Below are 72,089 nucleotides of genomic sequence, written 5' to 3' on the forward strand. Positions count from 1 at the left end.
GTAATTTGACCTTAAATAAAGTCAAATTAACTGTTTTAAAATTGATAAAAGTAGGTGAATCTAGTAATAAAGATGATTTACCACCTGTGGAACTACTGGAAGCAGTGATAAACGCATTTTTTGCGTTGTAGTTTCCTCGCTATAGTGAGGGGAAAAGTTTTGTGTTACACTCGGGTGCAAATGTATTTTACTTCTCGTGTGTTAAAACTTGCAAGTTCAGGATTCTATTCTCGAACCACTCGCTTCGCTCGTGGTTTAACTATAGAATCCTTTCACTTGCTCGTTTTTCAATTCCACACTCGACGTTACAATACAACTTTACCCCCTTGTATAACAAATAACTATTACTTTACTTTACCTTATTTTGACTTCATTAATATAGCTTCGCTAAGTCATAACAGTCACTCAATACTTACGAAGTTTAAATATATTATCTTTTAATTTAATTTGCCCTCCAGCCAACCTGATCGGGTAAACAGTAAATATTGTCACAATTCCTTAAGCGCAGTCTAAACAAGGACTTTAATTAATATATTGATTAAAGTATCTTAGATTACTTCTGAAGTCCTTGATGGTGAGGCCACACTGAGAGAAAATACAACCAGTTTTCATGTTCGTTCAACAAGTTTTTTGGTTAAAATAGCGCCTACGTGCTCTTTGGTTCAAACAACAAGCTACTTGTCATTTGAATCGGCAATATATTTGAATCAACAAGTCGATTTTATAAAAACAACCTACACATATTGTTTTAAACATACGTTTGGCTGATTCAAACGGATAAACCGCAACAAGTCGAACTTGTTAAATTCACAATGCAAATTTCTCTCAGTGCAAAAAAGTGCACAGCAGCAGCACTCAGTGCAAAAGTGCAGTTTATTAAGAGGATATAGGAACGGCCGACAGACCATACAAACGTAGTCCTTATTTTTCTCAATAAGTGAGCATTTCTTTTTCTTTTTGCCACTTTTATGAAATGTGATATTTTCGAAAAAAAAATATGCCACTACTCAGAATTACTAGCTTTTCAATACTAGCAGTTAAAAAAATTGACCCATACGATTTTTTCTTATTTTGTTACCATTTTCCATACATGTTGTATGGGGTAACAAAAGAGGAAAGTAACAAAACTGTATGGAAATTCTGGGACACTTTTTGTCTCCCAGTAAGATTGAAAGTACTCGTGGTTCTGAATGCAATTGACCTAAAATTCCCTAAAACAATCAAAATAAAAAAATGGCTAAAAAAAAAGAAATGATCAAGTAATAACATCCCCAATGAAGGCGATATTTGACAATGACAGCGGCTTTAATATAGCAATCGACAAAGTGGGACGATTTCCCGTGCACACTCGTACATAATATGTAAATGGCTTCGGTCACGTTAAATCCGAAAATTGCGGAATGCTCCATACACACTTCCCCCCCCCCCCCCCCATTTCAGGGAAGTCGGGGGGGAAGGGGGTTAGAAAGAAACAGTCCATCCGTTCAACTATCTCCACTTCAAAAATCACGTCAATTCGTCGCTTCGTTTTGCCGTAAAAGACAGACAAACAGACACACACCCTTTCCCATTTATAATACAAGTATGACTGTTGTCTGCCTCTATGTAATCAATATCTGGGCGACCGAGCTTCGCTCGGTTCTATTTTATTATATCACGTTGCTTGCACATGTGCTTGCGAACATTAGACCGACCTGGCCCCGTAGCCGAATGGCATTTCTCCGACGCCAAACGAAAGCGATACGCCGCTGGCTCTGTCGCGCCAATACGCAAGCGCGATAGAGATAGATATCTACTAGCGCTTCGTTTCGTGAGCGTTTCGTGAGCGGTTGTGCCATTCGGCTAGCCACCCTGACCTCTTAAGATCAGAGATCGGATTTTTGTGCGACATCTCATACTAAAAGTCATTAAAATGACGTAAGTCACTAAGAATGTCGCAAATCCGTCCGATCTCTGCTTACGACTGAGCTACACCCAGCCGATGCGCGGTCGGCGAAATTAACGACCATATTTGGCGTTCACTATCGCGAAAGAAAAACTCAAAACTCAAAAATTCGCGTTTTCCGGGATCTAAGGTTAAGCTAGATCGATTCTTCACCCCCGAAAACCCCCACACAACAAATTTCAGCGAAATCGTTAGAGCGGTTTCCGAGGTCGTCGGTATATATAAATAAATAAATATACACGATTTGCTCGTTTAAAGGTATAAGATTTGTTTTGTCTCCACTGAGTGACGTGTGAGTGACGTGTAAAAGTGCCCCTGTGGCCTATTTGCTGAATAAATTATTTTGATTTTTTTGATTTTTGACTGTATATTTTTTCTGTATCTTTTGCTGAGGTATGCCAATAAAGAGTATTCTATCTGTCTATCTATTGGTATGGATCCATAGCATTCACAACCGCTGGTGGCCGCCACTAGATGGTTGAAACCCAATCTAGGTTCAACTACTTTTTGTTTGCCCAACTTCCCAGACGTCTGCACTATGTATTTAAGACCTGGCCAGTAATCAAACTCTGAAACTATTCACGAATAACTTCAACGGTAAGGAACTTTAGAGTAAGTACCTACTTAATTTGAGCCCTAAAGTCGAATTAACTGTATGATGTAACGGTTAAAATTTTACTACAATCTTAGATTTTAAAGATTACTACTAGGTTTAAGAAACTGTAATATTATTAATTTGAAATAAACAGTTTAAAGTTTAAGTTTTTTTTTTACTACCAGATTCTATTTTTAACCCCCGACGCTAAAACGACGGGGTGTTATAAGTTTGACGTGTCTGTCTGTCTGTCTGTGTGTCTGTCTGTCTGTCTGTGTGTCTGTCTGTCTGTGGTATTTTAAAGGTGTAAGTAATAAAAAAGGAAACATTTGTGTTTGCCCCGTTCCCATGTGATAACTGCAGGAATTACAAACTCTTGCTAGTTCCGCCCTCGCCCTGAGCTTCGGCCCTCAATTCACACTCAGAGCGTCCTCAACTTAAGATCAGACCATCCTCCTCAATGTACAATATCTTACGTAGAAACACAGAATATAATCATAATAGTACAAGTACAGAAGGCTCACTCCTTTGATGTTCACAAAATGCCGCCATTCTAAATTCTTACCTACGTTAACAAACGGACCGCACGCGAGCAGCCGACATTGAATTCTATTGCGCCGCGCGAAGGTCGTCACCACTGAATGGGCCGCGAACTCGCGGCCGCTGACATGTACTGGTAGTGCTGCGATAGAATCGCGGAGTGAGCCGCCCCTGGTGCCCTGGTGGTGGTAGAAATACGTGTTTTTAACTTAAAAAGCAATTATATTAAAGGCATAGTCGTATTCTTGCATGAGCCAGGCATTAGTGTAAGTAATTAAAAGGGGTGGTCAGAACTGAGATTAATAGTGGCTGGATGTGATTCATTAGAGAATTTTAGGGTTAATGGATTATATCTAATTTTCAGTGATATTTTGACGGGCATTTTTCGTAGAGCGGTCTGCGTTCGAACCAAGCATACGGTCCGCCGGAAAGTAAGCAGCCACCGTAGCCTAAGGACGCCTGCAAAATCAGAGGTGACACTTGCGCGTAGCCGTCCCTTTAGAAACCTATACATTCTTTTTTTGAAGAGCTAATGTTAGAGAATTTTGTAATTGACAATTAACACAACTATATTTCCACTCTCCTCTTAAGTCCTCGTGTACAATTTTTTGTGCATTTTCCAAAATGCATATTGAACTTTTACTTTAAAAATCGTACCTCCATTTTTAGCGCCATCTATTAAATAACTTCACTGATGATGCCTACAATTTTTTTTTTTCCAGTACATATGGTGTTTTTTTTTACGCACTAGTGCGAGAAGTGGTTCATTATATGCCAGGTCGAAACTTCGGAAGCTCATCTGTACTGAAAAACATCGTACGATACACGTGCGAAAAGGAAATTCGCGTTTCGAACTTCCTTTTTTACGCACTTGTATCGTAATGTACTATTACCTATTGACGAGATATTAAAATAAAGAAGCGTGTCATTTGTTCTTATATAAAATAAAAACACGCAAAAATATTTGGGGAAAATATGATTGTCACCACTTTCAGGCTGCGAGACAGCGCCATCTAGTTATAAAAAAATACAAATACAAAAAAAGTTTCAACTTTAGAAATGCAAATGACTCTAAATGATCCTTTTTACTTTTTGGGTAACAAATTCAAAAACAAAACTAGTGCTTCCAGGACCCAGGAGGCTCTCGGTCCAAAGTTTGGAGACTGGTAGAATATCGGATGAGGCTGGATTCGAACCCGCACTGAATTATCGAATAGGCTTTTTATAGATATCGACGCGTTGAAGCGATTTACCAACGTGTGCTTATGTGTGTTTATGTATCCATAGTAATACTTACTAATAATATTATAAATGGGAAAATGTGTGTGTCTGTTTGTTTGTCCGTCTTTCACGGCAAAACAGAGCGATGAATTGACGTGATTTTTTAATTAAAGTTAGTTGAAGGGATGGAGAGTGACATAGGCTACTTTCGGATAGAAAAATTCGATAGGAAAAAATCGTACGGGACAATTTTTTTAACTACTAGGATTGAAAAAGCTAGTGATTCTGAGTAGAAATAGCATATTTTTTTCAAAAATATCACATTTCATAAAAGTGGCGAAAAAAAAAGAAGCGCTGAAGTAACTGTTGCATAAAATATTATTTTATCACGCATCGCGTGCCCCGGAACAATTCAAGGTAAAAGTGAATGCTGTTAATTTCTCTTTGTGTCTGAATTCTAACTGATTTCGCGCTGTCTGTGCCGCCGTTAGGTTGAGGATACACTGAACGTGTTTACAGGTATAAGTAATATATTTTTAACCCCCGACGCAAAAACGGGGTGTTATAAGTTTGTCTGTCTGTTTGTCTGTCTGTCTGTCTGTCTGTCTGTGTGTGTGTCTGTCTGTGGTATCGTAGCTCCCGAACGGATGAACCGATTTAGATTTAGTTCTATTTGTATGAAAGCTGAGTTAGTCGGGAGTGTCTAATATGTCGCGGTCGGGGGTTTATTCAAAATTTTAATTTTGTGGTTAGGTTATTTAGTACCGATAGTGCTTTCGCCCCCACTAGTGCACAAAGTGGTTAATTTCTTGTCAGGTTGAAATTTCAGAGATCCATCTGTACTGAAAAACATCGTACGTATACACGTGCGAAAAGGAAATTCGTTGTTTCCGCTCTTGTATCGTTCCATTTGTGTTCAAAACCTTTAAGAACCGAGCGTTGCTAACACGTAAGATCTCTTTGACACTATAATGAAATCTAAGGGATTACTTTTTTGTCAGGTAGAAACTTTGGATGGCCACCTGTACTGAAAAAGGAAATTCGTTACTCGTGACTATTTAAAACACTTCCTTTGGTCGTGCTTTAATTGATCATCACCTGTTTCCAACTTCCTCTTTTTCGCACTTGTATCGTGGTGTACTAATTGACAGTAAATAATACTACTAATAATGTAACGTAGTGATATACATACATACATACATACATACAATCACGCCTGTATCCCATGAAGGGGTAAGCAGAGCACATGAAACTTCTCAAGTTTCAGTGCCACTCTTGACAAATAAGGGGTTGAAAGAAAACGAAACTGTGACTTTGCAGTGACAAGTTGCCAGCCTCTCGCCTACGCCACAATTTGCCCCATATCCCACAGTCGCCTTCTACGACACCCACGGGAAGAAAGGGGGTGGTGAAATTCTTAACCCGTCACCACATGGAGTGATATAATTTTATTTTATTTTAAATATAGTGTATTGTGATTATAATATACTAGCTTTTGCCCGCGGCTTTGCTCGCGTTAGAAAGAGACAAAAAGTAGCATATGTCACTCTCCATCCCTTCAACTATCTCCACCTAAAAAATCACGTCGATTCGTAGCTCAGTTTTGCCGTGAAAGACGGACAAACAAACAGAAACACACACTTTCCCATTTATAATATTAGTATGGATAGTATGGATAATAAGTAGTCATTCAAATACAATGTATAATTGTTACTGAATAAATAAATTAAATGAATGGCTAATTGTTTTTTAGTTGTATTTTTTATACCACGTCGGTGGCGAAATAGGTACACGGTCCGCCTGATGGAAAGCGGTCACCGTAACCTATCAGACTGAACATTATTATTTTAAAGCCTTCTATAAACTGTTCTGTGACTGCTTATTAGATTAAGTAAACAAGGTCCAGAATTTGAATTAATATTTTCCTCCTAGTGTGCCCCAGTCCTCCCGCCGCATAGGTGCACTCTGTAGCCGTAGTAACAGACGGCCGGCTTTGGGTATCGATCCCGACACTAGTGTTGTCCCACGTTTATCGATATCGATACAAACAACTACACCACGACAATTGTGCTGTCGTAGCGTAAATAAAAGGTTTATAGAGGTCTGTTGAAAGAAAGAAAGACTAATCTAACAAATAAATAGAAGATTATATCTATCTTGAAACTTAAATTAAAAATTATTGTATTAAAAATTTGGAATCCATCAAGTATTTTAATTTAGTAATCATAGTGCTATTTTTGATTATACATAATAATAAAGACGTCTGTAAATTTCACCATTGTATAAATACTTGTTAGTATATCCTGATCTTAGTTGTATTTTAAAATGAGTCAAGTTTCATTTGTTCGAAAACTTTATAAACAAAAAAAGTTCAATTTTATTTTTTCACATGAAAGTTTAAATCAAGATGTTAGATTAGAGATAATAAAACATCAGGGACATAAAATTATCTTACAATAAAACTAAACTATTAAATCTAAAATTAAACCAGGGGCGGCTCACTCCGCGATCCTATCGCCGCGCTACAAGTATATCCTGGCGGCCGCGAGTTCGCGGCCTACTCAGGGGTGGCGCGCGTTCTCACGGAATGCACGTTCGCACTTTCTATTGTTACTTTACGACGCGAGGTTTTTTTAAGGGATATCCGCGTGTGGAATGGCTAATAATACTTAGTTAAATAGACATATTGAATAAAATAAATACCAAAAGACATTCTTACACAGATCTACTACCGATTAAGTCCCACGGAAAAGTTCAATAAGGCTTGTGATGTTGGAACTTGAACAAAAATATATAAATAAGGCGTAAATACCTAGAAAGTACCCAAGACTTGAATATAATAGTATAACATTTTATGTGAGTATTAATTCGTTTGGATCCAATGGTAACCCTATCACCGGACGCCGCGCACGTGCGGCTCGTTTCTTTGTAAGAATTTTGTAGGCATTTAAAAAGGCGGCATTTCGGGAACATCAAAGCAGTGGGCCTTCTGTACTTGTACTATTATATATTCTGTGATTAAACTTTATTTTAAAATTAAAATTAAAATTAAAATTAAAATTAAAAAAATTAAAATTAAAATTAAAATTAAAATTAAAATTAAAATTAAAATTAAAATTAAAATTAAAATTAAAATTAAAATTAAAATTAAAATTAAAATTAAAATTAAAATTAAAATTAAAATTAAAATTAAAATTAAAATTAAAATTAAAATTAAAATTAAAATTAAAATTAAAATTAAAATTAAAATTAAAATTAAAATTAAAATTGAAATTGAAATTAAAATTAAAATTAAAATTAAAATTAAAATTAAAATTAAAATTAAAATTAAAATTAAAATTAAAATTAAAATTAAAATTAAAATTAAAATTAAAATTAAAATTAAAATTAAAATTAAAATTAAAATTAAAATTAAAATTAAAATTAAAATTAAAATTAAAATTAAAATTAAAATTAAAATTAAAATTAAAATTAAAATTAAAATTAAAATTAAAATTAAAATTAAAATTAAAATTAAAATTAAAATTAAAATTAAAATTAAAATTAAAATTAAAATTAAAATTAAAATTAAAATTAAAATTAAAATTAAAATTAAAATTAAAATTAAAATTAAAATTAAAATTAAAATTAAAATTAAAATTAAAATTAAAATTAAAATTAAAATTAAAATTAAATTGAAATTAAAATTAAATTAAACTAAATAAATCTAAAATTAAACTAAAGTAAATCTAAAAACGGCCCCTGTGGCATAGTACCGAAGACGCTGGCAGCATTTCCTCGCTGGATTGTCAAGCTAATACGCTGAGCGAGGAAGCTGCCAGCTCTTCGGTCGCCGGTGGCGTCTCTTAGTTTAAATTACATTGGGTGGAAAGAGGTTGGAAACAAAGTATGAAATAATAATATATTATTTCAAAAGTATTTGTTTCCTCCTAGTGCATCTCAGCCTGTTGGAACCTATGTAAACTACATGTTCTATATCATAGATATTACCTACTGGTTGTTTGTGTAGCAACGTATTTTTGAAATTACTTTTGACTGTTCTACTTCACTCTTATTATGTCATCCACGGAATAAACACACTTTTATCTAAATCAAGTGGTTTCCTCTATTATGGTAGCATACCGTTAGGTTACAGTCGCTTTAATGTAAAGAAAGCGTCTGTGGAGTGTTTGTGTGCGTTGTTCTTTATATCGCAAAAAGTTACGCACACGATATCCCAAAATCGAGATGGCGACATCCAGTTCGGGGGCGGCTATAGTTCCAGCTATTGAAAAACTAAATGGCATGGGGAACTACGGGTCATGGAAATTCATGATCAAGATGATCCTGATCCAGGAAGATTTGTGGGAGTGCGTCGAGAGCGATGACGGTAAGAAACCTAATTGCGAAGATAAAAAGAAGCAACAGAAAGCACTAGCTCGCATCTGTCTGAGCATAAACCCTGCAGTGATCACGCACGTGCGTAACGCAACTACCGCACGGGAGGCGTGGGTGAGTCTTCAGGCTGCGTACGAAGACAGGGGTCTTTGCCGGAGACTGGGTTTAATGCGGCAGTTGTTTGGGATGAAACTACAAGAGTGTCCCAGTATGGAATCGTATCTTACGAAGATATGTGATGTCGCACAGCAATTGACCGACATCGAAGCTCCGCTGAACGACGAGTTTCTAGCAGTGATAATGTTAAGTGGGCTCACATCCGATTACGACCCACTGATAATGGCGCTAGAAAACTGTAGCGTTAAACTGTCGAGCGAGCTAGTTAAACTGAAATTATTACAAGAACATCAGCGCCGGACCAACGGAACGGACACTGGCAGTGGTTCCGTGATGGTGGCGAAACGTGACGAAAAGACGATAAAATGTTACCGCTGCAAAAAGCTGGGTCACATTTCCAAGAAATGTCCAGAGAACAGGAAGACGAAAGGACCCGTTGCCAAAGAAATGGCAAGTATGCTGAGTGCGCTGTCGGTGGACGTACAGAGGGACTTTTGGTACGTCGACTCGGGTGCGTCGAGCCATTTCTGCAACCGGAGGGACATCCTTGACGACTTCGTTCCGGATACGAGCTTGGAAGTCACGGTGGCAAACGGCGATAGACTTTATAGTGCGGGTCGTGGCAGTACCGAACTGCATGTTAAAGACGGTATAAAAACTCTATGCAATGTAGTTAATATTCCGAGCTTGTCATGTAATTTGATATCTGTCAGTGTCTTAGCGTCAAAAGGTTTTAAAATTGTTTTCTTTTCTGATGTTTGTAATATTTATTTTGGAAATGTTTTATTTGCTATTGCGAAATGTGAAAATGGTTTATACAAATTACAAACCGTGTCGGATTCGCGTAATAGTAAACCGAGATCGTCTGAGTCTGCGTTCGCTGAACATGTCGCGGCGAACGTGGGGACTGGGCGTGTGATTTCTCAAGATGTATGGCATCGTCGTCTCGCACATCTTAATTCAAGGAGCATGAACCTACTAAAATCAGGTATGGCCAACGGCATTGATTTCAATATCTCGGATTTTAAACAATGTGTCACATGCATTGAGGGAAAAGCCCCTAAGTTACCTTTTCCGAAGAAATCGTTTACGAGAGCGACTGAAGTCTTAGGGCTAGTACACACTGACGTTTGCGGGCCTATGCCGCAAACATCGTACGGAGGTTCGAGATATATGCTACTTTTTATAGATGATTTTTCGCGTAAGACTTTTAGTTATTTTATAAAAACAAAAGACGAGGTTTTTAGTAAGTTTTTGGAATTCAAGGCCCTAGTCGAGCATCAAACGAATAAAACTATTAAGATTCTGCGTAGTGACCGGGGAGGTGAATTTGTGAACAAAAAGTTCGATGTATTTCTGAAGCAGCATGGCATCAGACACCAGCTGACAGTTCCACATAGCCCTCAGCAAAATTCAGTAGTTGAAAGGGCGAATCGCACGATTGTTGAGGCTGCTAGGTGTATGTTGCAGGGAGCTGGCTTGGATCAGAAATACTGGGCAGAAGCAATGAACACCGCTGTTTACCTGAAGAACAGATCGCCAACCAAGGCCGTGTTAGGCGTGACTCCGGAGGAGAAGTGGTCGGGATCGAAGGTAAATCTGAACCATTTACGAATTTTTGGTTGTGTTGCTTACTCTGTCGTGGAGGATCGCAAGAAACTTGATCCGAAATGTAAACCGTACATTTTTGTTGGTTACTGCGAGAATACGAAAGGATATCGGCTCATAGATCCCGCTCATCCTTCGAAGTGCATATTTTCGCGTAATGTCGTGTTTGTAGAGGACAAATTCTACAAGGACCCGGTTCAGCAACCTGTGGTCAACGAGCCGACACCGTACATGATCATTACTAATGAATCTGAAAATGTAGGAGTGCAGACGGCGGAATGCGTTGACGTCGCGGAAGAGCCAGAGCCTGCGAACGAGAATCAGGACACGGAAGATACTGACACCGAAGAATCCAGTACATCGGATGAAGATTACGCTCCTGGTTCGTCATCTTGGGATTCGGAGGAATCGAGAGGACGGAGCGACTTCGAAAATGGATTTTGTGCGGTGTTCACCACTGACGCGAGTTGCGGCGCGGAAACGCCCACTACCGTGCGCGAGGCACTCGACGGTCCTGAGTCTACGCAGTGGAAGGGAGCGATACAAGATGAGTATCAGTCTTTCATAGATAATAAATGTCTGGAGCTTGTGGACTTGCCGAAGGGAAAGAAACCTGTCAAGTGCAAGTGGATATTTAAGAAAAAGAGAGGTCTGAATGGAGAGCTCCTGCAATACAAGGCTCGATTAGTTGCGAAGGGATTTACACAAAAGTATGGAGTAGATTATTTCGAAACATTCTCACCCGTCGTGAGATACTCCACAATAAGATTACTTTTGGCACTGGCGGCAGAATATGATATGGAAGTTGATCATATGGACGTCAAGACAGCTTTTCTTAACGGAGATTTGAAAGAAGAGGTTTATATGGAAATTCCTGAAGGCTTCGGGGTAGAGAGCGGCAAAGGGAAAGCGTTTCGTTTGCTGAAGGCTGCCTACGGATTAAAACAAGCGAGTAGATCATGGAATGAGAAGATAAACGACGTTCTTGTGAAAAAGTTGAAGTTTAAGAGGCTGGCGTCCGAGCCGTGTGTATACGTCAGATCGAATAACAGTGGAATTGTGATTCTCGGCCTTTATGTTGATGACATTTTGATATTCAGCAATAATCAAACTGAGAAAAAGGCGGTGAAAGAGGAGATGATGAAACAGTTTGTTATGAAAGATCTTGGGCCTGCAAATTGTGTATTAGGAATACACGTCAGCCGAAAAGATGGGAAAATTATTCTAGATCAGTCTGGTTACATCAAGAAGGTGTTGGAAAGGTTTAAGATGAGTGACTGTAAACCTGCCAGGACACCGATGGAAGTTGGCTTGAAACTTGAAAAAGCTGAGAAGACTGGAGACTACGAGTATAGAAACTTGATCGGTTGCCTTATGTATATCGCGGTCTGTACGCGTCCTGACATCGCGCATGCTGTAAGTATGTTAAGTCAGTTTAACGATTGCTACTCGGAAGCTCATTGGAAGGCTGCGAAGCGAGTGCTTCGGTACTTGAAGGGTACATTGGACTACAGCATCAAATATGAGAAGAGTGGGTTGAACGTGACAGGGTCAGCGGACGCAGACTGGGCGGCTTGTGTAGTCGATCGTCGGTCTTATACCGGTTATGTATTTAGATTAGGCAATTCTTTGGTCTCCTGGGAAAGTCGTAAACAACGTACAATTGCCTTGAGCAGCATGGAAAGTGAGTACATGGCTTTATCCGACGCTTGTAAGGAGGCATTGTTTATTAGGGCATTCATGTCTGAATGTTTGAAGTTAGATGTCAAAGTGGTGGTTTACAATGACAATCAATCTGCAATTAAATTGTCTGAGAACCACATGTTTCATGCAAGGACAAAGCATATCGACGTCCGACATCATTTCATTCGCGAGATAGTTGAAAATGGTGTCATAGTTATTAAGTACATGCGTACTGACGACATGCTGGCCGATGCTTTAACAAAGCCTCTATGTATAGAAAGGTTCCAGCGTTTCGTTAGAGACTTCTATATGCTTCGTACTTAGTAGGTAATTTATAGTAATGTGTATTAGATATTATATTACTATGAACATATAGTTTAAGGGGTGGTGTTGGAACCTATGTAAACTACATGTTCTATATCATAGATATTACCTACTGGTTGTTTGTGTAGCAACGTATTTTTGAAATTACTTTTGACTGTTCTACTTCACTCTTATTATGTCATCCACGGAATAAACACACTTTTATCTAAATCAAGTGGTTTCCTCTATTATGTATTTGTCGATAACAATATATAGACAAGTTGTAAAGTACATATAACAGGCACGTTGCTGAAATGAAGATGCTGAGGTGGTCATCAGGGGTCACACTACTAGACAGGGTACCTAACCGGTATATCCGTGGCAGCTTTAAAATAAGGCCAATACCTGACAAGCTGGAAGAAACACGACTTCGCTGGTACGGTCATGTCATGAGGAGGCCAGTCAACCACATGACACGAAAAGTGCTGGAACTGGAATCGAAACCAAGACTTCGCGGGGGATCTCGAACTACATGGATGTCTGTCATAAGGAAAGACCTAAAGAATTCCAACACGAACACAGAGACGACCCAGAAAATACCACTCTGGAGACTTAGGACTAGGAGAGCCGACCCCAAATAGAGATTTTGGCAACATTTTTTTTTATTTATTTATTTAATTAAACATCTTACATAGAAACTTAAATGTAAATACAATGTCCCCCAAAACTCTTTACACAGTTTGACTGATAGCCCGCAGGTTTGCCGGGTACATTATTGAATGCATATTGTCTCTCTTTCTACACTTGTCAACTGTGGGTCAGGTACAGCAGGAAATCGTACAGCGCCATCCGTGTGCAGTATAATAATATATTCCGGACATTGATAGGGCTGCCGCGTTCCTGCAGCGCCTCCACCATGTTTGCGGAAGCCAGAACCCCTGACTTCTTCGCTGTGACGCGGGCGCGCAATGCGTCCTTCTGGGAAAGGATGCGCCTCTCACAAAACACTATCCTCTCATCAGTGTTTCGCAACACTTGCTGTAATTTGTTTAGACACTGGCTTTCTGTGCACCGAGACGGGAACAAGAAATAGTGTACTTACTATTTAAAATTGTTTAACTTTTAAGTTTATTTTAATATTAAGTATTCCTTTTGGCTAAACATTCTAAATTTTATTGATATGTGTGTACAACTGTACGTGTTGCCTGAAATAAAACTTTATTTATTTATTTTATTTATTACATTTATTTATTTTTATTATTTATTTTTATTCATAATAATTAACACAGCATGGCAGATAAACCAAAATATACATATCTATATGATAAAGTATCCGTCACGCTATATATAGTTTTCATATAATATGATTGCTGGTTTGAAATAAAAATTCTATATCTAATTATAGGTCTACAGACCTTTTGATTTGTTGAAATCACTAAAAAGTTGGTATATTGATTAGCCGATCAAATTGCCAATTTGATTGTCCCGTCTGGGTGCACCTTAAACCTGCGATGTAATAATAATTTTAATATCTATGAAAATGACACTGGCCAAACTGTGGCAACATTTGTTCACACTTACTTGTCATTTTGGTCCGTAGGTTTGTGGACTTTACTTTAGTGACTCTTACTTTATTTTTTTTTATAATATATAAATTAAATATTATATTTCATTGAATATTATTCAACAAAGTTGCTAACTTTTATGAACACAAGGCAGGTATCGATTTCGATATCATAAAATGTGTTAAACATTTTCCCCCGAAAAATCTAAAACCATTCTGACCACAATAAAATTACCGCGCCATCCGATTCAATTACATCGACATTTCAGATTTTAACTCAATTATCGACATGGCACATCCCTAGCGCTATTTTTATAATTGAGGTTTATTTATTTATTTATTATAAATGGGCTTACTCTTGACCACAGACTAGCCAAAGGCAAAGACGTGGCCTACGATGGAGTGAGCTCGCCCAGAAGATGCCTGTTCACTCTTGATTTAAAGGTTGCCGGGTTATATGAGCTCGGAAATATAGCCGCCGGCAAGGAATTCCACTCCTTGGCAGTGCGCATAAGAAAAGAAGAAGCAAAGCGCTTCGTGCGGATTCGTGGAATATCCACCAAGTAAGGATGGAGACCTGCCGTGCGTCTAAGAGTCCGATGGTAGAATGGGGACGGATTTTGCTTTATTTAACCGTTCGATAATAGTGTCTGTTATTATTATGTGTTTAACCCCCGACGCAAAAACGACGGGTTGTAAGTTTGACGTGTCCGTCTGTCTGTAGCTTCGTAGCTCCCAAACGGATGAACCGATTTAGATATTTTTCTTTGAAAGCTGAGTTTGTCGGGAGTGTTCTTAGCCATATTTTTGGTTAGGTATATAGTTTATTTGTCACTTTCAAGATATTTTAGAATTAGAATATAAATTTTGAAAAATAAGTGGACCGATTTTCATGAAACTTATAAATACCTCAAGATCATTTTTTTTTATGGGATAGGAGGCAAACGAGCAGACAGGTCGCCTGATGGTAAGCGATCACCGCTCATGTACCTACTATATGTTAATATTAAGTATTCTGGGAAATAAATTATTCTGATTCCGATTAATTCAGCTTTCAAACTAAGAATACTAAATCTAAATAGGTTCACCCATTCGGGAGCTACAATGCCACGGACAGACACACACAAACAGACAGATAGAAGAACAGACAGACAGACAGACAAGTCAAACTTATAACACCCCGTCGTTTTTACGTCGGGGGTTAAAAATGGTTAGTCGCCGGAGCTTAAAGACTCGAGTTTGCAATATTCTAACGCCTAGAATGACAATTTTTTTTCATCACATTTATTTTGCCAACAAAAACAAATACACAATACCAAAAAAAAAAAAAAAAAAAAAAATATATATATATATATATATATATATAAAGTTCAAACTTCTCTCGTTAGCAATATTAAAACACAACATTTTTAACCCCCGACGCAAAAACGACGGGTTGATATAATTAGTTTGACGTGTCTGTCTGTCTGTCTGTCTGTTTGTCTGTCTGTCTGTATGTGTGTCTGTCTGTGGCATCGTAGCTCCCGGAAAGAGAAACTAAATCTAAATCTAACGGATTTAGATTTAGTTTCTCTTTGTCTGAAAGCTGAGTTAGTCGGGAGTGATCTTAGCCATGTTTCATGAAAATCGGTCTACTATGTCGCAGACGGGGTTTTTTCAAAATTTTAATTTTGTCGTTATTACTAAGAGTGGCTATTTGCAAATGCTCTGTAGATTACTTTCCTGTCGTAATTGGGTAAAAAAGCAACCGTTTTCCTCAAAGAATATCCTTTGAAACCATAACTTTTGTTAACCTTCCTTTGCTGAGGAAATTTCATAGAAAATGACCCATTTTTTGCCTTAACTGTATCTGAGAAGAAATAGGCACTACAATTAACTTGCAGAAAGGTTTTGCCAAGGACCATTTAATACTAGACTGATATAGCCCATACAAAAAAGCGTACCCCTGAAAAAAGCTTAGTTTTTGCTTTAAAACTAGATGGCGTTGTTTCGTAACCCGGGAGTGGAAAAAAACATATTTTCACACATATTTTTACTTGTTTTTATATTATACTATGAATAACTATCAAAAAAGTTTGACAGTATGGTACTCTTTTGCATGATTGTCATGTTTCAAAATAAGAACGATGGCTTGCGTTGTAAACAGGGACTGAAACATGACACGGGCCCCTAGCGTCATCTATATACTTTTCACTGTATCACTTGTAATGCCGTTGAACAACCGCGTGCGTATTTAAAAAAAAACGACATTTGTATTCAAATGACACTCTTAGTGACATCTAGTGACATAGATTTACGGCTGCCAATGAGGTACGGTATTTAGTATGGACTCTGCTGGTCCTTTATAATCGTCCTTGGTTTTGCTTAGATTTATTTTAGATTCAAAAGATAATTAGATACCTTTTAAAATTATGGTTTATGGTTTAAGAACTTTATTCTCATAAAGAATTTACAAAATTCACTTATATGAGAACACAATATTTTATAAATACTTAAAACAAACGTGCAGACTTGATAAATAATAACAAACATTTATACTACAACAATGCTTCTAAAGAATGTAGGTAGAAACAACTAGTTGACCGGCTCAGATAACTTAAAACGCACCAACCAGTTAGCGACCAGCCTGTTATTCCCAACATTTGCATATTGCATAGTGCTCGCATTAGCATTATAGTGGACCAATATGAGAGGCGTCTTCAGTTAGGCATAATACGTAAAGATCTCGCTGTCAAGTTACGCTGGTATCATTTTTTCTCCGCAGCCTTCGTGAAAATAACTTGGTGTGTGTCAGTGAGCTACGAAACGATAGCGTGGAGTCGGTAATTTGTTGCAATTTGTAAGATTTGATTTTGATTTGTGTGTATACATATTCAAGTAATACGAATTAGCAGTACCTAATTATTTTCATTTAAAATGTTTGTGTATGTATTTGTTTTATTTTTGCTTGATTGTTTTTTTTTTTTCCGTAATTTCGTGAATATGTATATCCATGCTTATTATTATTTATTTATTTTTATAGAAAATTTACGTGCATTATTTTTATTGTTTCGTAGCTTTATGAAATTAAATTGCTATACTTACATTTATTTTAAGTAGAATATTAAGTATAATATTTAATTTTAATTTTATTTTTATTTATTAGGTATAAGTACTGTATCATAATGTATTTTATTTTATAAATATATTTCATAAGACCATTACAATTGCTGACATAGGTATTTATGCTTTATTTGCGGACATGGTATTTGCGTAACAAATACACACGCGTGATATTATAATATTATTCAATATTATCATTATTAATTATATAAAACTTAAGATGTTTTTTAAAACTAGTCATAGATTTAGATTCTTTTATATCCTTGGGCAGTTTATTGTAAAGCTGAGCGCCCTCATAAACTAGACTCTTTTTACCATATTTTGTCCTTGCTGGCCGTAAAACTAGGTGGTCCGCGTTGCGTAATTTAATCCTTTGTGAATGATGTTTTTGTGTGAAATTTATGTGTGATTTTATATTTTTATGAACTATTTTTCGTACTAACAGACACGTGTAATATATATATGATTGAGTGATATTCATGATTTTTAACTCTCTATAGACTTTTCGAGTTGGTGTTCGGTAGTTATAATTAAATAAAACTTTTATCAGGATATTTTGAGCTCTTTGTACTTTAGCTAGATTACTGTTTGCTGCTGCGCCCCAGATCTCGACCAAGTAATCTATGTGGGGTTTTATTAATGAATTGTATATTAGGTACTTTACTTTCTGCGGAAGGCAACGCGATATACTGCGAATAGCACCCGTGAGGGAGGTTAGTTTTGATCTTATTTTTTCAAGGTGAGGCTTCCAGGTTAAATGTCTGTCCATAGTTAGGCCAAGGTACTTTTCACTTGTCTTTAAATTTATATTTTTATTGTTTATAAATGGTGGTACGTGTTCGTCAATTTTCTTATTTATTGCTGCGAATATAACATAGTTGGTTTTATCGATGTTAATGGTAAGTAAGTTTGCTCGGAACCACGTGTTTAGAATATCCAGATCATTTTGTATATTTATAAGAATATGTTCGATTTTACGACCAAAGTAAAAAAGACACGTATCGTCAGCATACAGAGACAGTTCTCCTTTAAGCCCCAGGTTCTGTATGTCGTTGATATAGATGAGGAATAGGAGCGGCCCTAGAATCGAGCCTTGGGGTACGCCATATGTGATAAGTTTTGGGCTACTCTGGCATTTGTCAATTTTTACTACCTGATGACGGTTATAGAGATATGATTTTAGTATTTCGTGGGCTTTTCCTGTAATTCCTATATCGTTTAGCTTAGTTAGTAGTTTGTCATGGGATACCGTGTCGAATGCCTTTCGAAGGTCAATAAATATTCCTATTGCTAGTTGTTTTTGGTCAATTTGAACTTTTAGTTTCGTGACTAAGTCAACTGTTGCTGACAAGGTATTTGATTTTTGTCTAAAACCATATTGTCTATCTGAAAGAATATTGTTAAACGTTAAAAATTTATTTATGCGTTCGTGTATTACTTTTTCGTAGATCTTAGAGATTACAGGTAGGACAGAAATAGGGCGGTAGTTCCCGGGATCTGTTTGTGTACCTGATTTAAAGATAGGTGTTACTTTAGCAGTTTTTAGGCTGTCGGGGAAGACTCCCTGCTCTAGACATTTATTGACACACATGGTAAGATTGTTGGCTATAATATCTTTGACAGATTTTATTAGTTTCGCGGTCAAGCCATCCAAGCCAGCACTAGTATTCGATTTTAGATTGGTTATAATCGCACTAATTTCTTCTTTCTTAATTATAAACTGAAATAGATACCATACACTAAAGAAAAAGCGATCAAGCCCACTGGTAGCGAAGCCGGGAATCGAACCCGGGTCTCCAGCTAACGCGGCTGACGTGATAAACCGCTACACCACCTCGACCGCCGAGGTACCCGTCGAAATTTCTCTATTGTATGTTATCTCTGAAGGCTAGGCGCCTTTGACCAACTCTAAGGGCGAGCAATTTGTGCTTGCACCTCCTATATGAATCCTTTTGCAGGATTACGATATGAAAATGTAAGTAAGGTACAGCGGGACAAATCTCGACTGGGGGGGTAAATGTAACTGGTCCATTAAATCCATGTTTTACAATGTTTGCATTATTAAATTGAGTGTCCCTGTCCACCGGTTATACATTGGTAGGCGTGTTCAGTGGATTCATGTAGAAATCAACAAAGTGTAATGAATGAAACATGGATTGGTTACAATTGCCCCCCAGTCGAGATTTGTCCGGCTATTTACAAATTAAAATATGACGCCTATATAGCCTGTGTGGTGACGGGTTAAGAATTTCACCACCCCCTTTCTTCCCGTGGGTGTCGTAGAAGGCGACTGTGGGATATGGGTTAAATTGTGGCGTAGGCGAGAGGCTGGCAACCTGTCACTGCAATGTCACAGATTCGTTTTCTTTCAACCCCTTATTTGCCAAGAGTGGCACTGAAGCTTTAGCAGTTTCATGTGCTCTGCTTACCCCTTTATGGGATACAGGCGTGATTGTATGTATGTAAAATATGACGACCGGTCTGACGTAGTCGGCAGCAGTTACCCTACCTGTTAAGCCGCGGTCCTGGGTTCGAATCCCGGTAAGGTCATTTGTTTGTTTTCTATAAGTACCACCTATTTATAAGTATGTGCTTAAGCGGTCGCATTTTAATGTATGGGATGGTATGATCTTCTTATATTTGAGCATTTCTTTTTTTTTTTTGCAAATATTTTTTTTTAATTGTTTTAGGGAATTTTAGGTCAATTGTACTCAGAATCACGAGTACTTTCAATCTCACTGGGAGACAAAAAGTGTCCCAAAATTTCCATATTTTTTTTTACTTCCCTCTTTTGTTACCCTATACAACACGTACGGAAAATGGTAACAAAATAAGAAAAAAATGTATGGGACAATTTTTTTAACTACTAGGATTGAAAAGGCTAATTCTGAGTAGAGATAGCATATTTATTTTCAAAAATATCACACTTCATAAAAGTGGCAAAAAAAAAGAAATGCTCATTTTATTTATAGTTTTTCTCACTGGTAATAAGTAATGCGATATTTTTGAAAAAAAAATGCTATTTCTACTCACAATGACTAGCTTTTTCAATCCTAGTAGTTTAAAAAAGTATCCCATACGATTGTTCTTATTTTGTTACAATTTTCCATACATGTTGTGTGTGGTAACAAAAAAGGAAAGTAACAAAAATGTATGGAAATTTTGGGACACTTTTTATCTCCCAGTGAGATTGAAAGTACTCGTGATTCTGAGTACTTACAACTAACCTAAAACTGTGACATTGCAGTGACAGGTTGCCAGCCTCTCGCCTACGCCACAATTTAACCCATATCCCATAGTCGCCTTCTACGACACACACGGGAAGAAAGGGGGTGGTCACCACACAGGCTATAGCATATTAATTATGTAAATTACATTAATGAGATTCAAAAGATCGTGTTGAAAGGTCATATTTACTCGTAGATTTAGTTTTTGTTTAAAAGCTGAATTAATCGGGGTCCTTTTGAAAATTTTAAATTTTGTGGTTAAATTATTGGTGATAAAATTTGCGCATGTCTATGTAATTACTAATATGAAAGTCAAATCCCGTATCGTACAACAATGGACACAAACCCAACAAGTTCCCGTTTAATCGAGAGTTCTATTAAACTAACATATGCGCGTATTACCATAAGTTATTGTTGATGTCTCAATCCGCACGTATTAAATAGACAGGGACAAATAGTGCGACTCGCTTGCGAAGAGAACCAAGGAGGTAATAAAATAAATGGTTTTGTAAGCTATAGACAAACCGACGGACCGATGAGAAGTTTTTCATATTTAAATAATAGATAATATTAACATGAAAAATACAAATTTTTTTTAATAGTTGTTAACTTGTTATTAATATAGGTCTTCCCAAATTCTAAACATACAATGTCTTATTTTTAAAAATATTTAATATCGCTCGCACACGTTTCTGCATGATAAAAAACAAATTCAATGTCTTGTACAGTCAGCCAAAAAAGTGGTTTGCCACTTTTCGACATGTGTTTGAAAGTGGCAAACCACTTTTTTGGCTGACTGTACAATAATAGCTATTTGTTATACAAGGGGGCAAAGTTGTATTTTAACGCCGAGTGTGGAATTGAAAAACGAGCAAGTGAAAGGATTCTATAGTTGAACCACGAGCGACGCGAGTGGTTCGAGAATAGAATCCTGAACTTGCGAGTTTTTTAACACACGAGAAGTAAAATACATTTGCACCCGAGTGTAACACAAAACTTTTCCCCTCACTATAGCGAGGAATCTACAACGCAAAAAAATGCGTTTATCACTGCTTCCAGTAGTTCCACAGGTGGTAAATCATATTAATTACTAGATTCACCTACTTTTATCAATTTTAAAGCAGTTAATTTGACTTTATTCAAGGTCAAATTACTTTACCCACTAGTGGATAAAATGCGTTTTTACCCGCTGGTATTAAAGGACAAAACACGTGTTTCCAAGCTAGTGAGGGGAAAAGTTTATTTTTTATTTTTTAGTGAGTAGATTTGAATATTTGTAAAATTGTTTTCTAAACAAAATTATACAAATCATTAATTTAGCAACAAGGCTATTGAAACACTTTTACATCGATGTAGGGAACAAATCAAATTATTTGTATAGTTTTATAATATAGGTTAAGGCACTAGTGCGATGAAACTGCGTCCTGTAACACAGGGTTTCCTAGCTCAGGACACAGGGTCACGATTTTCTGTAATTGTTAATTTATATAATAAACTTTTTTCATTTTTTTTTTCATTTTCATTATTTTATTAAAAATTTTGTGATTTGTTTCTTTAAACCCCCACCCATCACCAGTCACCTTACCCACCAGTGGGCTTGATCGCTTTTTCTTTAATAAATATATATATACCTATGGTATCTAAGAATTCAGTTTACACTTTTACATTTCAATATTAAGTATTTTTTCCTTTAGGAATTAAATTGATTCTGAGTAACCCGTTATAAAATATTGATAATTATATTTTATGCCTCAGAATTCATATTTCAGTCATAAAAGCTCGACATAGTTCACCAATAAACCTAAATAAATAACTGGAAAATAACGTTAATATTTCACTAATAAATACCAATAATTGGAAAATATTTTTAATCAACAAAATGTATACTACTGAACTCATAATCCCAAATAAACTAATTAATCTACAAATTGAAGTAAAAGCTAAAAATATTGGGTACGCCGTAACGAAGTAAAAAGAGACGTATTCGCTCATTAGGTGATGAAATCCTTTGATGTGGTGTTTGGTTATGCTGCGTCCGCACCGGTGTAGAAAAACGTTTCAACTTTATACGGTACCTACTAGCTTTTGCCCGCGGATTCGCTCGCGTTAGAAAGAGACAAAAAGTTGCCTATGTAACTCTCCATCCCAACTATCTCCACTTAAAATATCACGTCAATTCGTCGCTCCGTTTTGCCGTGAAAGACGGACAAACAAACAGACTTGAGTTGTAGGCGTCCATATGTTACGGTGACCGCTTTCCATCAGGCGGGCCGTATACCTGTTTGCCACCGACGTGGTATAAAAAAAAACAGACACACACACTTACCCGTTTATAATATTAGTATGGCTACTCTCGATAATCCGGTACTTGAATGGTCCGAAACTTTCATTTCATTTCATTTAATTTCATTTCATTTCATTTATTATGAACCAACTTACACTAACAGATAAACCAAACATGTAAGTTATAGGTTACAGGTAAAGATTACAACACAGGACTATACTCGTACAACTACACATAGAATTGAATTTAGAAGCTAGACATAATACACTGCTTAAACATAACAAATTATTACGACATGTCACTTTCAGTAATCCGGCACAAAAATAGAAATGATAGAGCAAGTTTATTATTATTATTTGTTTGTCTTTCCATATCTCGGGACCATGGGGTCCCGGACCTTTGGGAGGCATGCGCGGGACCGAAGCCAACAGCACAGAGGCCCTTTAGAACAGTTTAATCTAAATGTAATGTGACACAAACCAGCGATTATCCCTGTCCGCACTATAGTAATGCACCCAAGGACAAGCCCCGGTTAATGTAGAACTATTGTAAGAAAAATGTGCAAAATGAAACCGGGTTATTACGTTGAGTTGCTGGTGGATTGGTAAACGGTGCTATCGAAAAAACTATGGCACCTGCCTTGCTCATATGTTACAAAACATGACAAAATAGGCATTTGGTGACTCGCCAACTCACTATATGGGTCCCCGAAAACGGCCGCTCGCACGGAGCGACAAGGGCACAACATAGCGCGAGCGGCTCAGGGTGTGGAGAGGTGTGCGCCGCTTTCTACCCAGTCTGTACGAAACAGCCAGACTTCCACAGACAGACAGACAGAGAAACAGACAGACAGACACGTCAACCTTATAACACCCCGTCGTTTTTGCGCCGGGGGTTAAAAAGTACATCATATCAGTATTAAAACTTAAATAATAAATAATTTCTTAAATAATTTTGTGACGTTTTTTATCAGCAGTGTGGCTACAGCATAACAATGTTAGGCGAAAAATGGACGCCGCACATCTGGTAACTCTGTTAAGCTCACTTCCGATGCATTTATAGATGCAAATACGTTTTATTATTATCAAATTACATTCAAATACCTACAACTTACACTGATGAATGTGCGAGATGATGACTTAATGACTACCTACTTTGTTCTCAAACTAAATAGACCTAAAAATCTGATAAGATTTTCAGTTACCTCAACCAGACGCTTCGCGATTTCTGTGAACAACTTGTTCGCGCTGGGACCCCATGGACCCAGAGTTTCTACGCCAAAGGGTACAAAAAGGTATAACTGGTGACCGAAGAGCGGCGACTTTCTCGCACAACGTATCAGCATTGCGATACAGCGAGGAAATGTCGCCAGTATCCTTGATACAATGCCACAAGGGCCTATTTTAGACATTAGATAGCTTTTAAGTTTAGTCTTAGTTTCTTATATAATTATGTAAATATGTTCATGTAAATAAATGTATGATTCACTAAAAAAAAAAAGATTTTTACTGCCTACTTAAATTAAACTAATAATTTGGGGGATGGACCGGCAACCTGTCTGCACAGCCAAACCAAATTTGGGTTCGATATTAAATATTCTTAAGTTTCTATAAGTTAAGACGACCGGTCTGGCGCAGTCGGTAGTGACCCTGCCTGCTGCGCCGCGGTCCCGGGTTCGAATCCCGGTAAGGGCATTTATTTGTGTGATGAGCACAGATATTTGTTCCTGAGTCATGGATGTTTTCTATGTATATAAGTATTTATATATTATATATATCTTTGTCTGAGTACCCACAACACAAGCCTTCTTGAGCTTACCGTGGGCCTCAGTCAATCTGTGTAAGAATGTCTTATAATATTTATTTATTTATTTATTGGACAAATATTCGTAGCAAGGTTCAAATATTTTTTATAATTCCTCATTGGTACGCATCGATGAGTAACACGAGTGTTGTTTTTGATGCACGGTGCATCGGAAACAACACATTCTGTTTTCCATCTTTCCATTCCTGTGGTGTGGCATAGGTACTACGAAGAGGAACAACTGTGGCGTCTGCGGCTTTAGCACGAGTTTTACAATCATGAATCATATTGCCTGTGTGGTGACGGGTTAAGAATTTCACCACCCCCTTTCTTCCCGTGGGTGTCGTAGAAGGCGACTATGGGATATGGGTTAAATTGTGGTGTAGGCGAGAGGCTGGCAACCTGTCACTGCAATGCCACAGTTTCATTTTTTTTTAACCCCTTATTTGCCAAGGGTGGCCCTGAAGCTTTAGAGGTTTCATGTGCTCTGCCTACCCCTTTATGGGATACAGGCGTGATTGTATGTATGTATGTATGTATGTGAATCATATAAATGCGGATACGTATTAAAAGCCTTACAGAAGACTGCAGCGAAATAGCACTAGACCCTACTCATAGTGTTGTGTTCCTGCCGGTAAGTAAGGCTGCCAGAGCTCAACGAGGGTGCGGTGTGCTGACGACTAATTTGTTCCGTCTATTGTTCTTTGAGTCGTCGTCGTCGGCAACCCAAAGGCAGCAACAAAAAGGAGAGTACAAGTTCTAAGGAGGGTTCCCTTAGAACTTGTACTCTCCTTTTTGATGTGTACTTATATTTAACACAGCAAAAGGCGTACAAGTTTCTAATGGGGTGGCAACGCGCATGCGACACTCTTTGGGCTGCAGGCGTCAATAGGTTACGGTGACCGCTTTGCGGACCGTATGCTTGTTTGCCACCGACGTACACTGAGAGAAAATACAACCAGTTTTCATGTTCGTTCAACAAGTTTTTTGGTTAAAATAGCGCCTACGTGCTCTTTGGTTCAAACAACAAGCTACTTGTCATTTGAATCGGCAATATATTTGAATCAACAAGTCGATTTTATAAAAAGAACCTGACACATATTGTTTTAAACATACGTTTGGCTGATTCAAACGGATAAACCGCAATAAGTCGAACTTGTTAAATTCACAATGCAAATTTCTCTCAGTGTAGTATAAAAAACTACACAATCATATTCTCTGTAATAAATAAACCTGGAAGGCCAGTTAATAAGATCTTATCTTATCTTAAAAACTGCGGGGGCCCTTACGGATACACTTCGACCCATCGGGATCTTTTGTGCAATTACCCCCTACGATCCTAAGATCCTTCAGCTATTCAGTTAATAAGATAAATAAAAATACAATATATACATATATTGCCCTTTATTTAACATATGATATGCCACATATTACTTCACTATTAAAGTTTAAGGAAAAGCTGAACATTTTGGTTGGTTTTATGAAATTTTGCTATATTTATAATATACGGACACGGTATCATAAAATATTGCAAAATAGTGACATATAAATAGATATTCAGAAATGTCTTCAGAAGTTAATAATACAAGTGACTGTCGATACCTACAAAATTCAGCAAATTTTGTTTTCCTATTGAACAAAAAACATAATTATTTAAATACATTTTTATATTAAGTGAAAAAATGGAAAAATTTACGCTTCCGGCGGGACTTGAACCCGCATCCTTTTTGCAATCCGTGCAATGCTCTTAATCAATTGAGCTACGGAAGCCGCGCCGAACATCGCAAATCTTTCCATGCCTTTCCTCGTTAGCAGACGTTTCTGCTTGTTAAAAATTAAATTTATTTAAATACATATATTCATACTGGTGGTGGTTAATTTTGCTTGAAATGCTATAATCATCATAATGATTTCATTGTCAACATTGCTATTATATACATATTTCTATTTTTCACCAGTTTCACCACTCTTACCATTTATACAACTTATTTTGGTATGTAACTTTAACCGATTTACTGTTCACCAGCAAAAGCCTTCAGCATCATGTAATAAGTGGCCGAACCCTTCAGGACCTGAAAAATGATTTTAAAGCTTTACAATTATCATAATGATCATAACTGTCATGATGCGATAGGGTAGAAAAATATAGTGTTATCTGGGCCATTTTTTTTTTTTTTTTCAAAGTTGTCCACCCCACTTTTTTTGTAACATGGGTATTTTTTACGCGATTAATACTCAGAATCACGAGGTCTTTCGATCCTAGGAGAGAAATATGTCCCAAGATTTCCATACATTTTTCAGACCTTCCATTCCGTTACCGCCATACAAAATGTATGAAAAAATGGTAACGGAATGGAAAAAAAACCTTGGGACACTTTTTTCTCCTTTTAGGATTGAAAGAACTGGTGATTCTGAGTGGAAATCACATAAAAATTTCCAAATCCAAAAAAAAGTGGGGTGGACAACTTTGAAAAAAATGGCCCATCTGTACCTCTAATAAACCCATAAAAAATAATCCAAAGAGTAGGTAGTTATAACACAAGCTACACATAGATATGACACACTAAACAAATTACTCACAATAACGTTATTATTGTTAATGAAGTTTGCAGTTTCATAATTTGCCTACTTGAAGCCTCAACATCCGCAACAATATCAAAACTCAACAAAAAACAAAATCACGGTTTAAAAATTATGCCTCGTCGGCGTCGCAGACATAGTGTTGATTCCAACTAGTACCATTCCACCAGCTTTTAGGGCTGACTGGTACTTGAATTTTGTGTCCTGTATTTCAGGAGTAACACAAGAATAACACAACAAAAACATGTGAAATTCCCTTCAGATGATGCCTCTGCTCTGCTGTCATATAGTTGACACCAATTGGCACCATTCTATGTTATAAATAAATAAATAAATATTATAGGACATTCTTACACAGATTGACTGAGGCCCACAGTAAGCTCAAGAAGGCTTGTGTTGTGGGTACTCAGACAACGATATATATAATATATAAATACTTATATACATAGAAAACATCCATGACTCAGGAACAAATATCTGTGCTCATCACACAAATAAATGCCCTTACCGGGATTCGAACCCGGGACCGCGGCGCAGCAGGCAGGGTCACTACTGACTGCGCCAGACCGGTCGTCAATATCAAGATTCACAACAACATTCAACACACAACAACAACAACATACATAGTGTTAACTCCCATCGGCACCATGCCACTCACTTTTAAACTGCTGGTTCTTAATCTTGTATATCAGAAATAACAAAAACCGGCCAAGAGCGTGTCGGGCCACGCTCAGTGTAGGGTTCCGTAGTTTTCCGTATTTTTCTCAAAAACTACTGAACCTATCAAGTTCAAAACAATTTTCCTAGAAAGTCTTTATAAAGTTCTACTTTTGTGATTTTTTTCATATTTTTTAAACATATGGTTCAAAAGTTAGAGGGGGGGACGCACTTTCTTTTCCTTTAGGAGTGATTATTTCCGAAAATATTAATATTATCAAAAAACGATCTTAGTAAACCCTCATTCATTTTTAAATACCTATCCAACAATATATCACACGTTGGGGTTGGAATGAAAAAAAATATCAGCCCCCACTTTACATGTGGGGGGGTACCCTAATAAAACATTTTTTTCCATTTTTTATTTTTGCACTTTGTTAACGTGATTGATATACATATTGGTACCAAATTTCAGCTTTCTAGTGCTTACGGTTACTGAGATTATCCGCGGACGGACGGACGGACGGACAGACAGACATGGCGAAACTATAAGGGTTCCTAGTTGACTACGGAACCCCAAAAACTGCCATAACAAATAACGAAACTGAACAAAAACACTCGAAAACACGGTTCAAAAATAATTATTTCTCACCGCTGACGTATTCTTGACACTAAACGGCACATTGTCAAGATTCACAACAACAATCAAAACACACAACAACAAACCGCAGACATGGTGTTGACTCCAACCGGCACCATACCACCCGCCTTCAAACTGACCGGTTCTTGGATCCGACGTATCAAGAACATCACCGTTTTCCTGTTCCTGTTGTCCATGTGTTCCCAAGGAATGGTGTAGATTGTTTCCATCAATTGATTACTCTGAAAAAGCGAATCATCAAACTCCTCAACTATGATATTCGATGTTCACAAAAACAGTACTCGACAGCTTAAATGTAAGTTGAAAATGTGTGTTTTTGGTTGTTTCTTACTACGACCATCAAATTTGGCACCGTTATATACAGTCAAGTGCAAAAATACGTATCGAAATAATCGTCTCATAAATATGGTACTGCGCTCTTATTACACCGGACTAAGATGCTATAGGACATATTTTTGAGTAAGATGTGTACACCCATATTTTTACACTTGACAGGCGATATTGTAAGTGAGTAAATTTCGGTTCTTTTAAACCTATTTCTTTAATGTTTTGGTAAGTATAATTTACTAGCTTTTTCCCGCGTCTTCGCTCGCGTTAGAAAGAAACAAAAAGTAGTCTATGTCACTCTCCATCGCTTCAACTATCTCACCCTAAAAAATCACGTCAATTCGTCGCTCCGTTTTGCCGTGAGAAACGGACAAACAAACATACACACACACTTTCCCATTTATAATATTAGTATGGATTTACCTTTGTATTCAGCATCTCAAAAAGTATAGACACTTGTATCAACTGCTGATGCATGCCGATAGTCAAGGGTCCATACTTAGCGATGGCATCAGCTGTGAACGAGGATACTTCCAGAAGTAGGATGCAGGTTATGAATTGCATGAAGAGGTAGAAAGTGAACAGGTACTCGCTGAACGCGTTAGAACATCGGTTTACAAATCTGGAAAAAAGGGAATATTTCTGTAAGTAGGTACTTATACCTAATCCTCTTACGGTGCATGTTGCTGCAGGTAACCTGTCATCCTCCTTGCGTTATCCCAGCATTTTCCACTGTTCATGGGAACCTGGGGTTCCTTTTGACAACTAATTCCATGATTTGGCGTAGGCGTAGTTTTTACGAAAGCGACTACCATCTGACCTTCCAACCCGAAGGGTAACTAGGCCTTATTATAATTAGTCCGGTTTTCTCACGACGTTTTCCTTCGCCGAAAAGCGACTGGCAAATATCAAATGACATTTCGCACATAAGTTCCGAAAAACTCATTGGTAGGAGCCGGGGTTCGAAACCGCGACCTTTGGATCAAAAGTCGTACGCTCTTACCGCTAGACCACCAGCGCTTTTCAGGCGCTTCTTTTTCAGGTTACCTGTAACAGATCCTATTGACCAATATGGTGGAAAATTTCGCAGGCTTGGTCAAGCAAGTGTAAGGAGCTAGTTCATAAGTAGGTAAGTAATATTGCAACCTTGCTATTTGTATTACTATAAATTAGGTGTTTATTAAATAAAGCTTTAGTCTTGTTCAGCATACACTGTGTTTAATTGTACGCCCAACTTCCCGCACCACATGGCGGCCCTGCCAGGATAGGAAAATTTCTCTTGAGTTGGTGGCTCGGTTAGCTGAGCGTTGGAATATAGATTCGCAGACCGTGAACTAGTTCAATACCAGTTTTAAATTTACCAGCATCTGCCTGTTGGCATCGATTCCAGACGTTTGTTCTTGTCTAAAATTGTCAGTATCAAGTAAAAACACACAACAACAACAAACTAAGAAACACGAAACAACAAAATACAAAAGCACGCTTCAAAGATGATGTCTCACCGAAGACATAAGTAGTATTGACTCCTACATCCTGGCATCCTGTCATTTCAACAGTTTTCTAATTGACTAGATCATCAATTTTACCATGATGAAACCAACAAATTATAAGTTTTATATGCGTTGCTCCATTGAAACAACATGGATAATCACAGTAAAGAGTCTTAGTACCCAGTTTTTAACGCGTTTAATTTTAAAAAACCACCATTAAAAACGACGGGGTGTTATAAATTTGACGTGTCTGTCTCTCTGTCTGTCTGTCTGTTTGTCTGTCTGTGTGTGTGTCTGCCTGTGGCATCGTAGCTCCCGCACGGATGAACAGATTTAGATTTAGTTTTTTTTTGTCTGAAAGCTGAGTTAGTCGGGAGTGTTCTTAGCCATATTTCATGAAAATTGGTTTATTGTGTCGCGGTCGGGGATTTTTTCAAAATTTTAATTCGTGGTGTTGTTAATTAAACCAAAATATTAAATATCAAACTCAGATATCTGACGTGGCTGAAACAGCCGCCAAGTTTAAGTGGGACTAGGTGGGATACGTTTACCGTATGCTGGATGACTTGTGGGCTAGAACAACTATCAGATGGGTCCTATAAAATCGAATTCGGCGGGAGGGAGGCCTTTCCCCAGCATTGGGATATACGCGCTCTAGACTCATAAGTAGGGTTGCAAATAGAAAAAAAATTCCGAATTATGAAAAAAAAACCAAGCACCATGGTTTTTTTCTAAATATGTCTTTTTTCAGATGAACAAATAAAACGACAATAACGGTTTTTCGTGACTTGTAACGTTTCAACAACAATAACGTACATTTTCATTCGATAAACATTCAGTATACAAACGTTTATTGGGGAATCTCCGATGCGATGTGGAGCGTGGAGAGGCGGTAGTGTTGCCAACAGTAAATAGCGACAACTACTAACTACAGATTGTGTAAATGCTAGTTTTATAAAACCATAAATTAAAGTTATTAGGTAAATTAAATTCGGTTAATAGTTAACATTTAAGGTCTAAAAAACCGTATAAAAGTATTAACTGTTTTGCAAATTTTGAGATTTCGTCCTTTAGAAAGAAAACATACTCAGAAAAAGAGTGTCTTTTTCAGGGTTTTTTTTTCATGTTTTTTTTTTCAAACCAGAAAAAAACCGTTTATTTTTGTAACACTACTTACTCATAAGAATAAATTAATTAAAAATTTTACTTACTTTATAATCAAATTATGATGCACACAAATGTCCTTCAACAAAGCTCTTATGTTAACATTCTCCTCCACCGAATACATGCCGTCTTTGCTATCTTTAGGCAGAGGCATATTCATCAAGTTATTCTTCAAAATCTCCAGGTGGCCCCAAATTTGGAACACCATCAGACTGATAAGGAGATCGAAGCAGAAGAGACCGATGGTTATTATGTAGGATGTGAAACAGTTGAAGGCGAATAGGAACCAGTAACCTGTAGAAAAGTATAATACACCGTGTTTTTATTGATTTCCGTTAACTTTAAGAAAAGGTTATTTTATTTAGGTCAAATACAATTAATCTATCTAAGAAACTAGCATCCCAACTATTACGGTTATCGAATTATTAAAAAAAAAAATTAATTACTGAACACGTGTGTGGCATCCCTTACCACTTCCTTATGTTATTTGTTTTGACATGTGCCGTCAGACACTTGACACTAACTTTAATGTTAAGGGTAAGGTCCTCTCACACTAACTAATTCATTTATTATGTATGGAAAGGAAAAAAAATTTTTTTCGAATTTTACGAAAAGCGATATACAGGGTGTTCCTGATGGTGAACCTAACTGCGTGTCGAATTTAACGAAAAAAAAACAAAGTGTATGTAAAAGATAAATATGTATTTAATACCAAAATGTAACGGTGAAATCCTCATACATTGCTGAGCAGAATTCTTCGACAATTTTTTAGTAAAATAATTTACAGATAACTAAAAACACGTTCCCCATAAATAAATAGATAAATAGATGGAATCAATTTTTCAATTGGTTCACTTTGATATTCAGAGGGTGTTTTCCAAAATAAATCTTGAAAATCTAATTTCACCAGATCTGGACGTGTTTGGGCTCATTCTTCTCAAAATCACGACCTGGTTCGATCCCGGCGATAAAAAAATGTGTCCCGAATTTTCCATACAAAATTTGAGTTTCGAATATGTCACGCTCGTAGTAAGTTCATACTAAAATCGTGACGTAAAGGAAAAAAATGAGGACAGATTTTTTTATCGTCGGGATCGAATCGGCTCGTGATTCTGAGAAGAATGAGCCCAAACACGTCCAGATCTGGTGAAATTCGATTTTCGAGATTTATTTTGGAAAACTCCCATGAACCAGACTTCAAATTAATGAATAAAAGTGTCGTTTTCCTCCATGATTGACCGGGAGGAAATACGTTAAGGCATTACGTACATACAACATACATACAATCACGCCTGTATCCCATAAAGGGGTAGGCAGAGCACATGAAACTACTAAAGCTTCAGGGCCACTCTTGGCAAATAAGGGTTTAAAAGAAAACGAAACTGTGGCATTGCAGTGACAGGTTGCCAGCCTCTCGCCTACACCACAATTTAACCCATATCCCATAGTCGCCTTTTACGACACCCACGGGAAGAAAGGGGGTGGTGAAATTATTAACCCGTCACCACACAGGCTAGGCAAGGCGTTAAGGCATTAAGTTTGCTATTTCTATTTTATTTCATTGTTCAACAGAATAAATAAATACAAACCTCTCAAAGTAGTATAACACGCATCAGGCAAGTAATAATAAGCCGAATTCTCAAACGTACTGTTCTCAGGCCTATTCTTGCCAAACATGCCGTTACTCAAGTTGTTGTAGAATGGCATGAGAACGAATAAAGCCACGCCACTCGCCATTTGACAGATCACGTAGAATGTGAACATCCCCGAAATGGTGTGGATTTGCGTGTGTATCTAAAAAAAACAGGGTTTTATTCAGAAACCACGAGAATAATGCTCAAATAAAATAGAATAGAACAGAATTCGTGAATACAGACAGGCAAGACAAAATACACATAAGAACAACAAGACAGAAAGTAGATAGATAGATAGATAGATAGATAGATAGATAGATAGATAGATAGATAGATAGATAGATAGATAGATAGATAGATAGATAGATAGATAGATAGATAGATAGATAGATAGATAGATAGATAGATAGATAGATAGATAGATAGATAGATAGATAGATAGATAGATAGATAGATAGATAGATAGATAGATAGATAGATAGATAGATAGATAGATAGATAGATAGATAGATAGATAGATAGATAGATAGATAGATAGATAGATAGATAGATAGATAGATAGATAGATAGATAGATAGATAGATAGATAGATAGATAGATAGATAGATAGATAGATAGATAGATAGATAGATAGATAGATAGATAGATAGATAGATAGATAGATAGATAGATAGATAGATAGATAGATAGATAGAATACTCTTTATTGGCACACCTCAGCAAAAGATACAGAAAAAATATACAGTGGAGACAAAACAAATAATTATAAATAGAGGCAGACAACAGGCGGTCTATTGCTAAAGAGCAATCTCTTCAAATATCTCTAAAATACATAATCAAATATAGTAGGTGTTACGAAATAAAAAACCATAATTATTCTAATTTCCAACACACAAATGTGTATTAGTTTTTTTTTCACATGATTGAAAAATAATTTCAATGTCAATTATACCATCCAGATGTTGGGCATCAAAAAACAAATTGTATGAAATTATTTTGCATTCTTTTGGGCAAAATACCTTATCAGTTGGTGGTTTTGTGTTGTGAAAACGAATGTAATAATACTTCTAAATAAATATATAAAAGAAGAAACTGACTGACTGAATTACTGACTGACTGACAGATCAACGCACAGCCGAAACCGCTGGTCCTAGAGACTCCAAAGGCACGTAGGTTCATTATAAGGTGTAGAGGAGCACTAAGAAAGGATTTTTTTTTATTCACATCCTAAGGGGGTGAAAGGGTCCAAAGATCATTTTAATAAGATTACTTTTGGTACGCGGGCGAAGCAAGTAGTGCTAGTAAGTAAGCAAGCAGTAGGAGGTAGGGCATAGCGAATGATATTCCGCTTTGTGTGGTAGGGCACAGCACAGCGGATATCGTCTCGCTCGAATCTAGAGCAGAGCCCAACTGGGGTAGTACCTCCGCCTTACAGAAGACCGCAGCCAAATAGCACTAGACCCTACTCATAGTGTTGTGTTCCTGCCGGTGAGTAAGGCTGCCAGAGCTCAACGAGGGTGCGGTGTGCTGATGACGGGAGGACTTACGGAACTAACTTGTTCCGTCTATTGTCCTTTGAGTCGTCGGCAACCCGAAGCCTCCTTGGAACTTGTATTTTCCTTTTTGCTGTGTACTTAACACAGCAAAAGGGAGTGTACAAGTTTCTAATGGAGTGGCAACGCGCATGTGACACTGTTTGAGTTGCAGGCGTCCATAGGTTACGGTGACCGCTTTACATCAGGCGGACCGTATACTTGTTTGCCACCGACGTAGTATAAAAAAAAAGTATTTACCTAATGAATAAAATCAAAAGTTATATTCTCATTCAAGTTACCTTCGCAGCGTATGGCGATCGATTCTTGAAGTAGAACAGGTGAAACTCCAGCAAATATTCTTTAATTGTTTCTTGATATTTTAAGGTTCTGGCCACCAGTAATCTTAGCTGGAAAAATGCGTTAATGGGCCATTTTTTTTTCAAAGTTGTCCACCCCACTTTTTATTTTTGAATTTGGAAATTTTTATATGATTTCCACTCAGAATTGCGAGCTCTTTCAATTCTAATAGAAGAAAAAATGTGTCCTAAGGTTTTTTTTCCCATTCCGTTACCAGTTTTTCATATATTTTGTATGGCGGTAACGGAATGGAAGGTTCGAAAAACTGTATGGAAATCTTGGGACATTATTTCTCTCCTATCAGGATCGAAAGACCTCGCGGTTCTGAGTATTAATCTCGTAAAAAATACCCATGTTACAAAAAAGTGGGGTGGACAACTTTGAGAAAAACTGGCCCTAATTTCTTTATTACCGACATTTAAAATATATATTTGTGAATTGGAGACCAGAACTAAATAATAGATTAAATATAAGAAAATCATACAATCCCATACATTAAAATACGACCGCCTAAAAACGCATAGATGGCGCCACAAAATGTCTTATAGCTTTCGATCATACTTGTAGATGGCGTTAAGTGTCACTTTTGACATAGATTTATGGCTCGAAAGTGACACTTAACGCCAATCTATCGATGGCAACAAGGAGTTTTTGTGGCGCCATCTATGTGTGGTGTAGTGTATGCGCGTTCTTAGGCTATCGCATTTTAATGTATGGGATGGTATGATATATTTAATCTGTGACTAAACAGATTCTGTAGGTTTTTGGGTTCTTTCAAATTACCTCTAGAATCACTATCATACCTATTCAATCTTAACGGTAGAAAATTAAAAACTCTAAACCGTATGGAAATTGTACTTTCCATAACTAGCATATTTCATGCTGATGGTAACACATGAATCTAAAATTTGTATGAAATTTTACTTTTCACTAGTCACGCTCATACAAGTGAAAAAACCGGCCAAGAGCGTGTCAGGCCACGCTCAGTGTAGGATTCCGTAGTTCCCCGTATTTTTTTTCAAAAACTGTTCAACAGTTCATGGTCAAAATACAATTCTGAGGAGCCTTGAGGCCCTGCAGAAAAGGACTCCTGCTGCTCCATAATTTGGATTCCTGTCCCACATCAGAGATAATCCATGATACAACGAAATAGCCACTGGAGGCCTATGACCTGTACCGGAGCCAGCTAGCAAGTGAGGAGGAAATGATCTCAGAACTCAAAACAACCTTGGGAGACTTGGGAATGCCAAATCGAACGACAGCCTCTATCCAACAATATATCACACGTTAAGGTTGAAATGAAAATGTGGGGGGGGGGGGGGTACTGTAATAAAAATTTCCACCTTTTATTTTTGCAATTTATCAGCGTAATTGATGTACATATTGGTACCAAATTTTAGCTGCCCAGTCCTAAATGGTCACTGAGATTATCCGCGGACGGACGGATATAAGGGTTCCTAGCTGACTACGGAACCCTAAAAAGTAAGAAGATAGGATATATATTTAAAGGCACAATGATATATCTGATATAAATGAGTTTAACAACAGTAAATTTACGAAAAATGACGTATTTTGAGATCCTTATTTTGTGGCTCGCTGGTTTCAAATGACATATCGATACCTCTGGGTTCAATTGGCGTAAAGGACATTTTGGCGAAAATGAGTTATATATACAGTTTTGTTCAGAATTTCAAGCGCTATCGATCTGTGTAGTTAAAATTTCGATATCTCTTAAAAAGTTGCCTTTACGACCAAGATTTTCTACTATGGACTTGCAAAAATAGCTTTTCTGAAGGGGCGTAAATATCAAGTCATTAATTATAAATTATTATTTGTGTCGTAAAGGAAATCTACAAATAAAAATATAGTCGTAAGTCACCTTGATATATATTATTGCCCTTTAAGCCCTTACTTTTTAAGGATCACTTTCTATAGTAGTGTGGTAAAGTTGGGCGTAAAGGACAAGTTTTTTTGTTCTTCGTCCTTTACGACCAGCACTAAAATATTTTATCCGCAACTGTAATCGATATCATTGGGTTCAATTGTCGTAAATGACATATAATGCAGGTTTCCAAGAGAAAGATAAACCCACTTTTTTGTTTTTTTGGCCTATATTTGTGACGTGTATAAGAAAAATATGCAGATTACGAGTATCTTTAACCTAGTGTAACAACCGTAGTGATAAACTAAACGATTTAGAAGATAGATGGTTGTAAAGGACACGTCAAAAGCTATTAACGTCCTTTACACCCATGATTTGATAGGGTCGTAAATGACGGTCTTAGATGATTTTTATACAAAACCGGGGCGTAATTGTAACCGAAATGGTACAAATGTTGTGCTAAGTTTACAATTAAAAACTGGAAAAATGTGTCAAAACGTACTTAATATGGCATAGAATAGACATTAGTTTAATGCAGTGTATTATTTATCTAAGCTATCTTAGAAACAAAAAAGAACAAGACTATTTTATATCCAGTTTTGTAATAAAGAAACAATATTTGCTTAAAAACGATCTACTAATACTTTGGCAACAAGCTCAAAGTTATTTTTTTAGTATTCGCCGCTGTTGAATAGTCAGTAGGTTACGCATTCAACCTTTAATTCTAGCGGGGAAACGCTTTCGTAGTATTATTATACTGCGACGAGATGTAGGTAATTTAAAAAAAACACTATGGTAATCAGGGTACGTACCCACAACGTATGCACAAACGCTCACGATAATATCTATTTCGTAGCTATATATTTTTTTCGTAGCTATAGCTATAGCTTTATCGCTCTTGCGTATTGCACCAGACTGCATTTTTGTCGGCGTCTGGCGTCGACGATTGCCATTCAGCTACGCCGCCAGTAAACTTTAACAGTAGACTATACTAACATTTAGTGCGACAATAACAGGTGCGTTTCGCTAGCGAATGAGCGTTAGCGTTTGGTGACTTGGCTATGTACCCACAGGTACTTAAAGCATTGACTATAATATTTCTAGGATTGAACTCATAATTAAGATTATTCTTACTTAACAGGTTAAAGACTAAATAACAATCTTCTGTTTTAAAATTATCAATAATATGCATCAACATAGTAGGTAGTCTTGACTACAGTTACTATTATTTATTAGTTGGTCACAGTTTGTATACGCGTCTTAACTTGCGTTTATAAATTGGTACTTAACTCTTAGTTATTCTTAGAACTTCTTTGTACTTTATACTTAAAATTACTGTCGTATTAATATAGTCTACTGTTCACAGTTGCTGATTAAAGTTTACGTGATTACCATTAGTGTTTTTATATTTACTTAAACTACGAAAGCGTTTCCCTGCTAGAATTAAATACTGAATGCGTAACTTATTGAGAGTTGAGACAGCGGCGAGTACTAAAATAATAACTTTCCAAAATACTAGATAGTTTTTAAGCAAATGTTGTTTCTTTATTGCAAAACTGGATATAAAATAGTCTTGTTCTTTGTCTCTGCTAAATATTTAGATAAATATACACTGTAACACTAATGTGGCTATTCTATGCCATATTAACTACGTTTTGATACATTTTTCAAGTTTCTCAATTGTAAACTAAGCTAAAAACAGTTGCCATTTGTACCATTCCGGTTACATTTACGCCCCGAATTTGTATAAAAATCATCTAAGACCGTCATTTACGACCCTATCAACTCTAATTGTTCAAAAAAATCGTGGGTGTAAAGGACGTCCATAGCATTTTGACGTGTCCTTTACAACCATCTAACTTCTAAACCGTTTAGTTTATCACTACGGTTGCTACACTAGGTGAAGGATACTAAAAATCTACATATTTTTCTATATACGTCACAAATATAGGTCAAAAAACAAAAAAGATATAAACATTTTTCTAAAAAAAATGTTGTTTTTTGCTTCTCCTGAAAACCTGCATTTTGTCCTTTACGCCAATTGAACCCAAAGGTATCGAATTTAACGAAAACTAAGATTAAGTATACTCACCAAAACCAAAAAATCATTGCTACAATAACTGTTTGAAAAATGTATATTTGTTACTTACTGTATAAAGTTACTTTTGATATTTCCAATTTGTTTATTAGTCAGTTTAGTTTAATTTTATGCATGTAAATGTGTTTAGCATAAGTATTTTTTATATCGTACGCCGAAAGGCACACCATGGTCGGACTTATAATGTAAACTGACACCTATTGTAATGTATGTAACCCATGATGACGAAATAAATGAATTGAATTGAATTGAATTGAATTACATCATGCACAATAAAGTAAAAACAAAGAACATTTCAACAAAAATGGGACATCAAGTGTTGGATATTATGAGGCAATGTTATTATTACGTATGTTTATTTTGTGGAATGTGAAATGTGAATCACATGACTCATATGTGAATTACAGAAAATTTGTACATTTTGGATTACGTTACAAAACTGATAAAATTTGTAACGAAACTGAAGAAGCAAAAACAACAATTTTCAGTTACGTTACGTAACTAAACTGAAAAAAAATATCAGAATTTTTCACATAATACTATACAATTTTTTTCCCTCACTGTACAAATCTTGAATGATCGACGTCACTAACCCTGAGATTATCATGGGACAAAAAATTCACCGAAAGGTAAATTTTTTTGCAATTGACCCCGTAAGTACCATGGTTTCAAATTACATGTACTATCTCTAGATATTTTACCCAATACCATATATCTTGATGCATCACTGTATTCAGGGTTGGGCAGTATTTCAAATACATGTATTTGAAATACCCGTTTAAAATACAAATACGTATTTTGTATTTGTATTTCAAATACTGCTTGGTTAAGTATTTTGTATTTGGTATTTCAAATACCTAGACGCATGTATTTAGTATTTTGTATTTGAAATACTCAAGGCTGTAAAATACATTTGCACAAAATACATTTCTGAAAAGTTTTTAACTCTGTGATAGTCCGATAGTCCCTTTAGGAGACTGTGATATATTAAAAACGGCACTGTCAAGTGTCAACGTCAAATGTCACTTGTCACTACTATCAGCGACAAGTGTCACATCACTTTGATAGTCGATCGACATTTTTAGGGTTCCGTAGTCAACTAGGAACCCTTATAGTTTCGCCATGTCTGTCTGTCCGTCCGTCCGTCCGTCCGTCCGTCCGTCCGTCCGTCCGTCCGTCCGTCCGTCCGTCCGTCCGTCCGCGGATAATCTCAGTAACCGTTAGCACTAGAAAGCTGAAATTTAGTACTAATATGTATATCAATCACGCCATCAAAGTGCAAAAATAAAAAATGGAAAAAAATGTTTTATTAGGGTACCCCCCCTACATGTAAAGTGGGGGCTGATAATTTTTTCATTCCAACTCCAACATGTGACATATTGTTGGATAGGTATTTAAAAATGAATAAGGGTTTACTAATATCGTTTTTTGATAATATTAATATTTTCGGAAATAATCGCTCCTAAAGGAAAAAAAGTGCGTCCCCCCCCCCTCTAACTTTTGAACCATATGTTTAAAAAATATGAAAAAAATTACATCAGTAGAACTTTATAAAGACTTTCTAGGAAAATTGTTTTGAACTTGATAGGTTCAGTAGTTTTTGAGAAAAATACGGAAAACTACGGAACCCTACACTGAGCGTGGCCCGACACGCTCTTGGCCGGATTTTTTTATTACTACTGCCACTACTCTGGATACATTCACTCGCCAACTAGACGGAACTTATCGGACAATACTTTTAGGAATTTGGTTTTTATGAAAGGGAATTCTTAAATTCATAAAAACCAAGTTTCAAGCTTTTCAAGTTTCGTTTATTTATTGGGCATTTGCAGAAATTGGGACCCAAAATTAGTGACATTTGTTAATAAAAATTAACTCGATGTCAGTTTTGTGACAAAAATTAAGAATATTTTTTTTTATATCACGTCGGTGGCAAACAGGTATACGGCACGCCTGATGGAAAGCGGTCACCGTAACCTATGGACGCCTGCAACTCAAGGGGTGCGCGTTGCCGACCCATTAGAAACTTGTACACTACCCATTGTAAACTTTGTCTAAAAACCAGCTTTTTTCATGTTCTAAATGTAGATTATTGCTTATAGTTTATGTAATTAATAGAAAAGCAATATTTTTTTTTTTGAAATTTCACGCTTAATTGTCGTCACAAAACTGACATCGAGTTAATTTTTGTCAACAACTTTCACTAATTTTGGGTCCCAATTTTTGAAAATGCCCAATTACAGGTCATTGCTCAACCTAGTCATGCAACGTGTTAAAATTAAGCTTATAAAATAATAGTTATTTGTTATACAAGGGGGCAAAGTTGTATTTTAACGCCGAGTGTGGAATTGAAAAACGAGCAAGTGAAAGGATTCTATAGTTGAACCACGAGCGAAGCGAGTGGTTCGAGAATAGAATCCTGAACTTGCGAGTTTTTTAACACACGAGAAGTAAAATACATTTGCACCCGAGTGTAACACAAAACTTTTCCCCTCACTATAGCGAGGAAACTACAACGCAAAAAATGCGTTTATCACTGCTTCTAGTAGTTCCACAGGTGGTAAATCATCTTTGTTACTAGATTCACCTACTTTTATCAATTTTAAAGCAGTTAATTTGACTTTATTCAAGGTCAAATTACTTTACCCACTAGTGGATAAAATGCGTTTTTACCCGCTGGTATTAAAGGACAAAACATGTGTTTCCGAGCTAGTGAGGGGAAAAGTATATTGATATTCATATAAGAAGTATGTACATTATTTTTCATTTTATTTTATCAGTAAATTCATTGATTAAATAGAAGGCCACATTGAAAGAAACGTTTAAGTTTATTTTTAAATTCTGTGCATGCCTACCTATAAGTATTGTCCGTTAATTTCATAAGTAGACCCTGTTATCTTGGCGAGTTGATATTGTTTTTCCATAGAGTTTGAATGTTTTTTTTTTCACCACACCGACTGTTAAAGACTCTCTTTGTTCTTCGAAAACAGATAGCAAAATTGCAATTTCATACAAATTTTAACTTGATGTCTTAAGCTTGCTGGTAGAATTTACCTATTTTATAAATGAAATATTTTTTATTAAACATGATATCAAATCATAATATTAATACCATCTAACTTAGGATATGATATCCTGGATATTAAGTTAAAATTTATATGAAATTACTTTTGAACTGCAAAATCGTACAACTTTCTCATCCGTAAACCTTTACCAGTTGGTGTGGTCAAAAGTATTTTGTATTTTAAATACATTTTTAGAAACGCTATATTTTGTATTTGGTATTTGAAATACATTTTTTTAAACACTATATTTTGTATTTTGTATTTGAAATACCCGTCACCAAAGTATTTAGTATTTTATATTTGAAATACATTTCCAAATGTAATTAGTATTTTGTATTTGAAATACTATTGGCCAGTATTTTGCCCAACCCTGACTGTATTGTACATGTAGACAATAAATACAATACAATACAATACATATTTAACAAGATTATACTCACCAAAACCAAAAGATCAAAAATCATACACAAAAATATATGTCCAGAATCAAAGAAAGAGATTGTCGCCCGTCGCTGCCGCCAGTACAACACTCCAAGGACAAACATCAACAAACAGAAACCGTGAAGTATGAGGTTGTAGAACGACAGTATAGTATGGAGTTTGTTGCGGCCGAACTGCGTATGTGGCCACGAGCCAATGGAACTCATCATGAGAGCGAGATGGGTCACGTATTTATATTGTAGGGGGGAGTTGACTTCACTGCAAAAAAAAAAGGTTACTGACATAGTTAGGTGATAAGTTTTACATACATATGGAAAACGCCTGTTTACCAAAAGGGGTAGGCATGGACCAAGGGTCAGATGGAAAAGGCGGTGATCTTGGACACGGCGCGAATAGCTAGCCATACACGTACGGATTTGTCCGCCGGGCAATAAGCTTCGGATCTGGCCCCGCAGCGCAGCCGAATGGCATTTCTCCGACGCCAAACGAAAGCGATACGCCGCTGGCTCTGTCGCGCCAATACGCAAGCGCGATAGAGATAGATATCTACTAGCGCTTCGTTTCGTGAGCGTTTCGTGAGCGATTGTGCCATTCGGCTAGCCACCCTGATCCGCGATTAGCCATACACGTACGGATTGGTCCGCCGGGCATGGCTCGGATCTGATTCGCGGCTTGTACGGCGGACAAATCCGAGGCGGACATATCCGTGCTATTAAGACGATACGGTAGGGGTCAATTCTCCATACAAACGCTCTCGACTATTTCCTCCCTGGTTTTTGAAGATAGAGCAATGATTTTTCCAACACAGATTGTTATTATTTTCATTTGTGTCGGACCGTTTTGATTTTTCTGATATTCTGCTTTTTAAAGACTCTAGAGCCAATCAAAAATTTTCAAAAACGGCCTTTTTCATTGTGGCGCAAAAAAAGGTGTGATACTCAAGATTGGTAACAATTAACCAAAAAAGCTAAACGGTCCGACATAGATTATTTCATTGTTATTCAGATTCTCAAATTTCGTTCCGATTGATTAAGTTTTGAAGGAGGAAAGAGTCGAGAGCGGAACTTCGATTTTAAAGATTTTTTTGAAATATCTTTTGACTGAGTTGTTCTTAATGGACATTTTTTTTCGATAAATCTAATTAATAACACTTGTAAATCGTAAACTAGAACTTTCCTTTGCTAATCCGCGAATAGATAACGTGCAAGTCAATCAGTGCTAACCTGTTATAATTACTTGCGTATTTTTTACATGCAATTAATTTTCCCACCCTCCCACCGCAAAAATAAAAATAAAACGCAATAATACGCAAGTAATTATAACAGGTTAGCACTGATTGACTTGCACGTTATCTATTCGCGGATTAGCAAAGGAAAGTTCTAGTTTACGATTAACATGGATTTCCGCAAAGTAACGCCTGATTCCATCGACACTTGTAAATGTAACTAAAATTCCCATGTTTAAAGGGGGGCTCCGTTCTATTTTAGCATTTTCGCTACCGTATCCTCTTAACTAAGGTGCGATCCGGCAGGCACATCAGCGCTACACACACGCGCGCGGGCAGCCGACGGATCTGCCCGGTGCCCGGGCCGTGCCCGGTCCGTTGGTTTTGAGCACGGGCAGCGGACGGGTACCCGGCGGGCAAATCCGTGTATATTTCTTGCCACACACGGACGAATGTGCCCCCCGGGCAGATCCGTACGTGGCCCTGATCTGCAGCCCTGACCACCGGCAGGTTTTCGTGCATCTAAGCTGACACACACACTTTTTACCGTAACTTACCCATCAGCAAACTTTTTTTTCAAAGTTTCATAAACCTGTTTTAACTTCATGACTTAATAATTTAAAATAAATTGAATGCGAAAACCGTTGTGTTTAAATATTTAGTAGATTTAAGTAAAAAAAAAGAATTTAGTCGAATTCTTTTTTTATTATTACTAGAGTATTAAATGTCAATGTTAAATGTTAATGTATATTGAAACGACTTTTATTTCGTGACGTTCGATGAGTATTGTTTTAATTACTTAATGCGAGCGAATAGACTAAGAGTATAGTCTAGGAGCAAGCCTGACAAAAAGAAAAGGAAAAAAAAATATTTCCGCCAATTTTCTCTGAAATAATAGGCTACTTGCCTCCTAGTCAAATCAGCTTCTTTTTAAGAACTGTCAAAGGGCGTTTTCCAAATTAAATCCCGAATATCGAATTTCACCAGATCTGGGTGGCTAGCCGAATGGCACAATCGCTCACGAAACGCTCACGAAACGAAGCGCTAGTAGATATCTATCTCTATCGCGCTTGCGTATTGCCATTCGGCTACGGGGCCTGGCCCCGTAGCCGAATGGCATTTCTCCGACGCCAAACGAAAGCGATACGCCGCTGGCTCTGTCGCGCCAATACGCAAGCGCGATAGAGATAGATATCTACTAGCGCTTCGTTTCGTGAGCGTTTCGTGAGCGATTGTGCCATTCGGCTAGCCACCCTGGACGTGTTTGGGCTCATTCTTCTCAGAATCACGAGCTGATTCGATCCTGACGATAAAAAAGTGTCCTAATTTTTTTTTCCTTTTACGTCACGATTTTAGTATGAACTTACTACGAGCGTGACGTATTGGAATTTGGAAACTCGAATTTTGTATGGAAAATTTGGGACACATTTTTTTATCGTCGGGATCGTATCAGCTCGTAATTCTGAGAAGAATGAGCCCAAACACGTCCAGATCTGGTGAAATTCGATATTCGGGATTTAATTTGGAAAATGCCCCAAAACGTATTTGAACAACTTGCTAATATCGAATTTACATATATGAAATTAAATTAAGTGACGTCACGGTCAACTCAGTTACTTTATGTATTTCTACCTGAATTATTAAATAGAAATCGGATTAAAAAATAATTTCTGTCCATGTTTTTCTTATAATTATCTGATGCTTTATTTCGTGCGTGGTATAAAATATTTTATTTTAACTACAGTCAAGTTCCCTATTACATATATTTATATTCTTAATTGGAAAGTGTGTGTGTCTGTTTGTTTGTCCGTCTTTCACGGCAAAACGGAGCGACGAATTGACGTGATTAAGTGGAGATAATTTAAGGGATGGGGAGTGACATAAGCTACTTTTTGTCTCTATCTAATCCCCCACTTCCCTAAAATGGGGGGGAGGGTGGAAGTTTGTATGAAGCATTCCGCAATTTACGAATTTAATGCAAGCGAAGCTGCGGGCAAAAGCTAGTAATATATATTTACTGGCGAATAACAAGAGAATTTAACTATCCATCGGTTAACTTCGTCACCACAGCGAAATCTCTCAAATATAATAATATGTACATCCTTTATGCCTTATTTAAACTATCTGGATATGGATCGCATAAGTCAGGGCCAATAAATATTTTTTTCCTTTCAAGAAACGTATGCTATTCATTGCATAATATTTGATATAATTACGTATTTTAAAGTTCTACATACAACATACATACATACAATCACGCCTGTATCCCATAAAAGGGTAGGCAGAACACATGAAACTACTAAAGCTTAAGTGCCACTCTTGGCAAATAAGGGGTTGAAAGAAAACGAAACTGTGACATTGCAGTGACAGGTTGCCAGCCTCTCGCCTACGCCACAATTTAACCCATATCCCATGTCGCCTTCTACGACACCCACGGGAAGAAAGGGGGTGGTGAAATTCTTAACCCGTCGCCACACAGGCTTTTTAAAGTTCTAATTTAGCTATATTCATTCACCTTATAACTTGTCACAAACTTTATCCCTAAAATGGCGGTATCGGATTTGACCTAGCTCTCCGACTATAATATATTGGCAACAAAAATGACCTAAGGATACGCCTGAGGTGAAAATCGATATCAATTAGCACTTATTTAAAAAAAACATAAACGTGTTAGGTGTTCCGTATAGATAAGGTACTTAAAGATAAAATTAAAAAAAAAATGACAAAGATATTTATAAAATACACATTACGCATTTTTTACCTACGCCATGCATTCAGTTATTATTATTAGAGGAAATACATCTATGGACTCTAAACATCTGAAATAAATGATTTCATTCATTCATTCATATCAATCAAAATTGTCTCACAATATGTTTGTTGTCAAAACAACAACTTGCACAAAATACTTTTTTCTACTCGTCGACTTTAATCTGTCAATTAGGACACCACAGACTAAATTATAAGTGCTAACTTTTCAGTGTTGGATACTCTATGGCAGTTCCGACTCAACTATAATATCTCATTATAGTTGACTTTAAGTTAACTGTAATAATTTCAAAAATAGAACTTCATACAATTTCTATACTATGTAATTTGCGATACCTGGCAAATTATCCTGCATCTGAAACACATTTTTTTAATATATCACGTTATCGACCAATCAGAGACGGTTATTATAAACTTGGTTGCTAGGTAATTCGATGTTGATATTAAAGGTGAACGACGCTATTAACATTAATTTTAACTTGAATGATGATATTTTTCGTCCATTGATGACGAACATGATGACTCGTAGAAAAAGTATTGTATACAATAGTGATATAATTAAGCTTTTCACTCTCGTACCGTACTATTAGGCCACTCAGCAAGCTTCTTGGCCTAAACATGGTACTCAACTGAAAAGCTTTGTTTATTATATCACAATTGTATAAAATACTATTATACGTAGTGATTATACTAATACATTCTCTATTTATAGGATGTATTTAAAAATGGAGACTAGGCTCTCTAAACTAACGTGCCGATTCGCGCTTAAAGCTACCTCAAAAATTATATCTAGATACGACATGGATCGGATCAATGTGAAAAATAAATATTTCAAACGTATCTTAAACAGATGCGACTTCTATTGTGAATCTGATAAAAATAGACTGGATTTCATAAATATTAAGAATAAATTATTAATCGATAAAAGGAGTTAGGTTAAGGATTACTAATAGTAATTTTATTGATTAGAAAGAATAAATGCACTAACATTTAATATTTCTGTGCAAGTTCATTTATCGTCTACGCAACAACCAATTAGTGGTACGTGCAAGGAATCATTCGAGAATAATGGTCGTTTACCAGACAGTAGTCTTTTTGAGCATTTCTTTTTTTTTTGCCTCTTTTATGAAGTGTGATATTTTTGAAAAAAATTATGCTATTTCTACTCAGAATTACTAGCTTTTTCAATCCTAGTAGTTAAAAAAATTGTTCCATAGGATTTTTTCTTACTTTGTTACCATTTTCCGTACATGTATGGGATAACAAAAGAGGAAAGTAACAAAAATGTATGGAAATTCTGGGACACCTTTTGTCTCCCAGTGAGATTGAAAGTACTCGTGATTCTGAGTACAATTGACCTAAAATTCCCTAAAACAATCAAAATTTTTTTAATGGCAAAAAAAATGCTCTTTTAGGGTTCCGTAGTCAACTAGGAACCCTTAGAGTTTAGCCATGTCTGTTCGTCCGCGGATACCTAATCTCAGTGACCGTTAGCACTAGAAAGCTGAAATTTGGCACCAATATGTGTATCAATCATGCCAACAAAGTGCAAAAATAAAAAGTGGAAAAATTTTTTTTATTAGGGGTTTTTTTTTTATTTCAACCCTATCGTGTGATACATTGTTGGATAGGTCTTTTCACTGTTGTAAAATAGGCCACATAGCAGTGACATTTTATTCACATCTTAGAAATTAGTCTCCATGGAGATAAACATTTTAAAATGTTAATAATCCGTATGTTTTTTTTTAATATAAACATATGGATTTTTTTTGGCTTGGGTTGTAAACCTTGAAAATCTTGAAATGTAGATGTCGTTGGTGACGCATGACTACGTCACGGTGACGTAGTCATGCATCACAGTCGCAATGGTTAAATTAGCAGTCATGGACGGATGGTCGGCTGGCGCAATTGGTAACGCATTGGACCGGCAATCCAAGGATGTGGGTTCGAGTCCCACGTTGGCCAGAGTCGATCACTATTGATTTTTTCATTGTGATTGATGTCTGCATTTATAATTTGCGAACATTTTAATATTTTACACAATAGTATATCGGATATTATAAAATCACTTTAGTTCTGTGATTTCTAAACCGATGAAAATACCTGGTCTCATCGCAGCCGGCACTCCTGAAAAACTGACATCTGGCAATTTTGTAAAAGCACCACGCCTTTTTCCGATGGACTTGCAGTCACAGAGATCTTAGAATGGGCAGAATAGATTTCCTATTCCAAAAAAAAATGTATAGAACATTCTTACACTCGCGTTAAATTCGACAATTGCGGAAGGCTCAATACAACCCCCCCCCCCCATTTAGGGAAGTGAGGGAGAGGGGGGGTGTAATTTTACCGTGAAAGACGGACAAACAAACAGACACACATTTTCCCATTTATAATATTAGTATGGATAAATACTTATATGCATAGAAAACATCCATGACACAGAAACAAATATCTGTGTTCATCACACAAATAAATGCCCTTACCAGGTTTCGAAATCAGGACCGCGGCTTGGCAGGCAGGGTCACTGGTCGTCAATAAAATAAAACCATAGATAAGTCTCATATTCATATTCATATTCATATATTTATTCATAATAGTTCATATTATATGTCACATACATTTAAAATACAATTATTTGCAGAATTGATATTCGTAACATTAAAATATTTTACATACTTATTCTAATCTTAGGTACTTATTGGGTACTCTATAAACTCCTTAAAGCTGTAAAAAGTGTGCTCGATAAGCCATCGTTTCAGTCGCGCTTTAAAGCTCATCAGTGACGGTGCGTTTGTGACATGACCCGGCAGTCTGTTGTACACAGTCGGCCCCATCACATGCGTTACTTTGGCAGATTTTGCCAGCTTGTGCTTTACGCCCAAGAGTTTGTGGGCATTCCGCAAATTGCGACCGTGAACGTCTGCTCCACTCGCGTATTCATTAAGGTGGCATCGCACATACACAGCTACTTGGTATATCACCACAGACGGCAGCGTGAGTATTCGGAGGTCTTTGAAGTGAGGTCTTGCAGTTTTGTCCTGTCCAGTCTGTACTATTGCTCGCACGGCTCTTTTCTGCATTCGGAATACGCGCTCCCATTCGGCAGCGCGGCCCCATAACTCCGCACCGTATTGGAGGATCGAGTGCACAGTGGCAAAATAGCAAGACCTCACCACATGCCTGGGCACAACCCTCGCCAGGCGTCGCAATGCGAAGCAGGCACCCGCAAGTTTTTTACACACTTTACTGATGTGTGCATCCCATCGCAGGCTCCTGTCTAGTTCAAGACCCAGAAATGTGGTGTTATGTACCTGACCTATTTTGACACGATCCACGAGTACTTCTAGGTTCCTAGGTTCTTTGCCTCCAAGATGAAAATGCAGGAAGTTTGTCTTTTGAAGGTTTAGTACTAAGCCATTTATAACAAAATACCTCCATACCTGACTAGCAACTTCATTTAGGCGCTGCTCGAGTTCATCTAAGTCAGGAGCGGACACAACGACAGCGACGTCATCGGCATACATATAAGCTTCTCCCGCCGTTATTGCTTTCGGTAAGTCATTTAAAAGCAGCGAAAATAAGATATTAGACACCGATGACCCTTGTGCAACTCCCATTACAGTCGATATCGCCTCCGATCTAACTCTGCCTCCGTCAGCGACCACCGCCTGGGATCTATCGTGAAGCATATCTGTGAAGAGTGCATGTGCTTTACCTCTTATTCCATAGTGGTGCAGTTTGATAGCGAGTACGTTGTGGTCGGCAACATCGAATGCCTTCGACAGGTCGCAGCACAAAACCGCAACCTGCCGGCTTTGCTCGCGGGCATCCATAACACAGCGTACCAGTTCACGTGTCATGGCGCAAGTCGAGTGGCCCGCGCGGTAAGCATATTGCCGTACAGACAGAACTTCGGTAGCGGTTAGGAAATCTGTTAATCGCGAGCTGAGTCCATTTTCAAACACCTTAGCCAACGCTGGAATTATAGAGACAGGTCTGTATCCATCAATGTCTTCTCTTTTCCCTTTTCCTTTAAATATAGGGGAAATTTTACTAGTTTTTAGGGAGGAGGGATAGGCCCCCTCGAGAATACACTGATTGTACAGATCCGCCAGTACTGGTGACAGGGGAGCGGCACCGATATAAATGAGCTCCATAGAAACATCGTATATATCTTTAGTGGCTTTGTGAGGGATGTTTTTAGTTATTATTCTAAATACCTCATCCGCAGAGAACGGACGGAGCAGCAGGCCACAATCGGCCGGCGTGCAAGCACGGCCCAGCGCAGCGCGTACTCGCGGCAGGTCGGCGCTCGGCGCGCCACATGCTACCGCTGCGGAAGCAAATCGTTGGTTCATGGCATTTGCAGCGTCTTGCTTCGATGGGAAGTTCTTACCGTCTGTGTCTACAACCACATCAAAAAAGTCTGCAAGAGGGCGTGATGTTTTGCCTCGTTCCTTATTTACAATTTGCCACATGGATTTGGACGCATTTTGGCTCTTTTCTATTATGTTTTGATAATGGTCGTATTTAGTCTGCCTAACGAGCTCGTTATATTTTCTATGTGTATTATTGATCACTTGTTTTAAGCATTCATTATTTGGAAATGCATTACCAATTATAATAATGTCAAATAAAAATGATTTTAAATTAAAAATATCATCTGATACCCAGGATTGAATTTTACTATTATGTAATTTTAATGGAAAACAAATGTCAAAGTGATTTCTAATAATATTTATAGTAGATGTCGCCATCTGCGCAGCCTTGCGACCTCGGCGATTCCACAGCTCGTTCCAGTTTATACTATATAACGCTTCTATGAAGGCAGCTCGATTGGCATGAGTAAACGCGCGCGCCAGCCGTGCCGGCGGCGGCGGTGCGCGAACCTGGTACACCACCTCACAGCGTACCGCGAGGTGGTCACCAATGTTCGTCGTCACAGGGGATGCGTCCGTTAGGGTTACACCAGGCTGACAGTTAGTATATACATGGTCTAAACATGTAGCCGACTGGTTGCCTATCCTAGTATAAAAATCTACGATACATCTAAAGTTATATACTGCCAGTAAATCAGTCAAATTGCTTTTTGATGAGTCATCATTTAAATAGTCAATGTTCATGTCACCTACGATAATACAATCTTTATCATATTCCGCGATCTTAGCGAGCACACTTTCCAAGCGAATCATGAAATCATTAGCGGTTATACTATTTGTTCGATAAATACACACTACAATTAAATTCGAGTCTAATAATTCTATCGCAGATATTTCGCAATAAAGTTCACTTGACAACTTCTGTATTTCTGTTATTTCAACGGCTTTAACGGAATTTTTTACAAAAATGCACGAACCACCATGAATAGCCTGTTTTCTGCAATAATGGGATATTAAGCAATAGCCATCTAACTGTATACATGCAATTTTATCATCCGTCAGCCAGTGCTCTGTAAAAGCCACTAAATCACAATTTAAGTCAGTCTTCAATAGCACTTCCAACCTCTCTGTCTTATTATTAAGAGATTGGACGTTTTGTTGGCAAATCACAATCTCCTCAAGCCTCAAGGCATTAAGTCCGCCATTTGTACTTTTTTTTTCCAATTGTGCAATAAAGTTTAAATAAATAAATAAATAAAGTCTGAGGCGGGCAATCCCATATTTCCCGGAGAGGTCTATACTAGTATGGTGCTTTTCTCAAACATGATATGAAATAAGTTATAGTACACATACATACATACAATCACGCCTGTATCCCATAAAGGGGTAGGCAGAGCACATGAACTGCTCCGGTTTCAGTGCCACTCTTGGCAAAAAGGGGTTGACAGAAAACAAAATTGTGACATTGCAGTGACAGGTTGCCAGCCTCTCGCCTACGCCACAATTTAACCCGTATCCCACTGTCGACTTCTACGACATCCACGGGAAGAAAGGGGTGGTGAAATTCTAACCCGTCACCACACGGGTACCTGTAATATTGTATAAAATTCTGGAGCTGCGCCGCCTGCAAGCGTGATACTTTGAAGCCTAGTTAAACGAAAATAACAACATTTTATACCATGCCTGAGAAAAATATTCTTTTTCAGTACAGATGGTGTTTTTTTTACGCACTAGTGCGAGAAGTGGTTCATTATATGCCAGGTCGAAACTTCGGAGGCTCATCTGTACTGAAAAACGTCGTACGATACACGTGCGAAAAGGAAATTCGTAACTCGTGTCGATTTAAAACACTCCCTTCGGCCGTGTTTTAATTTATCGCCACTCGTTTCGAACTCCTTTTTTTCGCACTTGTATCGTAATGTACTATTCTATAAATTTGTAACTCTACAAGCAATCGCCGACACCTCGAAATGGTCGCATCCGGTCGCGGCAAGATGGCGGACTTCCGGTCCGCGTCGTTTCACGAATCATTGCGATATCGACAGTTTTAACTAATGGTTCTTTAATAAAGATTTGTGGGTGTGGTTTTGATTTGTGTGAAATAATGGCTTGATGCCTTCCTCATAATAAACTAACAGCCCGAGTCAAATTCTGATTACTGAACCAGTGAGCTACAACCTCGGCCTTGTCGTCACTTTCCATCAGGTGCGACTAAGGTCAATCACTGGCCAGTTTATAATAAAAAAAAAATCTGATCCTGCATCAAATATTGGAGTTGGATGCGACATGGATTGGTTTTTTAGGGTTCCGTAGTCAACTAGGAACCCTTATAGTTTCGCCATGTCTGTCTGTCCGTCCGTCCGTCCGTCCGTCCGTCCGTCCGTCCGTCCGTCCGTCCGTCCGTCCGTCCGTCCGTACGTCCGTCCGTCCGTCCGTCCGTCCGCGGATAATCTCAGTAACCGTAAGCACTAGAAAGCTGAAATTTGGTACCAATATGTATATCACTCACGTCAACAAAGTGCAAAAATAAAAAATGGAAAAAAATGTTTTATTAGGGTACCCCCCCTACATGTAAAGTGGGGGCTGATATTTTTTTTTCATTCCAACCTTAACGTGTGATATATTGTTGGATAGGTATTTAAAAATAAGGGTTTACTAAGATCGTTTTTTGATAATATTAATATTTTCGGAAATAATCGCTCCTAAAGGAAAAAAAAAGTGCGTCCCCCCTCTAACTTTTGAACCATATGTTTAAAAAATATGAAAAAAATCACAAAAGTAGAACTTTATAAAGACTTTCTAGGAAAATTGTTTTGAACTTGATAAGTTCAGTAGTTTTTGAGAAAAATACGGAAAACTACGGAACCCTACACTGAGCGTGGCCCGACACGCTCTTGGCCGGTTTTTATACTACGGTCCACCTGATGGAAAGCGGTCACCGTAACTTATGGACGCCTGCAACTAAAGGAGTGTCACATGCGCGTTGCCAACCATTACAAACTTGTACTTACACTTCTTTTTGCTGTGTTAGGTATGACAGGTTCCAATAATGACGTTTTTGTTTGAAATGTCACTTTTGTTTTGTATCGTATAGTGGCGCCATCTATGTGTGGTGAGTGTATGCGCGTTCTTAGGCGGTCGCATTTTAATGGCACGGGATTGTATGATCTTCTTATATTTTTACGTGTATATAAATGAAATCAGTCTCTTGTGTTCTGCCTACCCCTTTTAGGAATACAGGCCTGATATTTTATGTAGTCAGCTGCAGAGAAAAGTAGACCCCCTTGCATGCTAATTTGTATGCAAGGGGGTCTACTTTTCTCTAAAGCTGACTCTATGTAGGTACTTATAATTATATGTAAAAAATATATATATATATTGCAGACACCTTACACAGATCAACTTAGCCCCAAACTAAGCAAAACTTGTACTATGTTATAATATGTACATAAGTAATTTGAACATTGTCAGACTAAATCGTGTTTTTTTTTGTTTTCCGTTGAATTCGACACGTCGTTAGGTTCATTATCAGGAACCAACCTGTATATCAGTTTTAGTTAAATTCACAAAAAAAATTCATCATTTTCATGCATAAAAACCGGCCAAGTGCGAGTCGGACTCGCGCACCGAGGGTTCCGTACAAACATTAAAATTATTAAAAAAAAATATATTATGTGATGTAACTAAAAATTTATGGTTTTCGTAATTTTTCCTTTATCTATGCTATAAGACGTTGCTTCGTACCAAATTTCAAGATTCTGAGTTCACGGGAAGCACCCTGTAGGTTTTGATTCCCTTGCAAGTGTCGAAAATTTGCGGCATAAACGGCTGTATCTTTTGATTGCGTTGGCTTAGAAGTTTGATTTTTTCACAGCTTCAAGGGACAGTAGACCTGAGTAATTGATATAAATTTCAGCTTCATACCTCCACGCGTTCCTGAGAAAAAGGGTCTTGACAGACGGACGGACGGACAGACGGACAACAAAGTGATCCTTATAAGGGTTCCGTTTTTTCCTTTTGAGGTACGGAACCCTAATAAATGAATATATGAGTGTGAGAGACCCTTAAGAATAACATTCAAGTTAGTGTCAAGCAAAACTATACTATATAACTTCGTATAGACGGCCAAGGTCTAAGAAAAAAACGTACCTCAAAGCCATAGAGAAAAAGGTACGGTGGCCAAGATGGCTTTACACCTTTGGGGAACGCTCGGATAGATGCTAATATTAATATTTGACATTTAACACATATCAAGCTAAGAATATCAATCAATCAATCAATCAAAATATTCTTTATTCAAATAGGCTTACAATAAGCACTTTTAAATTGTCAACAGTGTACAATATTCATCTTATTCTAAATAGAGCAATTTATTGGTGCAATAAACAATATTGTTTTAAAACTACATTGATTTAATAAAATGATATCAATCTAAATTGTATAAAAAAATACTAGTATAAAAACTTCTAGAATAAATTCTAAATGTCAAAAAAATTGTATAAAAATACATTGAATTATCAATAATTATCATCATTAATAAGCTATATAATTAATGGTTTTCAACAATACTTGTATCCCACGGTGTTTCATCATTCATGTAGTCTTGTGTGCTGTAGTAGGCTTTAGAGATCAGTATACGCTTTACATAATGTTTAAATCGATTAAAAGACAGTTCAGTGATGGCATTAGGAAGTTTGTTATAAAATCTTACACAATTACCCATGAATGATTTTTTAATTTTATGGAGCCGAGTGAAGGGCACTGCAAGCTTATGCTTATTTCTAGTGTTTATATTATGTACATCACAGTTTTTCTTAAATTTACAAATGTTTTTATGTACATACATAATATTCTCATAAATATATTGACAATGCACTGTCATTATATTAATGTCCTTAAACTTATCTCTAAGTGAGTCTCTATGGTTCATTTTGTATATTGCTCGAATAGCCCTCTTCTGCAGAACAAATATGGTATTTATCTCTGAAGCACTGCCCCATAGTAAAATACCATATGACATAATGCTGTGAAAGTAACTAAAATAAACTAATCGAGCTGTTTCCACGTCTGTTAACTGACGGATCTTGCTCACTGCAAATGCTGCAGAGCTCAGTCTATTCGAGAGGGTAGCAATATGGGGACCCCACTGAAGTTTAGAATCTAAAGTTATGCCAAGAAAAACTGTACTATCTACCAGTTCCAATTCCTCGTCCTTCACAACGACACTTGCTTGTTCATTTTTAGCATTACTCGTTACAAACTTAATACATTTAGTCTTTTTCTCATTTAACAATAAGTTATTAACACTAAACCAATTAACTACTTCGGAAATAGCATTGTTTACATTTTCACAAGTTTGTTGCTGACGTTTGACTTTGAAAATAAGGGAAGTATCATCTGCAAACAATACTATATCATGGTGGGTCTTTACAAGATATGGCAGGTCATTAATGTAGATAAGGAACAGGAAAGGCCCCAATATTGATCCCTGCGGTACACCCATAGAGACTAGTGACCCCGGTGAGCGCTGTCCATTCACGTCGACCCTTTGTATTCTATCGTGTAAGTAAGATTTGACTAAATTCAGTGCCGATCCTCGCACTCCATAGTAGTGCAATTTCCTGATCAGTGTTTCATGACAGACGCAATCGAAAGCCTTAGATAAATCACAGAAGATACCCAAGGCATCCTGTGACTCCTCCCAGGCATCGAAAATCTGTTTGATTAGCTCAACACCAGCGTCGGTTGTTGAGCGACCCCGTGTAAAACCAAATTGTTTATTGTGCATTAGATTATTGATGTTAAAATGTTGCAATAGCTGAAATAACACTAACTTTTCAAAAATTTTGCTGAATGTCGGTAACACTGATATCGGTCTAAAATTAGTGGGGTCGGATGTGCTACCAGATTTAAATAATGGAATGACTTTACTGTGTTTCATAAGATCAGGAAACTCACCACAATCAACACTGTTATTAAAAATAACTACCAAGTCAGGCGCTACAATTTCTATTAAAGATTTAACACCATGGACAGAGACTCCCCAGAGGTCACAAGTTTTTTTAACATTAATTGATTGAAATGTGTAGCGCCGGCTAGCTCGGTTTTGGGGTTCGGTTTGAGGCTATAAGTGAAAATGCATAGATGAATTCACAGTTTATTGTTCCCAGGCACGTTAATAATATTGTTACACTCATAAATCAATACTGTAAGCTAATTGACAAGTTTGTTGCACAATTTTAGTAATTTTAGCACATAAACAACGTTACTCGTAACGCGCCGGTTGCCGGACTGCGCGCGAGCGGCGCGAACGTATGGTCATAGGCTCGTCCAATCCGCGAGCAGGATTAGGGCGAGGCGCGGTATTTGATTGGTGCGCTATACACTCCCCCTCCAAGTTTCCAGTACGACCCGTTGGGGACTTGGTAGCTCTATTGGGCGCTAGATTACGAGGGCGACCACGTAGTCGCCGTGGCTGAACAGGCACCGATTGAATATCTTGACCTGGCGTGTATAAGGTGAGATCGCTACTATGGAACTTCCCTAGGTCAGTATTAGTTTGCCTGTCAGCTATGATATAAGAAGTTGGACTGACAATTCTTTTTATTAAATAGGGACCATCCCGTTTAGGCATAAATTTCTTGGTCAAACCTTTAGAAGCATTACTAAGCAAATGTGTGCTAACCAGCACAAGGTCATTGACGGAAAATATAGGTGCAGGTCGACGATGCTGGTCTACATCGGTTTTCTTTTGATCCTGCTGTCGTTCTACTCTTGCTTTTATAGCGTCCCAGTTATTGAGAAATCTGTTTAGGTATGGAGTAATTTGTGGAATAAAGTTTTCCTTTGCCAGAATAGCCTTCAAATCACGTTGAGCGTCAAATGGTGTTCTCATTTCACGAGCGAACATTATTTGAGCTGGACTACATCCCGTCGTGGCGCATACGGCACTATTCATTGAGAACCTGATCGCTGGCAGGAAGTTGGGCCACGTACGATGATTAGTCTTCACTAAGATAGAGAGTTGTGTTTTAAGGTCTCTATTTTTCCGTTCCGCAGGGTTGGCCTCGGCGTGATATAGTGGAATTAAGTTCTGCTTAATTCCCAGTAAAAACATTGTCTGCTGCATTACCGCTGATATAAATTGAACTCCGTTGTCCGAGATGATTCTTCTTGGGAAACCATACCGTAGGAAGTACTGCTCGATAAGGGCTGGAGCACAAACTTCTGCCGTGGCGTCCTTGAGGGCTATCAGCTCCACCCAGCGTGTAGCCGTGTCCTCGATGAGCAGCACCCATTTCTCTCCATCATCTCCTTCAGGTAGAGGGCCAAAGAGGTCTATAGCTAGCACCTCTCCTCTTTGATTAAGCACTGGGGTCTGTAATAGTCCCATTGGCTTCTGGTTACTTATCTTGTAACGTTGGCATTCTTCGCATTGTTTTAGATATTCCGTGATGTACTTTCGCATTCCTGTGAAGTAATACTTTTGACAAATGCGTGCGAGAGTCCTTTCTACGCCCTGATGACCAGCTGTTGGAGCGTCGTGGTACTCTTTTAAGACGGCCTCCTTCATAGAGTGAGGTACTACCAGCTGCGCTTCCTCAGACTCAGAGTTGGGATTGTAATAGTAAAGGACCCCTGGGCCATGACATATCCTCTCTCTAGCCATCTGGTTGAGTTTATGAGATCAGAGTCTTCCAGGTCTTGAATAATCTTGGCGACCTCTTGATCTTCGAGCTGAGCAGTACGTAGTTCCGTCGGGTTAATTTGTGGAATATCTATAATAACAGAGCAGACTCCACAATCTTCTTTGGAGTTTTCATCGCAGACGGGTCGACTCAAGGTGTCTGCTATGACATTGGCCTTTCCAGGTGTATATTCATACTTGATGTCAAAACCTTGCAGTTTAAGTGCCCACCGGATAAGGCGACCACTTGGTGACTTGTGAGTCAACAGCCATTTCAACGGCTGGTGATCTGTCTTCACTAAAACTGAATGACCATCTATATAGGGCCGGTACTTCTCTACCGCCCAGATTACAGCCAGGCACTCCCTCTCGGTTGTACTGTATCTTCTTTCTGCAGCAGTGAGCAGTCGACTGGCATACTCAATGGGACGCTCATCTTTTCCTTCGCCTTGCATAAGGCAAGCTCCAAGAGCATAATTGCTTGCGTTCGTCCGCAGAATAAAGGGTTTGCTGTAATCCGCTTGCACCAATATCGGAGCAGAAGTTAGTCTGGTTTTGAGCTCTGTAAAGGCCTGTTGTTGCTCATCTTGCCATTTCCATGGTTCATTTTTCTTGGTTAGCTTGGTAAGCGGTTGAGCTACCGCTGAGAAATTTGGAACAAACTTTCTAAACCAAGCACAGGTTTGAAGAAATGTCCGGAGATGTTTGAGATTAGTTGGCTCTTTCATGGCTAAGATAGCTTCAACTTTCCCATTATCTGGCTTTATACCGTCTGAGGTGATGAGGTGACCAAGGTACTTGACCTCTTTGCAAGCAAAAACACATTTTTCTCGGTTTGCTCTTAAGCCAAACTGATGCAGCCGTTCGAACACAAGTTGCAGGTCTTGCAGGTGTTTCTCGAAGCTGTCAGAAATAACCAGGAGATCATCAAGGTAAGCTAAGACTGTAGTGTTTTGCAGGCTGGCACCGGATTTGAACTTATCCATCAACCGCTGGAACGTCGCAGGAGAGTTCTTTAGCCCAAATGGCATGCGTATAAAACGGTATGTACCAAATGGTGTAATCACCGCTGTCTTATCTCGATCAGCTGGCGTCACACTTACTTGCCAGTATCCGGATCTCAGATCTAGGGTACTTATGTAACACTGTCTTCCGGTCGACTGTAACAGCTCATCAATTAAAGGTAAGGGATAGTTATCTGTCTTGGTGATACTATTCAGCTTTCTGTAATCAGCACAGAATCTGACAGTATTATTCTTCTTAGGGACAAGCACAGCCGGTGAAGTCCAAGCAGATTCACATTCCTCTATTATCCCTTCCCGGAGCATCTTCTCAATCTCTGCTTTCATAATTTCCTTCTTCGCAGGTGTGAGCCGGTAAGGAGGTACAGATATAGGTGCATGATCTCCTGTGTCAATGTGATGTTCCACAATGGGAGTGGGCGCTCCCCCTAGACTGAAGACTGCGCTATTCCTCTGTAACACTTCGGCTAATTTCATCTTTTCACCTTCGCTGAGCATTGATCCTTCTTCAGCATGAAGTATATTGCTTGCAGCAAGTGACAATTGTACTGGTATGTCATTTTCATACTGTATGGGATACTTATCCCCTCCTGGAAAGCACCAAGTATTGGTGTTAAAGTCCAAGTCGAGCCGAGATGCTTTTATAAAATCAACTCCCAGTAAAGTATCATTTTCTTGGGCTTCAGGTAAGATCAGGAACTCTTGAGGTATTATCCTATCCTTCACTTTGACATCCAAGGTAATTTTGAGCACATTTTTAATTTGAGGTATACCATCTGCTAGTGTAACTCTCATTTGCTTCTCGCAGAACTGTTGATCTTTCTCAAGTAACAGTGAGTAGAGCTTCTGACCTGCCATGCTTCTCTTTGCAGCTGTATCCACTAATGCAGTACCTCTCATATTCAGGATTTCAATTCCTAAAAGTGGCCGCTGATGTCTGTTTACATAATCCTCATAGGAGTCAAATAAATCCAACACCGGGTCCTCGGAAGCATTCTGGTCCTTTAGGGTTCCAGGTGCAGGCTCCTTGGAGCACTCAACCTTCTGGGCTGGTCCTAAAAAATCCACAGCTGAAAATATAATCTTCTCACAGGATGTGGCAGACATATTTATATTGTGATCCACAGATGGCATACTGTTGCTACTTATATTGTGACCATTTGTATTTCTGTTATCAGCTGATCCTAAAACAGCTGTAGGCAACCTAGATTTAACGTCAATGACCTGCTCTGACCTTACAGGGATATTACTAGTATTGGACACGGGACAAAATGACAGATCCTTACTATGGGAATCATTAACTTGTTTATCACTGTTATCAATAAGAGACTTTGCAAATAGTGTGCATGGCTGTTGAATGACTACGGGGTCATCCGGAGAGCTGGAGGGAGCGCGGGGCGTCACCAACCTTGCTACTAAACCGTCACCAAAGAAATTTGCAGGAAGTGCATTTTGAAAATCAGTAAGAGACAAACAGGTCTCGTCAAGTTTATCATTTTGAACTTTAGGTATAGTGATAAGAGAACTACTCACCGGGGAAAGCTTCTTAGTCTGCTTACCAGTGCCCTTACACCCTGGATTGGACGAATCCATGTTGCAATTGACAGTACAGAATGAGGCATTACATTTTTCGCAATTTGCGCGTATAACGCCTATTTGACCACATCCATAACAACGCAAAACATTAACATCTGATGCCTTATTATTATTATTATCACTAGACGTACTAGAGTCTTTAATTAACTTGCGACATTCTTCTTTTACGTGACCGAAACGTTTACAATACCCGCACTTCTTATTATACGACTTAGATTTCGCGGCGGACGCGGCACTGTTGTTATCACTGTTATCATCGAAACGCCGCGGCGGAGGCGCGCGAGCTCGCGGGGAGCGCGGGGCTCGCGGAGCGGAGGCGCGGCGCTCGCGCTCGCTGTGGCAGCGGCGCGCGGCGGCGGTGTCTTTGATGTGTTGACGAGACGACTTGGCGATGGCGAGGCGTTGCTCACGTTCTCGTTCAATGATTCTTCTACAGCGCGCGCCTTTTGTAAGAGAATTTTGAATGTTGCGCACTCTTCTCTTTTGATACGCTTGCGGATACGCTTGTGTAGAAGTCCGTATACCATGTCTAACTGGATTTTCTCAGTTAACTCGTTGCGCGGCAATTTTGCAAATAGTACACGGCACTTTGCTACATAAATATGCGTGTTTTCGTCGCCTTGAGGTGTTGCATATAAGTCGCGGTATATGCGCGGCGGAGCTCGATTGTCTCCGTAGGTATAGCGCAAACTGTCCAAATAGTCAGGGACCAAACGACCTCTTTTACAAAAAGTCGTCGACATCTCTTCTAAATACCTAAAACAGGTATGGATGTGTTCCTCGTTATCTCCAGATTACGAATTGACCTGTTTTAGTTTAAGGAGGGGGGGACGGGTTGAGAAAAAGGGGGAGAAAGATGGCGGCCGACCATCATAGATATTTATTCACATCTCGAGTCCTATGGCACCAATCTGTTCGTGCAAGGTGTCGTTTGAAAGCTTATTAAACCTACTTTAATTATTTATAAATAACTATACTCATAAACCTAACCGTTTACGAAATATTTGAATATATGTATTTTTTTATCGCGCATGAATTGCACAACTACTGGTAAAAAATGCGTCTAACTCAATAAACAATAACTTTACCGCAATTGATGTTATTATAACATTTTCGCGTCTATTTATGCTCTTTCTAAAAATATAAGTTTCATTGGTATATGATAATATATAACCATGTAATTATGAATTTGGTTTAGCAGGAGTCACTCTGCCCGGTCGCAGAAATGGGCGCTGACCGTAGTAAAGTATTCAATATTTTTGAGGTCCTATTTTACGGATCCATATGCGAGAGGTATCGTTTCAAAGCTAATTAAACCTACTATATTTTTTTATAAACAACTATAATCATAAAGGTAGCTGTTTAGAAAATATTTGAAAATATGTGTTTTATAGACCATGAGTCGCACAAGTACCTACTGGTAAAAAATGCTTCTTAATCAATAAACAACAACTTTTCCGAAATTGATGTTAGATTTACGTTATATAATAAGATTTACGCGGAATTTTGTGCGCTTTCTAATAACATAAGTTTTATTGGTGTATGATATTATATAACCAAGCAATTACAAATATGGTTAAGTAGGGGCCACAGCGCCCGGTCACGTATGGATGCTGACCGTCGCCACATTTTCTATATTTTTCAGATCCTATTTTATTTAACAGGAATCTTTTGAAAGCATATTATGCGTACTATCATTAGTTCTCAATAATTTTAGTTGTAACTGTAGTAGCTAACAAAATATTTGAAAATATGCATTGGAACCGATGTGAGTAAAACATGCTTCTAGCTCAATGAATTATATTTTTTCCGCAATTGATATAATAACAAAATAAACGGCGAAATGTATGACCTTTTCAAATAATAAGTTTTGTCAGTATTGCATAAACAATTAATGTTAATTTATCCATCATACTCACTGCGCACCGTCATATACATGGATGACCATTTTCGTTGCCGTTTTCATAATTTTTTAGATTGTATCTTGGTGCATGACCAATAAACAATAACTTTACCGCAAATAATGTTATGATAAGATTTACAGGACATTTCATATGCTTTCTAAAAATATAAGTTTTATTGATGTATGATATTATACAACCAAGTAATTACGAATTTGGTTTAGCAGGTGTCACTGCACCCCCGTGACGTAAATAGGTGCTAACCATCGCCTAATTTTATGTATTTCTCAGATCCTATTTTAGCGATCAATTTGTGAGAGGTATCATTTGAAAGCATATTATGCGTACTATCGTTACTTTTTAATAATTTTAGTCGTAATTGTAGAAGTTTACAAAATATTTGACAATATGTGTATTTTTACTGTATATGAATAGCATTCGCACAGATACGAGTGAAACATGCTTCTAGCTCAATAAATTATATTTTTCCGCAATTGATATAATGATGAACCGCAAAATGTATGGGCTTTACAAAAAATTAGTTTTGTTAGTTTTGCTTAAACAATTAATGTTAATTTGTCCACCATACCCACTGCGCACGGTCAATCGTCATATAAACGGATGACCACCGCCGTTGCCTTCATGTTTTCATCATTTTACAGATTTTATTTTACTGATCAATTAAGTAGATAAGTAAATTCGATACGTGATAGATTATATTTATTATGAATATACGATTAGTGAAATAAAATCTGAAAAATCATGAAAAAAGGCAACGACGGTGGACATCCATTTATATGATGGTGCGCAACTGCGCAGTAGGTGAGCTGAACAAATTCAAATTAATTGTTCATGCAATACAAACCAAACTTATTTTTTGTGTAAGTCATACATTTTCCGTTTATTTTGTTATAATTCAATTGCGGAAAACTATAATTTATTGAGCTAGAAGCGTGTCTTATCAATGCCAATGCTGGTCATGCACAGTAAAATATATTACTAATCAAATATTTTGTAAACTTCTACAGTTTCGACTTGAAATATTAGAAATAAAGATAGTACGCATAATATGCTTTCAAATGATACCTCTCACAAATTTATCAGTAAAATAGGATCTGAGTAACGTAGAAAATTTGGCGACGGTCAGTCAGCACCCAATATCGTGACAGGGCGCAGTGACCCCTGCTAAACCAAATTCGTAATTACTTGGTCATATATTATCATACACCAATAAAACTTATATTTTTAGAAAGCGCATGAAATTTCGCGTAAATTTTATAATAACATTAATTGCGGTAAAGTTATGGTTTATTAAGTTAGAAGCATTTTTTATCTGCATATGTGCAACTCGTGCTCGAAAAAAAAACTCATGTTTTCAAATATTTTGTAAACAGCTACCTTTATGACTATAGTTATTCAAAAATAATTATAGTAGGTTTAATTTGCTTTCAAATGATACCTCTTACATAAGGATCCGTAAAATAAGAACTTAAAAATATTGAATACATTGATTAATTTTCATTTTAATGGAAATAAAATAATTACAATTAAGACTTATACTATATATACAAATACTAAATAAATTAATAATTACAAATAAAATTAGAAATAAACTACTCACTAAATCCACTCCGAGTCCCTCCAGCTGCAAAGGAGCCCATCACGCTCGCCGCGTTGCCACGTTGAACCGCGATGGACAACCTTTGCAACAGGAACGACCCGGAGCGGGGGTCGTGACCACGCTCGCTCAGCCTCCCGCCCAATTCTCTAATAAAGGTTTTGGCCTCTGCGCACCAACAGCCAGTGGTTTCTACGGCAAGAGGGACAAAAATATAATTGGACAGGACCGCGTATTTTTCCCGCTTTCGAGCCGCCGCCGCTTCAGCCGCCGCCCCCGCCGAACGCACGGTGCGGCTAAAATACATTACTACGGTCAGCGCTCATTTTTATGCGACCGGCGGAGTGACCACTACGAAACAAAATTCGTAATTTAATGGTTATATTATCACTTACCAATAAAACTTATATTTTTAGAAAGCTCATGAATAGTCGTGTAAATTTTATAATAACATCAATTGCGGTAACGTTATTGTTTATTGACTTAGAAGCATTTTTTACCAGTACTTATGCTATTCATGCTCGATAAAAAACACATATTTTCAAATATTATGTAAACAGCTACCTTTAATACTATAGTTATGTGTAAACAATTATAGTACGTTTAATTATCTTTCAAACGATACCTCTCACATATGGAGCCGTAAAATAAGACCTCAAAAATATTGAATACTTTACTACGGTCAGCGCCCGTTTATGCGACCTGGAGGATAACCCCTGCCAAACAAAATTCTTAATTACATGGTTATATATTATCATATACCAATGAAACTTATATTTTTAGAAAGAGCATGAATAGACGCGAAAATGTTATAATAACATCAATTGCTGTAAAGTTATTGTTTATTGAGTTAGACGCATTTTTTACTAGTACTTGTGCAATTCATGCGCGATAAAAAAACACATATTTTCAAATATTTCCTAAACGGTTACTTTTATGAGCATAGTTATTTGAAAATAATTAAAGTAGGTTTAATAAGCTTTCAAATGACACCTCGCACGAACAGATTGGTGCCATAGGACTCGAGATGTGAATAAATATCTATGATGGTCGGTCGCCATCTTTCCCCCCCTTTTTCTCGACCCGTCCCCCTCTCCTTAAACTAAAACAGGTCAATTGGTAATCTGGAGAGAACGAGGAACATATCCATACCTGTTTTAGGTATTTAGAAGAGATGTCGACGAAAATCGTGAAGGAGACGACTTGTGGCCAAATTGGCTCTAGACTAAAAACGTCGGCCCATGACTTAGTTTCTACTTTAATTCCTTGCCACCAATCTGCGGCTGCATGTGTCAACAGCATTGATAAGCCTCGGATGGCGTTATCATCCGAAACGTTTGCACAATCCTTGTATGCTTCAATGGCGTCGATAAAACCTTCGATGGACTCTTCAGGATCTCCAGCGAATCGGGCTTTGCAGCGCGAGAAATTTCCTCCTTCTGCAGGAAACGGTGTCGAGGCAGATGATGACGGGTTTCTAGTGGTCGTGATGACACTCTCCAGCAGTTCTCTGAAGGCGTTGGTCTGCGACCGTTGTAACGACTCCACTAGCGTCGTGACGTCATCCCTCGTGAACGAACCTTCGCGAGCGATCTCGGCGTCCTCGCGCGTCGGCGTCGACACACGTTGGTGTCTCTTTGATTTTGGCGGCATGTTAATACACTTTTGATGTTTATTTTTACGAATCACGGCACAAAATTTTCACTATACACTTAATAGCCTCACACTTGGGCAGCCATTTTGTAGCGCCGGCTAGCTCGGTTTTGGGGTTCGGTTTGAGGCTATAAGTGAAAATGCATAGATGAATTCACAGTTTATTGTTCCCAGGCACGTTAATAATATTGTTACACTCATAAATCAATACTGTAAGCTAATTGACAAGTTTGTTGCACAATTTTAGTAATTTTAGCACATAAACAACGTTACTCGTAACGCGCCGGTTGCCGGACTGCGCGCGAGCGGCGCGAACGTATGGTCATAGGCTCGTCCAATCCGCGAGCAGGATTAGGGCGAGGCGCGGTATTTGATTGGTGCGCTATAAATGCCTTAATTATATCTGAGGTACTAACATGTTCAAATACAAGGTCTCTACTACATTCTGTGACATTATCTTCTAACAATGTAACGGCAGATGCGGGTGATGAATTTAAGTGCCTAGTTGTGGAAACTGGTATATCAGTGAAGAACTTTTCAAATTCTGTTGCTACTTCTAAATTGGAATCTACAATTTTGCCATCAATTTTTAATTTCAGTTCATTTGTTCTTTGCTTTGACCGACCAGTCTCCACGTTAATTACTTTCCACGTTGCTTTAATTATATCGGAACTACTTTTAATTTTCTTGCTTAAATAATTACGTTTAGCGGTATGACAATCTAATTTAAACTGTTTCGAAAATTGTTTGACATGTTCTTTAAATTCATCACTCGTATTAAACCGCCGTTCCTCATACAAGGCATACAATGCACGTCTTCGTTGATGTAACTCTGCAGTTGCCCACTCACTAAAAACTGATGCATCACTAACCGTGACCGTTTTTGTTGTAAATATCGTATTATAATTTTCCATATATGTGTGAAAGAATGAATTATACATATCATTAGGACTCATGTTTGGAGACAGAACGGGTAGCGCCTGAACTAAACTCTGTTTCATTCTTTCCACGCGGTCCGAGGTTACTGGTACAAAAGTTATCTGTTTTTTCCAGGTATTTTTCCTAGCAGCTTCAAATACCATTAATTGACCTAAATGGTCGGACTCTAAATTGCTGATTACATTTTTTGTAATAGGAAAAATATCTGTGAAAATATTATCTATACAGGTTGCACTAGTAGCAGTCACTCTAGTAGGCTCCATAAAAATGTGGTTCAGATTACATGATTTGAAAAAATTCAACAGCCTACAACTTAATGTCGAATTTTCTAAAATATTTACATTAAAGTCGCCGCAAATAAGTAATTTCTTGCTGGAAGGCGATATTTTCAGTAGCACAGATTCCATTATGCTTTCAAATAATTCAAAATTACTTAATGGCGGCCTATACACGCACACAACAATAAATTGCTCCAATTCTACTGCACTTAGTTCTATACAGGGTTGGGCAGTATTTCAAATACATGTATTTGAAATACCCGTTTAAAATACAAATACGTATTTTGTATTTGTATTTCAAATACTGCTTGGTTAAGTATTTTGTATTTGGTATTTCAAATACCTAGACGCATGTATTTAGTATTTTGTATTTGAAATACTCAAGGCTGTAAAATACATTTGCACAAAATACATTTCTGAAAAGTTTTTAACTCTGTGATAGTCCGATAGTCCCTTTAGGAGACTGTGATATATTAAAAACGGCACTGTCAAGTGTCAACGTCAAATGTCACTTGTCACTACTATCAGCGACAAGTGTCACATCACTTTGATAGTCGATCGACATTTTTAGGGTTCCGTAGTCAACTAGGAACCCTTATAGTTTCGCCATGTCTGTCTGTCCGTCCGTCCGTCCGTCCGTCCGTCCGTCCGTCCGTCCGTCCGTCCGTCCGTCCGTCCGTCCGTCCGCGGATAATCTCAGTAACCGTTAGCACTAGAAAGCTGAAATTTAGTACTAATATGTATATCAATCACGCCATCAAAGTGCAAAAATAAAAAATGGAAAAAAATGTTTTATTAGGGTACCCCCCCTACATGTAAAGTGGGGGCTGATAATTTTTTTCATTCCAACTCCAACATGTGACATATTGTTGGATAGGTATTTAAAAATGAATAAGGGTTTACTAATATCGTTTTTTGATAATATTAATATTTTCGGAAATAATCGCTCCTAAAGGAAAAAAAAGTGCGTCCCCCCCCTCTAACTTTTGAACCATATGTTTAAAAAATATGAAAAAAATTACATCAGTAGAACTTTATAAAGACTTTCTAGGAAAATTGTTTTGAACTTGATAGGTTCAGTAGTTTTTGAGAAAAATACGGAAAACTACGGAACCCTACACTGAGCGTGGCCCGACACGCTCTTGGCCGGTTTTTTTTATTACTACTGCCACTACTCTGGATACATTCACTCGCCAACTAGACGGAACTTATCGGACAATACTTTTAGGAATTTGGTTTTTATGAAAGGGAATTCTTAAATTCATAAAAACCAAGTTTCAAGCTTTTCAAGTTTCGTTTATTTATTGGGCATTTGCAGAAATTGGGACCCAAAATTAGTGACATTTGTTAATAAAAATTAACTCGATGTCAGTTTTGTGACAAAAATTAAGAATATTTTTTTTTATATCACGTCGGTGGCAAACAGGTATACGGCACGCCTGATGGAAAGCGGTCACCGTAACCTATGGACGCCTGCAACTCAAGGGGTGCGCGTTGCCGACCCATTAGAAACTTGTACACTACCCATTGTAAACTTTGTCTAAAAACCAGCTTTTTTCATGTTCTAAATGTAGATTATTGCTTATAGTTTATGTAATTAATAGAAAAGCAATATTTTTTTTTTTGAAATTTCACGCTTAATTGTCGTCACAAAACTGACATCGAGTTAATTTTTGTCAACAACTTTCACTAATTTTGGGTCCCAATTTTTGAAAATGCCCAATTACAGGTCATTGCTCAACCTAGTCATGCAACGTGTTAAAATTAAGCTTATAAAATAATAGTTATTTGTTATACAAGGGGGCAAAGTTGTATTTTAACGCCGAGTGTGGAATTGAAAAACGAGCAAGTGAAAGGATTCTATAGTTGAACCACGAGCGAAGCGAGTGGTTCGAGAATAGAATCCTGAACTTGCGAGTTTTTTAACACACGAGAAGTAAAATACATTTGCACCCGAGTGTAACACAAAACTTTTCCCCTCACTATAGCGAGGAAACTACAACGCAAAAAATGCGTTTATCACTGCTTCTAGTAGTTCCACAGGTGGTAAATCATCTTTGTTACTAGATTCACCTACTTTTATCAATTTTAAAGCAGTTAATTTGACTTTATTCAAGGTCAAATTACTTTACCCACTAGTGGATAAAATGCGTTTTTACCCGCTGGTATTAAAGGACAAAACATGTGTTTCCGAGCTAGTGAGGGGAAAAGTATATTGATATTCATATAAGAAGTATGTACATTATTTTTCATTTTATTTTATCAGTAAATTCATTGATTAAATAGAAGGCCACATTGAAAGAAACGTTTAAGTTTATTTTTAAATTCTGTGCATGCCTACCTATAAGTATTGTCCGTTAATTTCATAAGTAGACCCTGTTATCTTGGCGAGTTGATATTGTTTTTCCATAGAGTTTGAATGTTTTTTTTTTCACCACACCGACTGTTAAAGACTCTCTTTGTTCTTCGAAAACAGATAGCAAAATTGCAATTTCATACAAATTTTAACTTGATGTCTTAAGCTTGCTGGTAGAATTTACCTATTTTATAAATGAAATATTTTTTATTAAACATGATATCAAATCATAATATTAATACCATCTAACTTAGGATATGATATCCTGGATATTAAGTTAAAATTTATATGAAATTACTTTTGAACTGCAAAATCGTACAACTTTCTCATCCGTAAACCTTTACCAGTTGGTGTGGTCAAAAGTATTTTGTATTTTAAATACATTTTTAGAAACGCTATATTTTGTATTTGGTATTTGAAATACATTTTTTTAAACACTATATTTTGTATTTTGTATTTGAAATACCCGTCACCAAAGTATTTAGTATTTTATATTTGAAATACATTTCCAAATGTAATTAGTATTTTGTATTTGAAATACTATTGGCCAGTATTTTGCCCAACCCTGGTTCTATAGTCCGTTCAACAGACATGGACACAATATCCTTGCGTTCCTTAAATTTTAACTGATTATTTATTATAATTAACGACCCACCATGTATGGAACTATGCCTGGTGAACGAACTTCCTACCTGGTGATTAATAAATTGAGGCATTAATTCATTATTTTTTAACCAGTGTTCAGTAATACATAAAATATCTATATAAAAATCCTTCATAAAAAGTTCAATTTGTAAATCTTTACCTCTAATACATTGAATATTTTGATGCACCAGGTGGATATACTTCCCTTGCTTACAGTTTTTTTCCTTATATTTACTTAAGTCTAGATTGCCAGAGACAGAATCTTTTGTCTTAAAAGCTAGTTTAAATCATTGGTTATGACTGGAACCAATTCCAAGTTCATACTTTGCTGCTCAATAGGAGCAGAATTGTCTGCCAAATTTTTGGCAGAAATGTCAAGTAAATAGGATAGCGATAATGCTATTTGTCTTTTGTAATAATTTGAAAGGTAACAATTACCTTTAGTCAAAAATACCATAGGCATATGGTATTTACTAACAAATTTGTTAGTGTCAATTATGCTAACCTTACTACTATATGTACAAAGATTATATAAAGCTATATTTAACTTATGTCTAGTGTTATTTTCTGCCTCTGACATTTGGGAACAGTAGGGGAATGTGAAAAAAATAATTTTATGCACTGCCATTGAGTTTAACTGTTCAAAGTATTTGACCAAATTACTTTTGTTCACATTGCCCCTATTTCCCATAAAGATAAGCAGTGTCGTCTGAGAATGAATATCACTGTCATTTAAAATTTGTTTTAAAATATTTTCAAAACTACTATGAGGCAAACAATGGTTGATTGTACTAAGTCCCTTTAAGTAAAAGTTTAGAAATGAGCTCATATCGCTTCCAATTTCATCACAGTACATAATAACATTAGGCTTAGGTATACATTTTAGAGAAGTGTCGAAAGAGCTACTACCACTTATACGAGTATGCTGTTGTTGTAGACTGTCATACAGGCTTGGGTAGAGTGTGCTGGTTGACAAATCCCCGGTCACCTGCTTACATGCACATGACTGGGCATTGGTCAACGACTCAAAGCGGTCTGAATTATGCTTTATCTGGGATATTAAGTCATCCATAGCCAAAGAATATTCATTAATAACTTTTTTTGAACTTTCATTTATGCCTTCCAAAGATTTTATTGAATCCTCCAAAGTCTGAATTTTTGATTTTAACGCCTGTGTGTCAGTTTCATACTGTAATTTACTATTTTCTAACTGAGCAGAATACAAATCCAACTTATCCACTAAGCCTATATTAACTTTACAATATTTTAATTTTTTGAAAAACAATTTATTTATTTTTGACAGTTTTTCTTTTTTTCTAATGACTTTATTCAATTTAATATATTTCTTTAGTTTGTTTCCGCTGCAATTTACTAACCTTGGTGTGGTGGTATCATTGGCTAAATCTGTAGTGACCAAAGGGATTTCAATTGCTGCGGTAACCAACTGGGAGTCAGGCCGGACCAGTTCCTCGAACAAGGTCTGAGTGTGTGCCGCAGCTGCTTGGTTTTGGGCCTCCCGTAGCTCGTAGATTTGTTCGTGGGCGTCGTGCAGTGCTCTCTCCAATGAGTCGATGTCTTTCAGGGCCTGTTCATATGCAGCGTTGCACTCCATAAACCTGTCAACCGTCTCCTGAAGCCGGGCCCGCTCTGAATTTACATTATTGTAATCACTCTCTAATGTACACAGTTCCTTTTTCAACTTATCGTTCCTATCAATTACTAATAAAAGCTCTTTCTCACTGTCTTCTCTTTCACTGAGCAA

At 37.5% G+C, this 72,089-nt stretch overlaps 1 protein-coding gene and 1 non-coding gene across 2 annotated transcripts; one reads left to right on the top strand and one right to left on the bottom strand.

The window, feature by feature from the left end:
* Positions 1-26,381: 26,381 nt before the first annotated feature.
* LOC125238781 (putative odorant receptor 92a) lies at positions 26,382-44,091 on the bottom strand. The gene is made up of 8 exons (XM_048146217.1): positions 44,042-44,091; positions 42,259-42,517; positions 34,716-34,823; positions 32,838-33,042; positions 31,296-31,542; positions 29,018-29,216; positions 28,333-28,488; positions 26,382-26,441 (listed from the first exon to the last, which is right to left on the bottom strand). Exons 1-8 carry the CDS (start codon positions 44,089-44,091, stop codon positions 26,382-26,384), a joined length of 1,284 nt encoding a protein of 427 aa, XP_048002174.1.
* Positions 44,092-48,146: 4,055 nt separating this feature from the next.
* Positions 48,147-48,218, top strand: Trnaa-ggc. Its single transcript has one exon. It is a non-coding gene; the product is annotated as a tRNA-Ala (tRNA).
* Positions 48,219-72,089: the final 23,871 nt, after the last annotated feature.

This window comes from Leguminivora glycinivorella, chromosome 24 (assembly GCF_023078275.1).
Source record: "Leguminivora glycinivorella isolate SPB_JAAS2020 chromosome 24, LegGlyc_1.1, whole genome shotgun sequence".
Classification (NCBI taxonomy): Eukaryota; Metazoa; Arthropoda; class Insecta; order Lepidoptera; family Tortricidae; genus Leguminivora; species Leguminivora glycinivorella.

What these genes read in the sequence shown, in the direction of transcription:
- LOC125238781 (XM_048146217.1), bottom strand. Translation starts at nt 44,091, where the DNA reads ATGAAGTTAAAACAGGTTTATGAAACTTTGAAAAAAAAGTTTGCTGAT. An exon ending in AAAAAAAAGTTTGCTGATGG is followed by an intron (nt 42,518 to 44,041) that starts GTAAGTTACGGT and finishes TTTTTTTTGCAG; the next exon opens with TGAAGTCAACTCCCCCCTAC. An exon ending in TTGAGATGCTGAATACAAAG is followed by an intron (nt 28,489 to 29,017) that starts GTAAATCCATAC and finishes TCGCTTTTTCAG; the next exon opens with AGTAATCAATTGATGGAAAC.